The 56,453-nt window shown below is 37.7% G+C and overlaps 3 protein-coding genes and 1 long non-coding RNA gene across 5 annotated transcripts; 2 read left to right on the forward strand and 2 right to left on the reverse strand.

Moving 5' to 3' along the window:
• Positions 1-4,026: 4,026 nt before the first annotated feature.
• LOC110454730 (centrosomal protein of 19 kDa-like) lies at positions 4,027-10,004 on the reverse strand. The gene is made up of 2 exons (XM_021504405.1): positions 9,862-10,004; positions 4,027-7,661 (listed from the first exon to the last, which is right to left on the reverse strand). Exon 2 carries the CDS (start codon positions 7,653-7,655, stop codon positions 7,167-7,169), a length of 489 nt encoding a protein of 162 aa, XP_021360080.1. The 5' UTR covers positions 7,656-7,661; positions 9,862-10,004; the 3' UTR covers positions 4,027-7,166.
• Positions 10,005-10,258: 254 nt separating this feature from the next.
• LOC110454721 (BRCA2-interacting transcriptional repressor EMSY-like) lies at positions 10,259-33,286 on the forward strand. The gene is made up of 24 exons (XM_021504394.1): positions 10,259-10,353; positions 11,898-12,063; positions 12,215-12,289; positions 12,487-12,662; positions 13,296-13,415; positions 13,826-14,052; positions 14,182-14,401; positions 15,234-15,343; positions 15,627-15,759; positions 16,175-16,342; positions 16,949-17,086; positions 17,608-17,708; positions 18,206-18,334; positions 18,738-18,915; positions 19,358-19,511; positions 20,012-20,076; positions 23,123-23,244; positions 23,950-24,340; positions 25,134-25,288; positions 25,889-26,289; positions 26,890-26,972; positions 28,325-28,404; positions 29,509-29,673; positions 29,971-33,286. The coding sequence occupies exons 2-24, from the start codon at positions 11,903-11,905 to the stop codon at positions 30,031-30,033; spliced, it is 3,615 nt and encodes a 1,204-aa protein (XP_021360069.1). The 5' UTR covers positions 10,259-10,353; positions 11,898-11,902; the 3' UTR covers positions 30,034-33,286.
• Positions 33,287-33,375: 89 nt separating this feature from the next.
• LOC110454722 lies at positions 33,376-36,734 on the reverse strand. 2 transcript variants are annotated; one of them, XR_002463399.1, is made up of 3 exons: positions 36,259-36,734; positions 35,903-36,196; positions 33,376-35,098 (listed from the first exon to the last, which is right to left on the reverse strand). It is a non-coding gene; the product is annotated as an uncharacterized LOC110454722 (long non-coding RNA). The 2 variants fall into 2 exon arrangements; XR_002463398.1 differs by having other exon boundaries at positions 35,903-36,734.
• A 14,227-nt stretch (positions 36,735-50,961) lies between these two features.
• Positions 50,962-52,760, forward strand: LOC110454728 (histone H1-delta-like). The gene has a single exon (XM_021504402.1). The coding sequence runs from the start codon at positions 50,987-50,989 to the stop codon at positions 51,557-51,559; it is 573 nt and encodes a 190-aa protein (XP_021360077.1). The 5' UTR covers positions 50,962-50,986; the 3' UTR covers positions 51,560-52,760.
• Positions 52,761-56,453: the final 3,693 nt, after the last annotated feature.

A 56,453-nucleotide genomic window follows, 5' to 3' on the forward strand; every position in this document is an offset into this window, starting at 1 on the left:
GGGGGGGGGAAGGGCACACCCACTGTTAATACAAAATTGAATCCCCTTGGCCCAAGGATGCTCCAGACCAAATTTAGTTAAAATCCACCGAGCTTTCCAGGACTAGTAGCATTGGAAAGGAAAAGTTGACGGAGGTGCACCATGGCAAAAGCATGCCTTTCGAGCAGGTGAGCTAATAACCAAAAGACCTAGAGCAATGATAGTTGACAAGTAGGGTCTGGAACTGGGTCCTATAAAGTGTCCTCAAATAAACAAGGCAAAGTATTGCAAGGCAATCCATAGTCCCCCACCGCTAGTTATTTCTATATTTAACAAACAGTACACTTATGTCAGGATGTTGGGATAGAGTATTATAAAATTTCATTTAGTCTGGAACATTCTTCAGGCAAGGAGACTCAATATATGGAAATATTTGTAAAATAAGTTTCATTGAGAATATATTTCCATGATTGCTCAAATAATCAGCTGAGCATTACAGGCCCTCTGGGCATCTTAGTGTTTTTTTGATCTTTTCTTAAAGTGCACACAATATTTCATATCAGAAACTTGATTCCAATTAGTAATACATGACAACACTAAATCAAATTATATTATTTTTTATTTGTTCTCGATTCTATATTAGTGCGAGTATAAAAATGTAATATTCTAGTAAACAGTTCTTGAGTACATTTTTATATATATACCTGTATTAATAATAATTTCACTATTAGGCTATACCACGCTCTCACAGAATAAATCAGTGTGCAGGAAAACATGTGTTTGGTCTGTACAAGTACTGTGCTAATTTATGATAATTCTAACTGAAAACAGAATTTGTAAGAAGAGAAGTGAAGCAAGAATTTACGATAGAGATAGAGAGGCATGTACTTTTGTTAAGCCTTTGAGTGAGGAATCAGTCAGAAATAGTGCAGGCGGAAACTCGGAAAAACTATTCCCATAACAACATGCCTGGGGAAAAACTATTCCCACAACAACATGCCTGAGGAAAAACTATTCCCACAACAACATGCCTGGGGAAAAACTATTCCCACAACAACATGCCTGAGGAAAAACTGTTCCACATTTCGTACAGCCAAAACCTGAAACAACCATACCGAGGACGTTGTATCCGCTCAAAATATCAATACTTTTGAGAACAGAATGACTTTGGCAGAATGAAGAACTTTATTATAATTATATGATAAATTTAAATAACTATGAACTTTAACTTTATATTATACAATTGTTTAATTTGTGAGTCGAGTGTAGAGGAGTACTATCAGCTCCTGTATTGGAAACTAACTTTAACTTTACTTTAACTAACTTTAAGAAATGTCCTGGGTCCTATAAATACTGTAAATACGCAATTCGGCGCGCGCATGTGCTTGACAACGAATAATTTTTGACTTAAGTTCAGTCTCAGCTAAGATTTTGCTTAGCACGTTTCATGATCCACTTAAGATTTTGGTCTTAGCTAAGTCAAAACTTCAAACTTAAGTTCAAATTTTGTCTTAGACTTAAGTCCGTTTCATGATCCCGGACCCTGGTCTACAAAGTAAGAAATGTATGGCAGTGTAATAGAACTTGTCTTAAGGATGTCTGTACAACTGCTGAAACAGTAGCTGTGGAACAGAACTTCGGACCTGGTGGGCTCAAATCTACAGTGGATACTGTAGTGTTTTGCCTTCAGGGGGAGAGGTATATCTTGAAATCACAACCAGTGATGCAGTATATATATTGTATATTCAAAACTTAATACATGTATAACTAATTTAATATACCATCTATAGCTATAAACTTCCTCATATTGTAACCTCTGTAGCATCATTTTACCTTAATGTCAGGAGTTGACTTGCATCATAATAATAATAATAATAATAATAATAATTTGAGGTTCTTATATACCGCTTTATCACAAATTATTATCCGTGGTTATAGGGCCTTTGCAACCAGCCAATATCATTCTCAACTCCCTGGGGAGCATACAGCCGGAGCTGCCATTTTGGCACTCATAGCTAGCATTCAACAATTCTAGCACTGCCCAACCATGTACTCATACAGCTGAGTAGCCTGGAACAAGCGGAGTAAAGTGTCTTGCTCAAAGAAACAACACAGTGTCCTGACTCGAACCCGCAACCCTTCGGTCACGAGCCCGGCGTCCCACCACCAGACTACCAAGCCTCCTGATATGATATATGATATGGTAATAGGCATCAAAAGCACATCACATGCAGCATGACACAATAGAATAATCAAATAACAAATCAATACATCACCTATATTGGACTTCACTAAACACAAAACTTAATTACTAAAGTATAACATACATTGTATACTTCTATATGGCCCGATTCATCTCGGAATATTTCAGATTCAGTTCCTCAAATGCCATGAATTTGTTACGCTTTTTGCAGGGGTTGAAAATAACTATTTTAGCCACTAGGAAAAATAGCAAGTGGCTAAAAACTTCATTCGCTAAATCAGAAACTCATTTGCAAAACTTAACATTCTTTTCATCATTCATCAATATAATATGAATTTTAATCTGAAAAATGAGGCTAAGATCGTCACATTGAAGTTAATCTGAAAAATGAGGCTAAGATCGTCACATTGAAGGAAAAACAATCAAATGATGTCTAGGACTTTTTTAATGACATCTTTCAGACAACAGGCCACTGGACGACAGATTCTACTGTAGATAGTTCTAGCTATGTGATTGGACGACGGATTCTACTGAATATGGTTCTAGCTATGTGATTGGACGACAGATTCTACTGAATATGGTTCTAGCTATGTGATTGGACGACAGATTCTACTGTAGATGGTTCTAGCTATGTGATTGGACGGCAGATCCTACTGTAGATGGTTCTAGCTATGTGATCGGACGACAGATCCTACTGTAGATGGTTCTAGCTATGTGATTGGACGACAGATTCTACTGTAGATGGTTCTAGCTTTGTGGTTGGACGACAGATTCTACTGTAGATGGTTCTAGCTTTGTTATTGGACGACAGATTTGACTGTAGATGGTTCTAGCTTTGTGATTGGCCGACAGATTCTACTGTAGATGGTTCTAGCTTTGTGGTTGGACGACAGATTCTACTGTAGATGGTTCTAGCTTTGTTATTGGACGACAGATTTGACTGTAGATGGTTCTAGCTTTGTGATTGGCCGACAGATTCTACTGTAGATGGTTCTAGCTATGTGATTGGACGACTCATTCTTCTGTAGATGGTTCTAGCTATGTGATTGGACGACCGATTCTTCTGTAGATGGACGGATCAATAGTGATTCAAGGCGTGCAGTATGTGGTTGATTTGTTAGATGTATTTAGCACCAGATAAATACAGGGTATATTAACATACAACCTGTGGATGAAATAATGAACACTTCTAACCTAGTTTTCTATATAACTAACCTGGTATAAAACACCTACATTTATAACAACTATTGGTATTCTTTGTTACATACAATCAAAACTTGTAAGTCAGAACACTTTGATTCCAGAAAACATGTTCAGAATTTATCTAATGATGGCCCCGGTTTGTCGTGTTAGACTACTGAAATCATATTCTAATGATTTTCATTGTGATTTTTATCTTTTATCACAAAAAAAAAGGTTAATCGTTTGGGGTAGAGACGGGTGCCTTGGGAGACACCAGGAAGAAAGCAAGAGTGGGGAAAGTAATTTCTCTTACCCTGGACAGGGATATCCACCATTTTACCTGTGTGAGATTTACTTATCTCACCCTAGGGTTGAGACAAGCTACACATGTTCTTTGCACGTTCTCAACAATTGTATGATGTCATAGCAACAATACCATGACGTCATGGCAACAATACAATGACGTCATGTCGACAATTCAGCTGCATCACATCAACATTGTCTTGCATTGATGTAACGTCTGCATAAAATACATAAGAGGGTAAACCGGGTAAGAGAAAAATAATCATTCACCCCATTGGGAGTGAGACAGGGTGATCTCAACCCTCGGGGTAAGATTCTTAAGCTGTCAAACCCTCGGCAAGCCTCGTGTTTGACAACTTAAGAATCTTACCCCTCGGGTTGAGATTACCCCGTCTCAACCCCAAGGGGGTGAAAGATTCTATTAATCCAAAGTGTTTCAATAGGGGCAGCAAACTGGTTTTAGTTTCTTCACTGTCCTCTAAGCAGACACAGATAAAACAATCCTGTACTGGCCCATATAAGTTGCAATAAAATTGTAGTGGGTGGAATTGTTGTTCAAAATAATCAAACTCTGTTTTCTGACATCACAATCATCGGAGAGTTTTGTATTCGGTCAGTGTTACAGAGTATTGAATTTATCATGTCAACTCTTTACATGCATGTTCCAATGGGATAACAGGAATCTAAATGAGTGAGAGGTTAATAAATTAAAGAAAGATGTAAAATATAATACTAGGATACGTTTAAATGGATTAGAAACACACTTCACTAGTAGAAATAAAAATAAAATTGAATATAATTGGAGTAAAAAAATTAAAGGATATGAAAATGTTCATATTAATATATATGTCTTGAAATATCAATCTGATTAATTTCTAAAACAATAAATACACAGACATTATAATATCTACCAGTTCCTATGAAGATTTAAAAAAATCAGTTAATCTACCTAGCTACAAAATGCAATCAGACATGGAGAGTGTTGTGTTTTTTTGAAATTTAAACCAAGTTTTAATCACACATTAGTCAGACAGAGTTTTTTTTTCATTTTAGGTTAAGTTGAATAAAAAAATGAAAAAGAAAAATATCTGGTACAAATACATACATATATATAGTCAGTGCTTTGACTCAAGGCTATATTAAAACAGTTAAAACTTGACCAAGAAAAGAATTTCACGCAAGCCATGAATTGAACAAAACCAGTCATGTTGGCGAGGCAAAAAAAATGGGTAGAGTCAATTAAGACCAGAAACAATGCTTGTTAAGGATTTATAATGGTGAAAACATTTTTTCAAATGTTCAGAAATATCAATTTATTGCTTCCAATTGCAATATTGCAATGTTAAAATGATTTGACACAATGTACAAATATTACAATCTTTAACAGAATAACACTTTCCTATACAGGTGAACACTTAAATCGAGATTTCCCCGTTCAGGAAGTACATGGTCATTTTTGTTTAGAACTTCTTGGGAATGCCCTGGATATACTGACATGGATATAAAGTTGAGATACATATGCATGTTATCACTAGGAACAGTCTTAACATTTCATGATGTAAATAGGAAAACAAAGTCTACATTGTCTACTTTTGTTACCTTAAATCTCAACAATTTTTATCACAAAAACCAATCTTATAAAATTAACTGAAAACTGGCCGTAACATTTCTTGTCAAGTAAACCTTGCAAGACCCAAACCCAATTGTTCAGACCCTGAAGTTTGCAGGAAACCGTGAACAACCTTGACATTGAATATTTATACAAGTCTTCTTTTTTGAGATATGAAATGATACACAATATTCTATTGATTTATTGTGAGATGTGTAATACACTTCTCACAATATAACATTGTTAGTGTCTTATTGTGAGATATGTATTACACTTCTCACAATATAACATCGTTAGTGTCTTAGTGTGAGATATGTATTACACTTCTCACATTATAACATCGTTAGTGTCTTAGTGTGAGATATGTATTAAACTTCTCACAATATAACATCGTTAGTGTCTTAGCATGAGATATGTATTACACTTCTCACAATATAACATCGTTAGTGTCTTAGTGTGAGATATGTATTACACTTCTCACAATATAACATCATTAGTGTCTTAGTGTGAGATATGTATCACACTTCTCACAATATGGTACCATTAGTGTGTTAGTGTGAGATATGTATTACACTTCTCACAATATGATACCATTAGTGTGAGATATGTATTACATTTCTCACAATATGATACCATTAGTGTGAGATATGTATTACACTTCTCACTAAAAAAAAATGTCACCCTGGTACAATATACGAGCTGCTTCCTACAGACTCAGCCAGGGAGTATTTCTCTTTAGCTCATTGGGTAGAGCACAAGACTAATAAACCAGAGGTCCCTGGTTCAACTCCCCATGGAGGCAATGAAAAAATAATGACCTCTATTACAAAATAATAATAAGTTTTGCATGAGAAAACTAATATTAATCTATATATACCTCATTAAAATCAACTATCAATGAAATACATGAATTAAACATGCTAGCAACAAGTGAATAAATAAAAAATAGAGATGTACATGATTTCTTATTACATTAATGTTGCACCAATGGTAGTATGTGTAAAATTTCTAACAATGTCGCAGGTGACCTAAAAATCCTGACCACCAAGAGTGTACTGTGATGTCACTTCTACTAGGGAAAAAATATTTAAAAATATGTCTTTTGATATTAATTATTTGTTCCCTCAAAATGGCAAATAAAACCATTACTAGCATACACCCGACCATTTTATCATCTTTGTAATAACAGCAAAAGTGATTTTCTACAATTTATTATACAATTGCATGTACCAGTGTGAGAAATATGTGTTTTGTGCAGATGTATGGCAGCTTTGGCTCATCACAACATTTATCCCTTTTTCTATACATAACATTATCGCTGTATGACTATTGAACAATAAGGTTTCCTTGATACATACATATATAATTACTAAAAAAAAAAAAAAAACTTAAATTTGTTTTACTGGCTATTTTACTTTAACCCTTTCACCCCTGTAGACCATAATGGGCCCTTCCATATCAATGCATGGTAGAGTCTACTAAAGTAACATAGGGGTGAAAGGGTTAAGAGAACTAATTTCAAATTTTGTTGGTCAGTTGGATTTTCTACTTTATTAGAAAATGGCACAAAAACTGAGGCCATCCTAAAATTTAAATTTTCTGATCATCTATATAATTACAAATTAATTAGAAAATATATTACTTTCAACTATTTAAGACAAAGATCTTTTTTGTTTCTATTTGATGACAGTTTAACTCCCAACATTCACCATCTCTAAATACATCAATAAAGTAGGTAGAGACACATTTATCAAACATATAAAGAATCACAGTCTGCCCACATTTTAGTACATGTCAGACCCATGCTGATTTAATATTGAGAATGCCTACAAATCTCTCTCTAGATCTAAAGGTCTGCAATAAGTGAGAATTTTCAGTCAAATCTACAACTTAAAAACTTTCGTCCTCTGACGCATCGTCCCATTCACATGATTCTACAGCGTCATCAAAGCTCACTTCCTTGTCATACTCAAATCCCTGGTCTCCTGGTTTTACACGATTCTTCTCAAACGTACCCTCCATAACGGCCTTCTTTCGTGTAAGTGTTTCAGGGTCAACCTTATTCAAGTCTTCTTCAGGATCTAATTTATCAAGCTCAGCATTACGAGCGAGGCTAGCTTCAAGACTCATTCCCTTCATTTTATCACTGATGATGGTAATGAGACGCTCCAGCTGGCTTTTTGGGAGACAATGGACATACTTTGAGTGGCGGGGATTCTTTAACAGTTCTTCAGCTGCCCTGTCAATGTCCGAGTTCTTAGTGAAATTTCTCAGTGGCATGGATCTCCGTCGAAGTTTACCATCTTTTTCGTAGCTGACAACAATGCAGGGTGGGTCAAACTTAACTCCACACTTCTTCACTTCGATTCCATTCTCCATTTTTTTCTTCAAAAGATAACAAGACTGCATTAAGCAAGACTCAGCATAAACATTTCTGTATACAAAAACCAGCATTTGACTGTTAGACATACTTTTCAATAGCAGCAATGGAATATATAGCTTGATACAAAGTTTACCGTATTAAATAAATTATATAATCTACTACCCGAGGCCCCAGGGCCATGTGTCGCTAACCCGGTAATGTTGGTAGTCAAGTTTAAATCTGGCTTATAGTTTGGAGGAAAGCCTCAGTAATGTAAGCAACTTTACTTGTACTGTATAATTTTATTTCAAACCAGCCCAGTATCCTTCAAAGAGGCGATATTTAAAGCAAATCTTCCAATTCTAACACTTTTGATCCCATTTTCCAGTCCTCGGGACGGTTTGCCCCTTATAGCTTTTGATCCGGATGGTCCAAGGATGCTACTGCTATCATCTGGTAAAAATCCTATTTCATTTTATAATAAATTAGTCAATCTGAAACCTTTTTGTGCCTCGACCCTCAGCTCCCTGGAGGGTCAGCCTCTTTACATGTAAAGCAATTAGCTCTGAGAGGCTGATGTAATTGTTTTAACACCCAGTTAGGGTTTTGACCATTTGCAGAACAAATTCATGCAATTTCTTCCAGGTATGTTATCAGATAAACATGTATGAATGTTTGTAGAATTGATGAAAATATTATTTTCTTTTGAATTATTAAAGTAAAATTTCTTAATCTTATTCTTTTAACTCAGAAAGCCGACTTTAGTTACCCCTACCCCCCTATTCATTAATGAAAAAATACTCATTTTTTTACCATTTTTTGCAGATTAAACGCTTGATATAAAAAGTTCTGCTATTAAACTTTTTTTTAATATTCAATGATTTAAAAGAAAATGTGTCTCTCTTTCTAAACATCCACAAAAAACGTCCGTGTGCTTCTTTTTTTGTCCCATTATCATAAATTGTGTTATTTTTTACCTTTTTCGGGGTCAAAAATCAATAATGTATAATTTTCCAGTTTGTTGCATATTACTTTTATCATATTAAACATTATAAAATTGTACAGCAAAATTGAACCTGCTACAATTAAAAATGGTGACGATATAATTGAAAGCAAATCTGTCAACCTGACCTCACCCCAGGAGGGTCATACCCTTTATTTTGAAAACTTTTGATTCCCGTGGACTTAGGATGGACACCTAGTTAGCTACAGATGCTTGTGAACACCAAAGTGTGGACGGACGAATGCTCCCCAAACCATAATACATCATGTTAATTTTTTTTGACAGGCATATAAAAAGTAAATCTGAAATCATGTACCTGCTCCACACTTAAAATCTAGGTTATTTAATGGTAAAAAAGATCAGACAATATATATGTCTATGATATGTGCCTGAGTTTGCACTTTGTTTTCTTATACTGGTCCAATTATATTCTGAAATACATAATTGAATAAATTACTTGTAAGCTAGTGAATAAATTACTGGCAAGCTAGCTTTTCCATTGATGCAGTTTGTAACCATGGGATGCCATCACTAGTTCAGCTAGGTCAAGCTTGGTCAGTGGCTGGATAAGTGACTGACCATACATTACACTAGCACCGCTTTTGCCATTGGTCAAATGGAAAGCTGAGCCAGCTCTTGCCCAATGACATTGGTCAAATGGAGAGTCAGTCTGAATTGTTCTTCTGAAGCAGAACTGGACTCGATCAATCGTCGCTAAACAATTAGCTCAATTAGTAGAGCATCCGTCTAAGAGTTTGGGCGGTCCAGGGTTCGAATCTTGCCAGGCCATGTATTTTCTCTTAGGGAGTTAGTGGATAGCCCCTGCTTGAACGATGACAAGTCAAGGCCCTCAACCATAGGGGGTACCAACACAATGTTGAAGGTTTAAACATGGCGTCATACTTTTGACAAGCGTCGTATTATCATATCCGATTTAAAATAGCCGACCAACGGCTTCATTGTTATAGGAGTACAAAAGATACCTAAGGGGAGAGAATTCCAATGGGGGATGATTGACGGAAAGTTTATCGGTACAACTTATAGCAACTGTTGACGCATATTTGTTGGAGTTAATTGCATATGATCTTGGTCACATCTGTGTCAACCTTAATTGTATTTAGAATTCCGTATTTAAGTTGACACAGATTGATAACGATCAAACTACACCGATACAAACTATTTCCCCATTAACCCAAACAAGTGCCCAAAATAAAAGTTACCTTCTTATTCTCTCTAAATTTTCAGTATCATCACCGGTATGTTCCTGCCATTTATCTGAAATGCAGGACCACGGTTGAAAGCGAAATGTCTTCTTCTACAATTCAACATAGCCTACAAACTCGAAAGTGTCCTCCATATTGAAACAAATGTTATGAGCATGCGTAGTGGATATAAAAAAAAAATCAGTAAAAAGTAGGTGATAACAAATTAAATAACGCACTATTTGTCATGTGATTTTGCTACTTTTTCTCCAAAATTTGTATGATATAAATATTCAATTATATTTGTAACCTAAAATAGTAATCAATATATGTTATATTGTGTTAATTAAACTAATAATGTTTCTTTTAATTACTACTTTTTTCTTCTACAGACATGCGCAATCGTCACCCGCCATTTCAACATGGAGGTCATGTAGAATTAAGCGGACGCAGCGGATGAAAAATCATCAAAATTCACATCTAATAGAGTCTTTTATAGTAGACGAACGGGTAATTATACAAGAACTGACCACTTATGATGATATGCTATAATCATATTTGTGTTGTCAACCCGAAATATTGCAAAATCATCTGGAAAAGTATCTGTAAACAAGATGTCGGCCGGCGGTGCGGCGAGGCCTAATGAAAAAAACACCTTTTTACGCTCGGTATCTGATGTTAATTTCCAAAATATCTTAAGAGGATGAGGCAAAGGCATTAAAGATGTAAACCTTTCAAATTGTCAGAATGAATATGTTATTTTGCAGTTAAATGAATATCAATGCTTTGTTCCAAAGAAGGCAAACTAGCCACAGGTGCTCGGGTTCTGGAGTAGGCTATATGTGATATATATTGTCGCACCCACTAGATATATCGCACCCCCTTATACTAATAAATCATATATTAGTATAAGTGGGTGCGACAATATATCACATACATTCCAGAACCCGAGCACCTGTGAAACTAGCCTGTGTAAAAAGTTAAAATTTATATTTTCCTGAATGATAATGACCAAGCTCTGATTTAGTGTCAGAATAATGCTTAATTATGCTCAATATTAGTAATAACGAGATGAATCATTTCGACACGTTTATTTTACTAGAATAGGATACAATGCAACACCAGGGACGTTAATCGTGCTCCAGTGGATTGGACGAGTATGACCATAGTTCATTCGGATCGTGATTTGATATGTTTCAAGGCCTGCATTATGCTGTAAACGTTTGCAGGTCCATCAGGTTTTAACCCTGAAATATTACATTAAAATACAAGCCCATCAGGGTGCATAAACAAACAGGCGTCTCTTAAGATGACAGCTCTATTAGTATTACTGTCCTGTAGAAAAACTGCCTACAACTCGCTTGTTAGATCAATTATGTATTAAAGAGCTGTCATCTTCGACCTTAGTACTAATACCTGGCTGGGTATTAGATTGATCCCATTTCTTGTAATGGAGCAAGCTCAATGTGAATCACACCGGGGCAATTTTAGCATTAATTGACATGAATACACTGGTTTGTTACATAAACCACTTGAAGTTTAACTTTGCCTAAAATATTGTGATCAAGTTTACATATCGAGGGCAATCGAAATCTGAATTGACCAACATGCTGGAAACTTTGGCTCTCTTCCGATATAGGTCAGACATTTATATATATGGGTGTCATGGCCCAATACTGATTCTTTTGAGGTTAGTTATTGACTGGAACCACCTGGATGATGAAGTTACGTGTCAAAGAATCCCTTGACAAACATTGCTGTGGCGCAAATAAAAAAATTATGAATTATGTTAAATCAAATGTAATTAGCACCAGCTGGTTCTTGAGAAAAATTGAAACAATTGCACTGTGTACGTCATGAATACAATACGAAGTGGAGAACAATTTTTTTTCTCTCGTTTTGTGCCAAAAATAGGGTGTGTGATTTTTTTTAAACCACATGCCCAATTAAATGATAAATAGATGTTTTCTAAACTAATATTAATTTTCATGAAATATTGTAAAATAAAATGAAATAATATACATGATATAGAAATACTTGGAATATCATTTCAGAAAAAATGTGGCCAATGTTACTGGACATGTCACGAGATGAATGCAAACGTGTCCTGAGACGCCTTGAGTTGGAAGCATACTCCTCTCTTGTGTCAGTATTCAGGGCGCAGGGGGATCTCAACAAAGAAAAGAAAAGGATACTGCAAGACCTGCAGCAAAACCTCAGGTTTGTACACTGAAAAATCAGGCTCGCTGTTCAGTTATCTACAGATTTAATTTGAAATACTACTAAATGCAGCAATAATTCACAAATCATAATTAAAAGTTTTAATGAGCTTAGAGATTTATTTGTTTCTGCTCTAAAACTGTTTTCACAGCATATCGACCGAGAGGCATCGTGCTGAAGTGAGAAGAGCAATCAATGATGAGAAGCTGTCAACGATTGCTGACAGGTAAATATTTTTTAATTACATTATACTCGGTGTTGTAGTCATTAAGTAGTAAACATAGGTTATATGGAGTAGATATCTGTACTTTAACAGTGCTAATTTAAATATGGCAGAAAACTGCAGGGCACCAAAATGTTGGTACAAACCTAAACCAGTTTTATTTGGGGAATGATATATTTTTTTTTGCTATTTTCTCTTAGTATGGCTGGCCCTAATACAGAGTCTGAGTGGCTCATTGAGGGGCGTCGACTGATTCCCCTGATGCCAAGGCTTGTACCACAGACTGCATTTACTGTCACAGCCAATCATGCTGCTAACATACAGGCAGAGAAAAACGCCAGCATGCCCAGCCCATCACACACTGGAAACAAAGATGGTGAGTTCACGGCTGCCTACAAACCGATCCTGGCACCACAAATCCAATCCCAATATTCAAGCAGTAGTTAAGGGGACTGATCACTCTTTTCTATTAAAAAACCCATCCAGTCACGTTTAACAATAACAAGGTGGCTGCATGAACAAGGCTTCTCTGCTCTTATTTTATAATGTAAATTTTCATAAGAGCAGTACATGTTGGCATTACATTTTCCAAGTTTTCTCATTCCTTGGGTTTGAAAACATAGATACGGTTAAATGCAAAAATGTTTAATTTCCTTTTAGGAGTACTAGCTAACAGGCATTTTTTGAAAAATTAGTCCAGTCTATATTTTCATACAATAAGGATTATAATTTTCTACTAACCCTGACAAAAAATCCACTAGTCGCAGGCATTTAGCTAGTGACACTATACAACCACGAAATGCACAAGTTTTGCTTTCATTCATAACTTGGGATTTGATTCACATGTTACACAATTATTTATGTGTAAAGAAGGTATATCACTTGTTTTAATATTCATTCTGTTTTAAGTTTGTTTGAAATTGTACAATCACAGTAATTAGGTGAAAACAGTGTGGTCATTTTCCAGTTTCTGGTTTAATATATATTATATATCACCTGTTTGCTTCAGTGAACACTGTGACCAGCCCTACCACCCCAGTAGGGTGTGGTATCAGCAAAGTGTCGCGTCCCACCAGTCCCAGCTCCAACGTGGTGGTCCTTCCTAGTGGTATGTCCATACACATCAAAGGTAAGCCACTCTGTTCAGGTAGGAGACGCAAATTATCACACTGATACAATCTTTAAAGTTTCTGACTCGCTGCTACAGAAAGGCTTTGCTAATATGACTTGCCAAGTTTTCCTGACTACAGGTTACAGAGGCAATCTATCAATGTTTTCAAAGGTGTAGAGATTTCAACAGATATATAACATACACAGTTAGAAAGATGAATTCTTAATCTAAAACTGTGCTGTGACAATCCAAAACAGCTTTATCAGAACTAAACTCGTGATTTCTATAGCTACTTGTAAAAATGAAAGGTGTCTCAAGGAACCATATTTGTGTAGGTTTAAAATTGTTCAGGATGATCATTTAAAACATCGGTATAACCCTTGAAAGATGTTGCCCCAGGCTGATTATGGAGATATCTTATATTCCAGGAGGACTAAATACTGAAGAAGATGAAGAACCAATTAGTCGTAAGAGGCGACGTAGTCAGTCCACTGAAACAATAGTATCTCCGTCAGCATCCACCCAAACCCCACGAGTCACGTATACCACAACAGCCGCAAGTTCCGTGTCAGGAATGTCGCCCATGAAAATCACCATCAGCAAAAGTCCTCAGGGGCGGTCCCAAGTATCTTCCAATATCACACAGTCACAAAAGGTACTTGTAAATTTGTGTGACAGAAAAATTCAGAAGTAATAAGTTTTTCAATATTAAATAAAGTTGTGTTTCAGAATGTAGATGATTTGTTGCAGTAGTTCAGTGTAAATTTTTCCTGTTTGTGATTAGGTCATCCTAGTGTCGAGTTCCAACCAGTCATCCTCCCCGAGCGTGCTTCAGAAGTCAATCACAGTCCCAGTGGTCAAAACCGTCGGTTCACTAGCGGGCAGTAGTGGTCATAACAAGTCCTCCATCATACTCCCCAACACATCGGTCAACTCGTCCAACGGCAACCTGGGCAACATTGTTACTGTAGCAACACCCACCATGTCTACAGCAACTTCAACATGTAAGTTTCAAAGTGATTAAAATTCAACTTGAATTTGTTTCTAAATCTTATTTAGTTTCAGTGAATAGTGATTTTACTAGTCATCCAAGTTAAACAAAAACAACAACATTAAACAATATTTATAATTGGAAAGGTGAGTGGTTTGCAGTTTCAGAGTTTATTCTTAAAGGTGAGTGTTAAGTTTCAGAGTTTATTCATCAAAGTTCTTCACCTAGCCTGAAGAATATTACCTTGCAGCTACAGCAGGTTCCTCAATCATCAAAGACCGATAATGCCAAACAGACATGTTATTGTGTTTCCTGTTTTTGCTCAGAAAAACAAACAAAATTAGTAGGATGACATTTCATTTTCTCACATGTTTGTTATGTATCGTGCGATGTAATAATTGTCCTAGACTTTCTCACGTGAAGAGACCATAACTGAAGTTGGAAGAGAATTTTTTTTCAGTGAATAAACCGTTTTGAATTTAGTGGTAAAATGTGGTTGGATTGGAAACACAAGCAGAAATATTGCAGTTAAGCTAGGATAATGAATCTTGGTGTGTACATCAGTCACACTAAGGTGATGTGCACTGTACCGTAATCTGGGTCTGCAGCCCCTTAATAATAGAGTTATTGCCCTTTGCTAAAATATCAGACACATATATACGTATGTTAAACATTTTTTTTCTTTCTTCCAAACTCCCCATTTCAGCCTATTTTTACCGTTATGTGTCATCAATCTAACCAAATGCAAAATTCACAAAGTTCCACTGATACTCTTGTCTACAATTTAAGTGTATCTGTACACCATTCACAAACAAGATGTAAGATTGATTACTATTGTTTTATAGGTACCACACCTACTGTAGTGACAACATCCACCATGACATTTCTAACTCCAGCGGTCAGCGTTCCAAAACCCCGACTCAAGACCACCATTCCCAGGCAAAGATTCACAACGGTACTTGCAGATTCACTTTGTTAACAAAAATGAAACTTCATAGGAATAAAAATAATTTCAATCTTTAAAAACATTGAAAGGTTGCAATCAGCTGTTTATGTAGATAAGTGTCAGACATGAATTAAGTATTGGATACGTCAAGTCAACGGAGATGTGTTTGTCTGTGTACATTTCACAAACTCAAATCCTTACTAATAATGTTAGAAGCAGGGTAGAACATTTTTTCACTAAAATTATATAATTCGCACTATCAGTCATTTTGTTTTCATTCTTGGTTGTCTAGTTTACACAAGCAGGCCAGCCCAAACCTGGTGTAGTGATCCCCATGGGTCCCCAGCCTGTCCAGCCATGTCCACAGAATATTCAGATCAAACCTGTTACCAAGGCCTCTGCAATACAGATACGCCAGGAGGGAGGTAAGCTTTCCATCATACTGCCCTGTTACCTGTCACTACTAGTCGCTACCTTTACTGGACAGATAGGCCAGGAGAGAGTTAAGATTTTATCAGGAGAGATAAGATGGCAAGTTATATTGTATCTAGCTAAGGGTACCTATTTCAGTATGATAAAAATATATTTGCTCTTGTTAAACATGATTAATTTCAGGGAAACCGAGAGGGAGACATCCATATTTAAAAAAAAGACCTGTTCAAAATTGATGAATAGCAAGTCACTATCGTGAAAATTGTAGTAGATAAAGAGTTAAGGCTGTAGGGCTTCTTGTTAAGTAACAACCACAGCCAGTATTTGAACTCTAAAATATTGCTTTATATTCTTATATCATTAGTTTGATAACAGTGTCCTGATCTGTTCATGTTTCACCCGACGTAGGTATGAAGATCATTACCCAGAGTTTACCAGGGGGCGGCACTAGTAAAATCCTCCCCAAGCCTACCCAACTATCAAACAGCAGTGGCACACCTGTGGTCGTGGTGAGTGCCGGCTCATCTGCTGCCACCTCCAGTGTTACCATGGTTACCAGACCTGTTACATCTATAGGTACGTAGACTCTATCAGTGGTGCTGGGTGGTAGTCTGTACACAGATCAGTACCACATTGAGGATGAGAATGCAAAAGGGTAACATTAAACAAGTTTGTGACATTTACACCTCAAAGAAAGAACCTCTTATTAGTTATTTTACTGTTAGGTTATATAAAACATTTCTTTACACTGAATTTATTCAGACAAAAAGAAGATGACATTTGAAGTAGGAGAATTATATAATTTTTAAAAAAAATGTGGTTTTATCAGATCAGTTATCAGGATTTTTCAAAATTCTTTTCTATTCCATGGTTCGCATGGGTCTTGAAAAGCCCTTGAAGTTTGAGGTCAAAAGTTTGTATGAACCATGTATTCATTATTGAAGGCTGAGTAGATTGACAGAATATGTGATGTCCTCTCCTTAGCATTTAATCCTTCATGTAGCAAGAGTGCAACTGTCTTTTGATATTCTCCCAAAACAGGTACAGAAAAAGTTATCCTTGACGTCTATGATTCACAAAACTTTTGAACATGAAATATGACTGAGAAAAAACAATATGTTGCAGTGATGTCTGATGACTAAGGTGGCTGTTTTTGACCATGTATGTTCTTTATGACTTCAGGCCAGTCTGGTACAAAAATACTCAACATAACACAGGGAGGGAAAGTGATATCTGGCGTGAATCGTTCTGGCAATGTGGTCACTGTCAGTCCGAAAACATTACATCTGACAGCAGTCAAGTCTCAATCCGGAGGCTCAGGTAATACACGGTCCAATCAGTCTAGTGCCAAATACTGAATCTCAATTTGAGGTCTATAATAATAGATGATAATGGACAATAGATTTTTGTACTCTTAATGTTTTAAAAATTGTGAAATCAGGGTTGTTTTTATGCTTGCTTGAAAAGGCACAGAAGTGATTCATTGTTTACTGTAATAAAATAAAGTGAAACCTGTCTAATTTGACACATTTTTGGGACACAAGATATTGTCAGTTTAGACAAGATGTCAGAATACACAGGTATTGTCTGGTGGGTTTCATTCAAAATGTAATAACATCGTTGGATTATACACTTTAGCGGGTATTCTCAGGCTTAGACAGATTTTACTTGTAAATATAGTAATGAGATATTGACTTGCAATGATATCGATTGTGTAAAAAGCTCTTTTTTTCCTCCTTCCCATTCGTATCAATATAATATTTAATTGCTAAGGAATGCAACCTTTCTCACCCTTGATTCTGGTCGTTATGTGAACACTTCATGTTGATGGTTGGTTCCAGGTAAACCTAATGTGATCGTCGTACAGAAGACACAGCCAAAGAAATCTCAGGGTGGACTGAGTGGTACCTCCAAAACCATCATCTCTAGTCCATTTGAAAAGGTGAGTTAGCAGCATCCTTCCTCCGTATATATATAAGTGCGAAGTTTGGCCTTATTCTGTAGGTTATGTTGACCTATTTCATTAATTTAATAAAAAAAGCATATATTTAATATAATCATGTATCAACAGAACGCATACCAACTTTGCCTTATAAATATATAGACATCACATGTAAGACTTGACAGACATCTTCATTGTGTCTAGTCACTCTGATTTACCGCCGAGCTTTCCAAAATGAAATTTCAAAACTACCCAGGAAAGACAATCTACCATCATATCAGGACAGAAAACTGCATCAACTTTTGTAGTGAAAACTGTTGAGATAAAAATGTAATACCAGACTGGAAAGGATCTTAAATAATAGGATAGATATTGTCATACATTTTAGACATTCATGTTTGAAAATGATAAACTATTTCTAGGTGAGCTATATACCTGGTAAGTTGTAAATGTAAGAAAATGCTATAAATTGATCAAACTATTAATTAATGTTCCAGGAACTAGTGAGCTTCCTACAGAAGCAGGACTCCACCAAACACATTGTAGTGACCACACCCGGCAGCCAAAGGACCGAGAGGAAGGTCATAGTGACCACACCTGGTCAGCTGGAGGCGGTCACTCGCCAGGTAAGTTGGTAAAAAAGTAACCATATCATGTCAACAAATAATTTAAAGCGGCCCACGTGATGTTCGGGAAGGCATTTTCAAATCCTTGCCAAAACAGAAGTAGATTTTGGAATCCAGATTCTGCTTCAAACTTTATCAAAGGATGTAAAGTGTACAGTAGTTTACTTGGAAATATTCTCGGCAGTTTCAGAGGTGTTTTTTTTAGCCCTTAGCAATGTGAGGAAGAATTTATCACAACAGCACTTGTTAGTACATAGCATACATACCAAGTACAGTAATATTTGACACTGGGCGAATATAGATATTTGACTGGGATAATGTTTCCCAGTATACAGTAATTGATTAAAGTAATATCTTTAATAGATAAGTTGTATTGATATCCTAAATTCTTTCATATCCTCAGAGGGCGAGATCAGAATCAGAAGGAAAGACGACATCCCTGCTTGCAGATCTCATTCATGCTGCTGGTATTGTTCCTGACAGCACGTCGGAGGCTGGAGGGGATGTCACAATTAATCTGGACGAGGCAGCAATGGCTGCTCTATCAGTCAGCTCACAGGACAGCGATACATCTACTCAAAGTTAGGGTCATTGACCAACACTAGGGTCAATAATTCTTCTCAAATGTCTGTTCTGCCTGTAAGCTCACAGGACAGCGATACATCTACTCAAAGTTAGGGTCGTTGACCAACACTAGGGTCAATAATTCTTCTCAAATGTCTGTTCTGTCTGTCAGCTCACAGGACAGCGATACATCTACTCAAAGTAAGGGTCATTGATCAAAACTTGAGGGTCAGTGAAACCTCAGGACTCAAATAATGATTGATCACCTCCATTCTATGGTGGAATATCCACTTTCTTCAGATTCTTTATTCTTCATATTGAAAATAACAACATGAATAATTTTCTGTATTCTGTAGAAAGCTGTATGTAACTGATGCTAGTCACTGGTTTGATATTAATGGGTAACATTTAGTTACATGTGAATTGGAAAAATGTTACAATACTTTTTTGCATCAACAGGTACAACATCTCAAGCCTTACCTAATAACGAGTGGTTCGAGTATGATGTCACAGACGAGACCAGCCAGAACTACCAGACTTCGGGAATGGAGTCAGGAGTTGACATACAGACCTCGGGGTCAACTCAGGCAAAACCAAAGGTCACAGTTCAGAGGTAAGCAATGAAGTTTTCACAAGAGTAATATCGGAAACATCTACAATATGAGTGAAATGTATATTATATTCAATGGGAAACCATAACAGTTTCTGTTTATTACTTTTCTGGAAACATTAGATTACCTTTGATCAGTATTTTATGGATTGGTTTGAATCACAATCGGATTGTTTGTTAAGGCCCCTTAACACAAGGTCATTTTGGGCTTGAAGCATCAAAACGCTTTTGGCTGAATCTATGTAATGTCTGGAGATCTGCATATTTCACTGGTAAAAAGTAATAAAGAGATTTATGGCATCATTCTTATAAATCCAAATACCTCCTGCCGCTGTAGTATATTTACTTGTCCTTGTTTGGAAAGACATTTTCAGATAGGAAAAGCTATGCATAAAGGATAGCTAACATTTTACAAAACATGTTTGTAATATTTTGTAGGACATTTCTGTACATGCAGTGATATTTGTGGATAAGGTGTTACGTTTTGGTGTGTTTTGTTTTAGGTCGGCGAGTGTTGACCTGAGCCAGTTATCAGACCAGCTTTCTCAACAACAGTTTTACTCCATAGGTAAGCTCTCTCTCACGCCAATGATATGTATAGGTAAGCTTTCTCTCACACCAATGATATGTATAGGTAAGCTCTCTCTCACACCAATGTGTGTATAGGTAAGCTCTCTCACACCAATGATATGTATAGGTAAGCTCTCTCAAACCAATGATATGTATAGGTAAGCTCTCTCACACCAATGATATGGATAGGTAAGCTCTCTCACACCAATGATATGTATAGGTAAGCTCTCTCTCACACCAATGATATGTATAGGTAAGCTCTCTCACACCAATGATATGTATAGGTAAGCTCTCTCACACCCCAATGATATGTATAGGTAAGCTCTCTCACACCAATGATATGTATAGGTAAGCTCTCTCTCACACCAATGATATGTATAGGTAAGCTCTCTCTCACACCAATGATATGTATAGGTAAGCTCTCTCTCACACCAATGATATGTATAGGTAAGCTCTCTCTCACACCAATGATATGTATAGGTAAGCTCTCTCTCACACCAATGATATGTATAGGTAAGCTCTCTCTCACACCAATGATATGTATAGGTAAGCTCTCTCTCACACCAATGATATGTATAGGTAAGCTCTCTCTCACACCAATGATATGTATAGGTAAGCTCTCTCTCACACCAATGATATGTATAGGTAAGCTCTCTCTCACACCAATGATATGTATAGGTAAGCTCTCTCTCACACCAATGATATGTATAGGTAAGCTCTCTCTCACACCAATGATATGTATAGGTAAGCTCTCTCTCACACCAATGATATGTATAGGTAAGCTCTCTCTCACACCAATGATATGTATAGGTAAGCTCTCTCTCACACCAATGATATGTATAGGTAAGCTCTCTCACACACCAATGATATGTATAGGTAAGCTCTCTCTCACACCAATGATATGTATAGGTAAGCTCTCTCTCACACCAAGGATATGTATAGGTAAGCTCTCTCTCACACCAAGGATATGTATAGGTAAGCTCTCTCTCACACCAAGGATATGTATAGGTAAGCTCTCTCTCACACCAAGGATATGTATAGGTAAGCTCTCTCTCACACCAAGGATATGTATAGGTAAGCTCTCTCTCACACCAAGGATATGTATAGGTAAGCTCTCTCTCACACCAAGGATATGTATAGGTAAGCTCTCTCTCACACCAATGATATGTATAGGTAAGCTCTCTCTCACACCAAGGATATGTATAGGTAAGCTCTCTCTCACACCAAGGATATGTATAGGTAAGCTCTCTCTCACACCAAGGATATGTATAGGTAAGCTCTCTCTCACACCAAGGATATGTATAGGTAAGCTCTCTCTCACACCAAGGATATGTATAGGTAAGCTCTCTCTCACACCAAGGATATGTATAGGTAAGCTCTCTCTCACACCAAGGATATGTATAGGTAAGCTCTCTCTCACACCAAGGATATGTATAGGTAAGCTCTCTCTCACACCAAGGATATGTATAGGTAAGCTCTCTCTCACACCAAGGATATGTATAGGTAAGCTCTCTCTCACACCAAGGATATGTATAGGTAAGCTCTCTCTCACACCAAGGATATGTATAGGTAAGCTCTCTCTCACACCAAGGATATGTATAGGTAAGCTCTCTCTCACACCAAGGATATGTATAGGTAAGCTCTCTCTCACACCAGGGATATGTATAGGTAAGCTCTCTCTCACACAAGGATATGTATAGGTAAGCTCTCTCTCACACCAATGATATGTATAGGTAAGCTCTCTCTCACACCAAGGATATGTATAGGTAAGCTCTCTCTCACACCAAGGATATGTATAGGTAAGCTCTCTCTCACACAAGGATATGTATAGGTAAGCTCTCTCTCACACCAATGATATGTATAGGTAAGCTCTCTCACACCAAGGATATGTATAGGTAAGCTCTCACACCAAGGATATGTATAGGTTAGCTCTCTCACACCAAGGATATGTATAGGTAAGCTCTCTCACATCAAGGATATGTATAGGTAAGCTCTCTCTCACACAAGGATATGTATAGGTAAGCTCTCTCACACCAAGGATATGTATATGTAAGCTCTCACACCAAGGATATGTATATGTAAGCTCTCTCTCACACCAATGATATGTATGGGTAAGCTCTCTCACACCAAGGATATGTATAGGTTAGCTCTCACACCAAGGATATGTATAGGTAAGCTCTCACACCAAGGATATGGAGCTGTTGTGCTATTGGCCACCAAACCTACACATTTGTTTATTGGCATTTACCAGGCAGTTATCACAAAATGTTTCATTTATAATTGGACATGCTTGTCATTCAAATAATACAAAAAGACCAGTAGCTGTCTGTGGGCCTGTTAACTATGCCATAAGCAAGCTAATTATTCAAATATGTCAATTTTAAACAAGAATATTTAAACCCTATCGTCAGAAGAACACTCGCATAATAAGTAAACATTTTTTCTAACAATCTACAGTATGTTCCAAAAGCATCCTAAAAAGGAAGAAGATGATATTGACATTCACATTATGTTAGGACCATTCCTACTCCAAACTTTACACTGTCAGGGTCCCTAATTGATGACATTTGTTAGTACTTGGTTGTATTTAAGTTTAAGTGCACTGATAGCATTATATTCAAACCTGATGAGCTGAGATAATATGTTGTGGTGTTATTAATAATCGTTAAGTATAATATATCCTGTACTACCATGGTACATGTGAACTTAGCATGTCAGGTTTAGTAACATTCTAAAGAAGTCCGTCAGAACTGATTGCCAGGATGTAAATCTTGCACAACACTGATACATGTAATAATAAGAAGTCTTAACGCTATAAGGTGGGGACCCAGTTTATATATAATAAATTCAGGTGAGGAATCATACATTGAACATTAAACTTCCACAGAATACAAGATTCAGGTGAGGAATCGTACATTGAACATTAAACTTCCACAGAATACAAGAGCTATATTCTGCTGGTTAGTTGTGATAGAAGAAAACGTCTTTCTAAGAGCAATTTTGAAGGTCGTTTTTAAACTCAATATTGACTGATTTCCTTATAGAACAAGCAATGAAGATTCTGAACCAGCCCAATGCAGAAGGAACGACCCCTGTACTGGACCCCGTGTCACTTCTGAGGATGGAGGGGTCAGAGAGTTCACAATCTGACCCCGGTACATCAGAGGTAAGTGTATACTATTGGGCATCATTGTCTTCATTCTGTTTCAAACAACTTATTTACCAGGGTTTGAATGCAACAGAAACCTCGCTTAAATGTTTGAATAACTAAATAATGTAATCTAGGACAAGTAGCAAACAGCTTTCATGATAATTCTAAACAACACAAAATAGATTGGAACCAGTTTCAACATCAATCATTTGATTGAAGATGTACATGTCCAGAATTATAATTCCTTAACAATGAATAAAAACATTAGCAACCTAATCTACTTGTTAAGAACGTTACTGAAGATGTCAACAACCTTACACTAGTATTAAAGATCTTACACAAGATGTCTTTGTTCTCACTTGAGATGTAAACAATCAATGAATCATACACGAGATGTAAATAGAGAATAAAACATGCCTTTTTCCATATCACACCCAGTATCAACCCGAGACTGCAATATTGGCCCTGATGGCTGATATTGGTCGAGGGTTTATACTGGGTGTGATATTGAAAAAGGCATGTTTTATTCTGTTTATTACATACTTACTAATAAAAGCTACTATCTTATGATCTATTTTTCTTTTGAAATATTGAAAAACGAAAAAATTCCAAAAGGGATATGGGTAAGAGCAATTGTGTTGTATCGCATATACAAAAAACCTGTAGTTATTAGTAAGTATGTAATAAATAATGTAAGGTATTATGATAAACTGTACACAGAGCCAGTCATCCCTGACAGCAGACAACACCGAAGTGGACACGACCACCAGCATGCCTTCCTCTCAGAGCTCAGTCGAAGGGTCCCAGCCAGAGCTGGAACACCTCGCTCATGGTCTGAACTTCCAGGGGGAGCTTGACCCTCAGACTGGAATATTCTACACTGTAGCGGCCACATCGGGGTCCGACACAGTGGTGGTGTCGACGCCAAGTCTAGACCGAGCACAACTTGACGCCGCCACCCCAGGAACAAAAACTTATGATCTTCTCAGTAGCTCACTGGCCCAGGCCCAGATTGACCTCGACCCCTTCCAGTTCATAGAAGAGGATGTTCTCGTGGAGAAAGCAGACGGTCAGTCTAGAGAAGATGTCCAGACTGATGGTCAAACATCAGGTAAGTTTGGGGTTGTCATGTGTATTGTAAATATGGGTAAAACTTCATGGCCAATAGGACTGATAAAGGTAACATTACATATTGTAGTGTTTAAAAGGAATTACTGTAGATTCCCAAATACTGGTAGCAATACAAAATGTCTTATATTTTGTCTGGAAACTAAATTGACCGATAATTAGTTAATGAATAGAAAAGTACAGACATTTGTGTATATAATAGGCATTAATAAAAAGCAGCACTTTTGTCAAAAGAACAATTGAGGTCAAAACCATTCCATGATTGACTTGTAGATCGTTGCATGGGTAGATAGTGCAGAGAGTGCATTCCCAAAATCAGACCGGTCTCATTGTAAGCACTTGTATGTCAGGGGTTGTTTCTATAGGGGTTGTTTGGATATAATGGTTGCATACGTGTACAGTAAGGCGATACATGCTCATTTAATGTCATATGGGTTATTAAAGTACTTCGGGGGGAACAGGAGTTGAGAGCCAATATTTGATCTCAGGAAGACCTTTGGCCGGAAGGTGCTAAGAAGGGCTGATGAGAGCAGTCCATGTGATAAATGTTGTGACTGGTCCCTTTAATCCAATAATGTAGTATGTGTGTTGTTGTTAAAAGGACTAGCTTAATTTGAGGGAGGGGTCTGATCCAGGATAGGCTTGTATTGTCTCAGCCATAATGTATAAGAAGGAAGAAATCTTTAAGTCAACAATTTGCTGCTTGGTGTGTTTTGTAACACTCCTTATAAAAAGTACCATGCCAAACGTATAGTGGAGTATTATTTTCCATGCAGATACAGAGACAACACCTACAATGCCATCAGAGGTTACCCTAGGGGACGAGCCGAGTGGAGGACCAATCATCCGTATCAAATCCAGCAGCTTCATCCCCATACAGGAGCTCAACAAGTCGCGGCAGAATGCCACCATCAACATTACTAGGCATCAGGTACATCATTTACATTCAAGCTTGTATAAAAATCCTATTCCCATGTTTCAGACTACTTACGTAATGTCTTTCAGCAAAGTGATCAACACCCACCCACTCTAACATATTTCATAAAGTGATCAACACCCACCCACTCTTAACATATTTCATAAAGTGATCAACACCCACCCACTCAATAACATATTTCATAAAGTGATCAACACCCGACCACACAATAACATATTTCATAAAGTGATCAACACCCACCCACACAATAACATATTTCATAAAGTGACCAACACCCACCCACACAATAACATATTTCATAAAGTGATCAACACCCGACCACACAATAACATATTTCATATAGTGATCAACACCCACCCACACAATAACATATTTCATAATGCGATCAACACCCACCCACACAATAACATATTTCGTAATGTGATCAACACCCAACCACACAGGTCCAATCTGGTCAGACATATTCTCATCCTATGAATATTGTATTTTATTCTGATCTGAACGCAGTTTTTCTATTTTCCTTAATTTATGGATTACCAGAATAAACTGAGAAATCCATGACCTTTGTAACTGACTTTACCTTTGTGTGATCAGCCGCTGGCCCAGGGAGTGCCAGAGCTGGTCCTACCCCAGGACGGTGAGTATGCTGAAGGAGTGGAAGTGATGGGACAGGAAGGAACACTGGACGATTTAGAGTCACACCTGGGAAGCAGTCTGTCGGACAGTATGTCCAGCGGAGTGTCCAGTGCTGTCACTGTGGAGACCGCTCAGATGGTGGACCCAGCAGATGTACGGGCCGAAATGTCGAGTCTGGACGACCTGGGTGTGGTCACTAGTCCCTCAATGGGGACAGGAAACAGTTCTGACAGCCAAGAGGTGGCGGGACTTGACCTCATGGCCTCATTGAGAATGAGTAAACGTAAGAGAAAGGCACCGTCAAACATTGATGAGACTCCTGCCCAAAACCAAGGTTCCTGGATCAGGTCGTGTATAGGGTAAGTCACTCTTTAAGTATCATTGTGGAATATTTGAGAACAAAAATACAGGTTTTCATGTTTTGTACTTGTCCACCATTGAATGATATACAACATAATGTTCAAATATCAGCCCAAGAATCATGAAATTCCATCCTCTTAACTGTCAGAATGTACTTTACTTGAAAATTCTGAAGAGTTAAACATTTCTTAATGCATTTCTGTCATCAATCCAGTGTTTCAAGTCAAAGTTGATTTACAGTCATAAATTCATAGCTATATAATGCTATTTCTAATAATGTTGAGGGAAATTAAAAACTTTCGGTTAATCTGATTTTGAGAATTGAGAGTGTTCTTGTATTTCCAGGCACAAAAAAAGGTTGTTAAATTCAAACAATTTTGAGGTTTTCAAAACTGTTGAAATTCGTAAATGATATCTACAATTGGATACAATGAAAAAACATCATTTGAAGACACAATGATACTAAATGAACAGATATTCTTTTCAAAATTTGAGGTGATCAGCTGTCAAAAGGGCGTTTAGAACTTGTACATATATTGTTATTGTTCGGACGGTTAGTAAGTAGGGTTTTCATGTGCAGTTTCCTTGATGACTTGTAGGTTGATTCAGAGGGTGTCCAGATACCGAGGACTGAACCGAGAGAAGGGAGATCTAAACGCAGCATCATGGTTCACAGAGCCAGGTAGACCAAACCAAATTTCATAGTCACATTAGTGGTATAATTCCCTGTAAATCCTTGTATTTTGGTTACAGTGGTCTAATTCCCTGTAAATCCCTGTATTTTGGTAACAGTGGTCTAATTCCCTGTATTTTGATTACAGTGGTTTAATTCACTGAAATCTTTGTATTTTGGTTAAAGTGGTCTAATTCCCTGTAAATCCTTGTATTTTGATTACAGTGGTCTAATTCCCTGTAAATCCTTGTATTTTGGTTACATTGGTCTAAATCCCTGTATTTTGATTTCAGTGGTCTAATTCCCTGAAATCCTTGTATTTTGGTTACAGTGGTCTTATTCCCTGTAAATCCTTGTATTTTGGTTACAGTGGTCTAATTCCCTGAAATCCCTGTATTTTGGTTACAGTGGTCTAATTCCCTGTAAATCCTTGAATTTGGTTACAGTGGTCTAATTCCCTGAAATCCCTGTATTTTGGTTACAGTGGTCTAATTCCCTGTAAATCCTTGTTTTTTGGTTACAGTGGTCTAAATCCTTGTATTTTGGTTACAGTGGTCTAATTCCTTGTAAATCCTTGTATTTTGGTTACAGTGGTCTAATTCCCTGTATTTTGGTTACAGTGGTCTTATTCCCTGTAAATCCTTGTATTTTGGATACAGTGGTCTAATTCCCTGTAAATCCTTGAATTTGGTTACAGTGGTCTAATTCCCTGTAAATCCTTGTTTTTTGGTTAGAGTGGTCTAAATCCTTGTATTTTGGTTACAGTTGTCTAAATCCCTGTATTTTGGTTACAGCGGTCTAATTCCCTGTATTTTGGTTACAGTGGTCTAATTCCTTGTAAATCCCTGTATTTTGGTTACAGTGGTCTAATTCCCTGAAATCCTTGTATTTGGTTACAGTGGTCTAATTCCTTGTAAATCCTTGTATTTTGGTTACAGTGGTCTAATTCCTTGTAAATCCTTGGATTTTGGTTACAGTGGTCTAATTCCCTGTATTCTGGTTACAGTGGTCTTATTCCCTGTAAATTCTTGTATTTTGGTTCCAGTGGTCTAATCCCCTGTAAATCCTTGCATTTTGGTTACAGTGGTCTAATCCCCTGTCAATCCTTGTATTTTGGTTACAGTGGTCTAAATCCTTGTATTTTGGTTACAGTTGTCTAAATCCCTGTATTTTGGTTACAGCGGTCTTATTCACTGAAATCCTTGTATTTGGTTACAGTGGTCTAATTCCCTGTATTTTGGTTACAGTGGTCTTATTCCCTGTAAATCCTTGTATTTTGGTTACAGTGGTCTAATCCCCTGTAAATCCTTGTATTTTGGTTACAGTGGTCTAATTCCCTGTTTGTTTTGTCCTGTTTACAGTCGATCGCAGTGAAGTCCCTGACTATTACACTATTATTAAAAGCCCGATGGACTTTGGGACGATACGGAAGAAATTAGAGGTTTGTATTAAGTAGGCTAATATGACATTTTCTAGTTTGGAATTAAAATTAATTAATTACAGAATATTGACATTTGTGCATTACGTAGGAATCTAAATTTGATGTCCATTTCCAAAAGAAGTAGTAGGTACTGAGGACTCCTCAGTTTACATGTATATCCTCAGTTTACATGTATATCCTCAGTTACAATTTTGAGGAAAGTATCAGTATAGGATGTGCTCTAAAGTCGACCAAAAAGAATTGACATTGTCAACAAAATGGCCGCCATGAATTTTTGAAATTTTTGGGAATTTAAAATTTCTAAAGGTGTTTGCTAAAGATAGCCAATGTCACGTCACCTATCCTATTTAACATGTTTTATGTTTTCCAATGCAATCCAAATTTGGCATGTAGGTGTTTGATGGTACCGCGAACTCAACCATGACATCCGTTTTCTAATTAGACAAAATGGCTGCCTTATACTGATGACTGATTGGTCAAACTTGGGGTATAAATAGGGGACTGCAAATTCAATCAAATAGATTACATTGCCATATCAACCGCACTGGCTTCGGATTGGTGGAAATTTAAATAGTGTTCAATTTTGATGACAATCGATATATAGGGGTATTAAAGGACTGCAAATTCAATAGGATACCTTGGTTGCCATAGCAACCACACAGAGGCTTCTAATTGGTCGCAATATAGAAAGTGTTCGATTTCACTCAAATTTAGTATGTAGGTGTATAAAAAGCATTGCGATCATTTTCTAATGCATCTTTGGAACTATGGGGTATATATTGTTTGTTTTTTATGAAAATTGATATATAGGGGTATTAGGGGACTGCAAATTCAACTGCTTAGGTTTTGTTGCCATACCAACAACATGGAGGCTTCAGATTGGTTGAAATTCAAATATTGTTCGATTTCACGTAAATATAGTATGAAGGTGTTTTATGCCATAGTGATCCTTTTCTGATGTATCTTTGCAATTATTGGGGCAGTTTGGAGGACTTCTGTAATGGTCCGCCATTACAATTAGTACTTGTTCTTGATTAACTTTCATTTAAATGAACGTATGTAACTTGTATGGAGTAGTGCTTATGTACTGATATTTTCTTACAGGCCAGTACATATCTAGACCAGGAGGATTTCCACACCGACATGCTTCTGGTGAGAGACAACTGTCGTACTTACAACCCTCCAGGGAGCACAGTCCGCGGAGACTGTGACGAGGTCTTTGCCTTTTACATGTCAGAATATGAAAAACTCCTGGACAGATGGCAAAAGGTACAAATATCTAATGTTGTATAATCACTTGGTTCTCACTTTATCTTTAATGATGATGAAATGAAAGGTTTCTCCTATATCAGTGTCAGATTAATAACGGCTATCACTCCAGTGTAATTGAAGCCTGAGGGTAAGAATTTTGAAGTAAGTCAGCAATTTTAAAAGACAACATACGGGAGAAAAGAGTTTATAATTATGTAGATGTGGAGGATAGAAATTCCATGGTTGAGTGGAAAATTTTAGGGTAGAATTACGTTAAACAGAGACAGTGATGCGGAAAATCTCCTTTATTTCCAGGCTCAGGTCTCCTCACCGTCTCCAAAGAAATCTCGTCTAGACAAGAGTCCTGTCAGGCCATGATCAACAGGATGTAAGCTGTGAGGACCACTGTAACTGATGTCAGGCCATGATCAACAGGATGTAAGCTGTGAGGACCGCTGTAAATGATGTCAGTCCAGTCAGGCCATGATCAACAGGATGTAAGCTGTGATGACCGCTGTAACTGATGTCAGTCGGGTGTGGTTGATAACCCAGTGTTCAGTCAGGACCACTGTAACTGATATCAGTCCTGTGTGGGGTTGATAACCCAGCGTCCAGTCAGTACCACTGTAACTAATGTCAGTCCTGTGTGGGGTTGATAACCCAGCGTCCAGTCAGGATCACTGACTGATATCAGTCCTGTGGGGTTGATAACCCAGCGTCCAGTCAGGATCACTAACTAATGTCAGTCCTGTGTGGGGTTGATAACCCAGCGTCCAGTCAGTACCACTAACTGATGTCAGTCCGGTGTGGACGTGATAACCCAGTCTAGCTGTCAGGACCACTGTAACTGATGTCAGTCCTGTGTGGGGTTGATAACCCAGTGTTCAGTCAGTACCACTGTAACTGATATCAGTCCTGTGTGGGGTTGATAACCCAGCGTCCAGTCAGTACCACTGTAATTGATGTCAGTCGGGTGTGGTTGATAACCCAGAGTTCAGTCAGTACCACTGTAACTGATATCGGTCCGGTGTGGGGTTGATAACCCAGCGTCCAGTCAGTACCACTGTAATTGATGTCAGTCCGGTGTGGGGTTGATAACCCAGTCTAGCTGTCAGGACCACTGTAACTGATGTCAGTCCTGTGTGGGGTTGATAACCCAGCGTCCAGTCAGTACCACTGTAACTGATGTCAGTCGGGTGTGGTTGATAACCCAGAGTTCAGTCAGTACCACTGTAACTGATATCGGTCCGGTGTGGGGTTGATAACCCAGCGTCCAGTCAGTACCACTGTAATTGATGTCAGTCCGGTGTGGGGTTGATAACCCAGTCTAGCTGTCAGGACCACTGTAACTGATGTCAGTCCTGTGTGGGGTTGATAACCCAGCGTCCAGTCAGGACCACTGTAACTGATGTCAGTCCGGTGTGGGGTTGATAACCCAGCGTCCTGTCAGGATCACTGTAACTGATGTCAGTCCTGTTTGGGGTTGATAACCCAGCGTCCAGTCAGGATCACTGACTGATATCAGTCCTGTGTGGTTGATAACCCAGCGTCCAGTCAGGATCACTAACTAATGTCAGTCCTGTGTGGGGTTGATAACCCAGCGTCCAGTCAGTACCACTAACTGATGTCAGTCCGGTGTGGACGTGATAACCCAGTCTAGCTGTCAGGACCACTGTAACTGATGTCAGTCCTGTGTGGGGTTGATAACCCAGTGTTCAGTCAGTACCACTGTAACTGATATCAGTCCTGTGTGGGGTTGATAACCCAGCGTCCAGTCAGTACCACTGTAATTGATGTCAGTCGGGTGTGGTTGATAACCCAGAGTTCAGTCAGTACCACTGTAACTGATATCGGTCCGGTGTGGGGTTGATAACCCAGCGTCCAGTCAGTACCACTGTAATTGATGTCAGTCCGGTGTGGGGTTGATAACCCAGTCTAGCTGTCAGGACCACTGTAACTTATGTCAGTCATGTGTGGTTGATAACCCAGTGTTCAGTCAGGACCACTGTAATTGATGTCAGTCCGGTGTGGGGTTGATAACCCAGTCTAGCTGTCAGGACCACTGTAACTTATGTCAGTCATGTGTGGTTGATAACCCAGTGTTCCAGTCACCAACAGAGAGCTGACAGTTTCTATACCTGTGATAGAGAAGCGATCTGCCAAATTCACTTGACAATGCTCTCTGAGTGAGGAGTTCCTGTGATAATAGAAGTGCATCACTTCTGACCGTGCCAAAGTCACAGAACTTAACACAGTAAGGAAACACATTCTTTCTATTGGTCAGAAAGAGAAGTTTAGTATCTCCCGCAAGCTGTTGTGTCACCTGAAGCACAAATAAGGGATCGAGCAGTGAGGTTGTAATTGATTGGAAAGGAAGAAGTGCTTGTTCCATGTACACCCACCCCAGTCTTACCAAGCGTCTAAGCAGGATGTTTGGAGTATATAAGGACTATGTTCCTTATACCGGAGCAGGAGTGTTTGGTGTAACTGTGGCACTTCTGTTCATTCACTTATGGTTCTCCCTTTCCATTGATTCACATAAGAGTCCTGGTCAATTCAGATTGTTCCTTCCAAACTCTGAATCAAGTATGTCACAGGTGCAGCCACTGATAACAGTGACAACAAGCAACAGCTGATGTCGTGTAAGAACATTCGCTGAGGAATGTCTTGTTCTCCGTGTGAAAATGTCATGTAGATAAAAGTGCTATATATAGGAAACATGAAGTGAAACGTTGAATTGTGCGCTGCCAACTTGTTACATAGTCCGTACTGAGGAAGTATTGAAGTTTCTTACTTACAAAATATTGAAGTGTTACATAGTCCGTACTGAGGAAGTATTGAAGTTTCTTACTTACAAAATATTGAAGTGTTACATAGTCCGTACTGAGGAAGTATTGAAGTTTCTTACTTACAAAATATTGAAGTGTTACATAGTCCGTACTGAGGAAGTATTGAAGTTTCTTACTTACAAAATATTGAAGTGTTACATAGTCCGTACTGAGGAAGTATTGAAGTTTCTTACTTACAAAATATTGAAGTGTTACATAGTCCGTACTGAGGAAGTATTGAAGTTTCTTACTTACAAAATATTGAAGTGTTACATAGTCCGTACTGAGGAAGTATTGAAGTTTCTTACTTACAAAATATTGAAGTATGAAATCATTTCAGTATTAGTACTTAGGGAGTATTATGTGGATTCTGCTATATCAGACCTCAGAATTCTGAGGTGGTTGGCTAAATGGTATATGGATTATTTTAGGCCAAATTACAGCTCTACAAACATGTATTTTAAATGAAATTTAAACAGTTTTATTCAAATTGAAGAAAAAAAACTCTATGGGGAAAAAGAGAAAGATTTTACTGTTGGTATACCATGAAGTATATCTTCTTGAAGGTAAGAATATGAAGTTCAACACGGGGAATGCTGGATGTTTGATCTTGGGGGATCTTTCCTTATATGTCTTCTGTTTGGAAAAATTGGTGGGCAAGTGACCTAAGGCCTGAGCAAAACATTTACCTTATACCTATACGCACAGTAAGATCTGGACATTTTCACATTAGCAATGGTGCTGGAACTTTGTATTTCTTTGTGTCCTGGGTTCGTGCTTAGGTTTGTGCTGATGAAGTAAAATCAGAATTTACCAACTTTTCCCAAGCACATAATAGGTCACTTTTATCAGGAAGGTTCATACACATGTATGTTCTATCGCTTTCTCTATGAAAATGTTTCATTTTATATGTAAAGTAAAAGGGTGTGTGCAATACTTTATTTTATCCTTTGACATCTTTTTCTGTACAGTTTATTTTTCCGTATTATGTTTGTAATTTTACAGAGATAAATTTTCTTGAGTTATTAAGGCTAATTGTGAAAAAGGTCATTATGAGAGTATGTCCAAATATATACATATGTATGTATATTTCATGTATATATATATAGATGTATACAGTGGAACCTGCTTATTATTATATTCCATTTGCCAGAGAATTTTTTATAATGACCGGTATATTATAAAAAATACATCAAGCCATTGTACACAGTTAATGTATAAAGTTTACATGGACTTTCTCCTGTAGCTTCACTAATTAAACAGAACAGATATTCTGTATCCCACTACATGATTGTATGAGGCAACTAGTGCAGGGCCCCTTACAAAATTGTTGATGTTTTCATCTATCAGTACACACATTTACAAGCTACCAACATTGATCTGAAGCAACCCCCCATATATCTTTTCAATACTCTCTCATGATCAACTTCTCTTTCAATATATAAGACTCTTTAATGTCCAGGTGTGTAAGAAACAGAAATTCCATCCTCTGAATGTTCAAATTGGGTAAAACCCAAGGCTCTGCTGAGGGGTAAAACCCATGGCTCTGTTGAGGGGTAAAACCCAAGGCTCTGCTGAGGGTTTTGCACCAATTTGAAAATCCAGAGGGTGGAATTTCCCTATCCTACATCCCTGGGCATGACATAAATATTTTTCTCCCATTCCAATCATTAAAACCTGACATCATCCAGTGGAGGACAAATTAGGATTTTACATTTTATTGCTTAAATGTTTTAATTTCGTGTACCATGGTAGTAGTAGGAATCAAAACCTTAATCTTCCAAACACTAACAAAATGTAGGTACATAAATAGTAAACGGTGAAACTGAAAGTTGATGACATTGTTAGATGAATGGGATACATGTGTCATTGTAAATAATAATGTAGATATCTTTTATGCAATATAAACCTGCATTTGTCCCCAATTCAAAGAAATGGTTATTGATAATTCACTGTTACCATTATTTAAAGAAGTTTTGTATGCTTTGTTAATCTGTTATTGAATGTCATTCAAGGCAAGTTGTGTAAACCTTGGTCATAAAATGTCATAAATGAAATTTTGTGTTAACCTCAGTCAAAAAATGTCGTTATACGTGGAGTGTCATGTTAACCTCAGTCATTGAATGTTGTTATACGTGGAGTGTCATGTTAGCCTCAGTCAAAAAATGTCGTTATACATGGAGTGTCATGTTAACCTCAGTCGTTGAATGTCGTTATACATGGAGTGTCATGTTAACCTCAGTCATTGAATGTCATTATACTGGGAGTGTCATGTTAACCTCAGTCATTGAATGTCGTTATACATGGAGTGTCATGTTAACCTCAGTCAAAAAATGTCGTTATACGTGGAGTCTCATGTTAACCTCAGTCATTGAATGTTGTTATACGTGGAGTGTCATGTTAACCTCAGTCAAAAAATGTCGTTATACATGGAGTGTCATGTTAACCTCAGTCATTGAATGTCATTATACGTGGAGTGTCATGTTAACCTCAGTCGTTGAATGTTGTTATACATGGAGTGTCATGTTAACCTCAGTCATTGAATGTCGTTATACATAGAGTGTCATGTTAACCTCAGTCATTGAATGTCGTTATACGTGGAGTGTCATGTTAACCTCAGTCATTAAATGTCGTTATACATGGAGTGTCATGTTAATCTCAGTCATTGAATGTCGTTATACATGGAGTTTCATTTTAACACCTCAGTCATTGAATGTCGTTATACATGGAGTGTCATGTTAACCTCAGTCATTGAATGTCGTTATACATGTAGTTTCACTTTAACACCTCAGTCATTGAATGTCGTTATACTTGGAGTGTTATGTTAACTTCAGTCATAGAATGTTGTTATACATGGAGTGTCATGTTATCCTCAGTCATTGAATGTCGTTATACGTGGAGTGTAATGTTAACCTCAGTCATTGAATGTGGTTATACATGGAGTTTCATTTTAGCCTCAATCATTGAATGTCGTTATACATGCAGTGTCATGTTAACCTCAGTCGTTGAATGTTGTTATACATGGAGGGTCATGTTAACCTCAGTCATTAAATGTCGTTTTACAGGGAGTGTCATGTTAATCTCAGTAATTGAATGTCGTTATACATGGCCCCCCATGTTCATCTCAGTCATTGAATGTGGTTATACGTGGAGTGTCATGTTAACATCAGACATTAAATGTCGTTATACATGGGGTGTCATGTTAACCTCAGTCAAAAAACGTCGTTATACATGGAGTGTCATTTTAACCTCAGTCATTGAATGTGGTTATACATGGAGTTTCATTTTAACCTCAATCATTGAATGTAGTTATACATGGAGTGTCATGTTATCCTCAGTCATTGAATGTCGTTATACATGTAGTTTCACTTTAACACCTCAGTCATTGAATGTCGTTATACGAGGAGTGACATGTTAACCTCAGTCATTGAATGTCGTTATACATGGAGTGTCATGTTCATCTCAGTCATTGAATGTCGTTATACATGGAGTTTCATTTTAACCTCAATCATTGAATGTCGTTATACATGGAGTGTCATGTTAACCTCAATCATTGAATGTTATTATACATGGAGTGTCACGTTAACCTCAGTCATTGAATGTCGTTATACTTGGAGTGTTATGTTAACTTCAGTCATAGAATGTTGTTATACATGGAGTGTCATGTTAATCTCAGTCATTGAATGTCGTTATACGTGGAGTGTCATGTTAACCTCAATCATTGAATGTTAACCTCAGTCATTGAATGTCGTTTTACATGGAGTGTCATGTTAACCTCAATCATTGAATGTCGTTATACATGGAGTGTCATGTTAATCTCAGTCATTGAATGTCGTTATACGTGGAGTGTCATGTTAACCTCAATCATTGAATTTCGTTATACATGGAGTGTCATGTTAACCTCGATCATTGAATGTCGTTATACATGGAGTGTCATGTTAACCTCAATCATTGAATGTCATTATACATGGCGTGATTTGTTGACCTTCATTTCTTGCAGAGGATTTCAAATTCATTTTATATACATATTGTCATACAAGAACGTCTTGCATGTAGTTAAATACATCTGATATTATCTGTTATTTTGTCAATGTGAAGCCATTTATCAGCCATATTCTTAATTTGTTAAGATTTTTATATGATATGCTGTTTCTGTGTTCATGATCTGTTTATCTTTCATCTCATTTATCAATTTAATATAAATTATGGAATCTCTCAGATAATTCCATTGCTACATTCTGAATAAAGTAACGATAACAAATAGTGATGTCTTCATTTTCATTTGCATAACTTGGCTTTTTAGTCGCCATCATTAGATAGTAGGCTATTCAAATCACCCTGCGTCTGTGTCCGTACGTCCGTCCTTAAACAATTCTTGTTAGCGCTGTTTAACAGAAAGTACTGGAGGGATCTATCTCAAATTTCACGTAAAGGTTCCCCATGATCCCTAGTTATGCATATCATTTTTTGGGACTGATCACAAAACCAAAATGGCTGACAGGCAGCCATCTCGTATTTGAGAATGAAAGTTTGATGGCGTTATTTCTCGGAATGTTCAGGAGGGGTCTTTCTCAAATCTCACATGAATGTGTCCAATTGTACCTAGTTCTGCATTTTGAACTTGGGGATGATTGGAAAACCAAGATAGCCGGCAGGTGGTTGTATTGGATTTGGGAGTAAAAGTTTGCCCTAAAAGTATTTGAGGAAGCTTTCTCAAATTGCACATGAAGGTGCCTCTTGTCCTTAGTTATGCATATCAAATCATATCGGCCGGCCATCTTGTTACAGTTTTAAGTTTGTTATCGCTATTTCTCAGAATTTATTGGAGGAACGTTTCTCAAATTTGATATGTAGGTTCCCCTTGGTCCCGAGTTATGCATGATAACTTTTGAAGTTGATCACAAGATTGATTAAGATGGCGGATAGGATCAAACTGATCGAACAGATCGGAGAAAAGAAGAGAAAAGATCAAACTAATGAAGATGGTACTATGGTGGGCGTCACAATTCCTCTGGGATCTCTTGTACAGGTTTTATGTTGCCTGCAAAATGGTAATATGTAGAGATTCATTGTTCATGGTCAGGGTACAGATTTCTTTAATGACAAAAAATTGAAAGAAATTGTTTTTCCTTCAACAGATGTCCTTGCACAAGTTTGATGCCCTAGCCAAATTCACAAATGTTTAACTGTTTCAAATCATGTTTCAGCCATGGTATTTCTGTTAACCAATTCTGAAGCTATTTCTCAGAAAAGACAGGACAGATCATTCTCAAACTTTGTAAATATATTACCCTTGGATCTAAGTTGTGCAAAATCAATTTGAAGAAAACATGGCCTCCATGGCCGCCATTTTGGATTTCAGTTATTACTATGTACCTGAAGTCTGAAACGATGTCTGGGTTGATGGTGGGTGGTTCACATCATAGTGCGGAGGAAGAGTATATAATCTAGGGTGATGTTTATGAGGGGTTTAATTTTAATTTCGTGTAATTTCAATCATTGTTTGTGTTGTTAGCTTTCCTTGCTTCCATATATATAATCATAGAGACTGAAAGCAAGTTGATTGCACTGTGTATGGGTTTGAATTTCATTAGACACCTTATTATGAAAATGGAAATTGGGTTAAAAGTTCACCTAGATTTATCCTGATGAGGTCATTGTGACCTATCTCTCAAAATTTTAGCACTTGAAAAAATGGCCATGGAGTTCAGAAAGTCACTAAGAATTGCTGTTTTACATGATATACAACATTTGATATAGCGCCCTATCTAGTTAACATAGGCCACTCTAAAGCGCTTTACAGTACACGGATATACAGTTAATACAATTAGCATATACATTATTCGATACAATTTTGAGGAATTCGCAGAAGCTGCCTTATCAGGTGCTAACTACTAGTCCTATGCCACCTGGCTAATATCTCTGTGTGTATGCCTGCGTGTGTGCTGGAGGTGTATTGTATTCTGTTTGTGTTGGGACCGTGCTTCCAACGGCATCATTTATAGTGCCACTTCACTTGAATGCTACAGCACAGATACCGCAACATCCACCCCAGACCAATTTATACTCCACCTGGGTTGTTGGGAGTTGTGTGGGCAAGATAAAAACACTTTTTGCTGAATATTCCATGTGTACGATGACCAGGGAATCGAACCCATGCCACCTGCATGGAAGGCCATATAATGTCCACCCATACAGGCACATAATTACATAATAAGGTCACTCTGACCTTCTGGTCAAAATTTGACATGGGGAATAAAAACACTTTTTGCTGAATATTCCATGTGTACGATGACCAGGGGATTGAACCCCAGCCACCTGCATGGAAGGCCATATAATGTCCACCCATACAGGCATATAATTACATAATAAGGTCACTCTGACCTTCTGGTCAAAATTTGACATAGGGAATTCAACATAGGGCTGTTGTTTGACCGTATTTGGTTACTGACCTACTTTTTGAGCTACACAGAAATGTGTCATTTGGTTCACAAATTAACATTGTACAGTGTTATGACCATGTAAGGTAACTGACCTATATTTGAAAATTAAATCACTCGGCTTCATCATAAACACAACACAATAGCAACAATATGGTATTGGTCCATCTCCTGTGCTTTATCATAAACACAACACAATAGCAAAAATATGGTATTTGTCCATCTCCTGTGCTTTATCATAAACACAACACAATAGCAACAATATGGTATTGGTCCATCTCCTGTGCTTTATCATAAAAACAACACAATAGCAAAAATATGGTATTGGTCCATCTCCTGTGATTCATCATAAAAACAACACAATAGCAACAATATGGTAAAGGTCAATCTCCTGTGCTTTATCATAAACACAACACAATAGCAACAATATGGTAAAGGTCCATCTCCTGTGCTTCATCATAAAACAACACAATAACAACAATATGGTAAAGGTCAATCTCCTGTGCTTTATCATAAACACAACACAATAGCAAAAATATGGTAAAGGTCAATCTCCTGTACTTTATCAGAAACACAACACAATAGCAACAAGATGGTAAAGGTCCATCTCCTGTGCCTTATCATAAACACATCACAATAGCAACAATATGGCAAAGGTCCATCTCCTGTGCCTTATCATAAACACAACACAATATGGAAAAGGTCAATCTCCTGTACTTTATCATAAACACAACACAATAGCAAAAATATGGAAAAGGTCAATCTCCTGTACTTTATCAGAAACACAACACAATAGCAACACTATGGTAAAGGTCCATCTCCTGTGCTTTATCATAAACACAACATAATAGTAACAATATGGTAAAGGTCCATCTCCTGTGCTTTATCATAAACACAACACAATAGCAACACTATGGGAAAGGTCCATCTCCTGTGCTTCATCATAAACACAACACAATAGCAAAAATATGGTAAAGGTCAATCTCCTTTGCTTTATCATAAACACAACACAAAATGGTAAAGGTCCATCTCCTGTTCTTTATCATAAACACAACATAATAGAAACAATATGGTAAAGGTCCATCTCCTGTTCTTTATCATAAACACAACACAAAATGGTAAAGGTCCATCTCCTGTTCTTTATCATAAACACAACACAACAGCATCAATATGGTAAAGGTCAACCTCCTGTGCTTTATCAGAAACACAACACAATAGCAACACTATGGTAAAGGTCCATCTCCTGTGCTTCATCATAAACACAACACAATAGCAACAATATGGTAAAGCTCCGTCTCCTGTGCTTTATCATAAACACAACACAAAATGGTAAAGGTCCATCTCCTGTGCTTCATCAAATATAGCCCAGAAATCTGTTTAAACGTATAACCCAGCAATCTGTGTAAACGTATAACCTAGAAATCTGTGTAAACGTATAACCCAGAAATCTGTGTAAACGTATAACCCAGAAATCTGTGTAAACATATAACCCAGAAATCTGTGTAAACGTATATCCTAGAAGCTATGTAAACGTATAACCCAGAAACCTGTGTAAATGTATAACCCAGAAATATATGTAAACGTATAACCCAGAAATCTGTGTAAACGTATAACCCAGAAATCTATGTAAACGTATAACCCAGAAACCTGTGTAAATGTATAACCCAGAAATATATGTAAACGTATAACCCAGAAATCTATTATAACCCAGAAATCTGTGTAAACGTATATCCTAGAAGCTATGTAAACGTATAACCCAGAAACCTATGTAAACGTACAACCTAGAAATCTGTGTAAACGTATAACCTAGAATCTGTGTAAACGTATTACCCAGAAACATGTGTAAACGTATTACCCAGAAACATGTGTAAACGTATTACCCAGAAACATGTGTAAACGTATTACCCAGAAACATGTGTAAACGTATAACCTAGAATCTGTGTAAACGTATTACCCAGAAACATGTGTAAACGTATTACCCAGAAACATGTGTAAACGTATTACCCAGAAACATGTGTAAACGTATAACCTAGAATCTATGTAAACGTATAACCTAGAATCTATGTAAACGTATAGCCCAGAAATCTATGTAAACGTATAAACCAGAAATATATGTAAACGTATAACCTAGAAGCTATGTAAACGTATAACCCAGAAATATATGTAAACGTATAACCCAGAAATCTATGTAAACGTACAACCTAGAAACCTATGTAAACGTATAACCCAGAAATCTATTATAACCCAGAAATCTGTGTAAACGTATATCCTAGAAGCTATGTAAACGTATAACCCAGAAACCTGTGTAAATGTATACCCCAGAAATATATGTAAACGTATAACCTAGAAGCTATGTAAACGTATAACCCAGATATATATGTAAACCCCAGAAATCTATGTAAACGTATAACCTAGAATCTATGTAAACATATTACCCAGAAATCTATGTAAACGTATAAACCCAGAAATCTATGTAAACGTATAACCCAGAAATATATGTAAACCCCAGAAATCTATGTAAACGTATAACCTAGAATCTGTGTAAACGTATTACCCAGAAACATGTGTAAACGTATTACCCAGAAACATGTGTAAACGTATTACCCAGAAACATGTGTAAACGTATTACCCAGAAACATGTGTAAACGTATAACCTAGAATCTATGTAAACATATTACCCAGAAATCTATGTAAACGTATAAACCAGAAATATATGTAAACGTATAACCTAGAATCTATGTAAACATATTACCCAGAAATCTATGTAAACGTATAACCCAGAAATATATTTAAACCCCAGAAATCTATGTAAACATATAACCTAGAATCTATGTAAACGTATAGCCCAGAAATCTATGTAAACGTATAAACCCAGAAATCTATGTAAACGTATAACCTAGAAATCTGTGTAAACGTATAACCTAGAAATCTGTGTAAATGTATAGCCCAGAAATCTATGTAAACGTATAAACCAGAAATATATGTAAACGTATAACCTAGAAGCTATGTAAACGTATAACCCAGAAACCTGTGTAAATGTATATCCCAGAAATATATGTAAACGTATAACCCAGAAATCTATGTAAACGTATAACCCAGAAACCTGTGTAAATGTATATCCCAGAAATATATGTAAACGTATAACCTAGAAGCTATGTAAACGTATAACCCAGAAACCTGTGTAAATGTATACCCCAGAAATATATGTAAACGTATAACCTAGAATCTATGTAAACATATTACCCAGAAATCTATGTAAACGTATAACCCAGAAATATATGTAAACGTATAACCTAGAATCTATGTAAACGTACAACCTAGAATCTATGTAAACGTATAACCCAGAAATCTATGTAAACGTATAACCTAGAATCTATGTAAATGCATAACCTAGAATCTATGTAAACGTAAAACCTAGAATCTATGTAAATGCATAACCTAGAATCTATGTAAGCGTATAACCTAGAATCTATGGAAACGTATAACCCAGAAATCTGTGTAAACGTATAACCCAGAAATCTATGTAAACGTATAACCTAGAAATATGTGTAAACGTATAACCTAGAAGCTATGTAAACGTATAACCCAGAAATCTATGTAAACGTATAACCCAGAAATATGTGTAAACGTATAACCTAGAAGCTATGTAAACGTATAACCCAGAAATATGTGTAAACGTATAACCTAGAAGCTATGTAAACGTATAACCTAGAAGCTATGTAAACATATAACCCAGAAATCTGTGTAAATGTATAGCCCAGAATCTATGTAAACGTATAACCTAGAATCTATGTAAACGTATAGCCCAGAAATCTATGTAAACGTATAACCCAGAAATCTATGTAGACGTATAACCTAGAATCTATGTAAACGGATAGCCCAGAAATATATGTAAACGTATAACCTAGAAATATATGGAAACGTATAACCCAGAAATCTATGTAGACGTATAAACTAGAATCTATGTAAACGGATAGCCCAGAAATATATGTAAACGTATAACCTAGAATCTATGTAAACGTATAACCTAGAAATATATGTAAACGTATAACCCAGAAATCTATGTAAACGTATAACCCAAAAATATATGTAAACGTATATCCAAGAAACATGTGTAAACATATAACCTAGAATCTATGTGAACGTATATCCCAGAAACATGTGTAAACGTATAACCTAGAATCTATGTAAACGTATAACCCAGAAACATGTGTAAACATATAACCCAAAAATATATGCAAACGTATAACCCAGAAATCTATGTAAACGTATAACCTAGAATCTGTGTAAACGTATAACCTAGAAATCTGTGTAAACGTATAACCTAGAATCTGTGTAAACGTATAACCTAGAAATCTGTGTAAACGTATAACCTAGAATCTGTGTAAACGTATAACCTAGAAATCTGTGTAAACGTATAACCTAGAATCTGTGTAAACGTATAACCTAGAAATCCGTGTAAACGTATAACCCAGAAACATGTGTAAACATATTACCCAAAAATCTATGTAAATGTATAACCCAGAAATCTATGTAAACGTATAACCCAGAAACCAGTGTAAACGTATAACCCAGAAACATGTGTAAGTGTATTACCCAGAAACATGTGTAAACGTATTACCCAGAAACATGTGTAAACGTATAACCTAGAATCTGTGTAAACGTATTACCCAGAAACATGTGTAAGTGTATTACCCAGAAACATGTGTAAACGTATTACCCAGAAACATGTGTAAACGTATAACCCAGAAATCTGTGTAAACTCCATCGGGTTCAGTTCTCGGTCTGCACACTTTGAAATGTTTTGTCTAATGTCTAACTGTTGTTTAATGCGTTACCGTTGTTGATTGTTGTTTAATGCGTTACCGTTGTTGATTGCTGTTTGATGCGTTAACGTTGTTGATTGTTGTTTAATGCGTTACCGTTGTTGATTTTTGTTTCATGCGATACCGTTGTTGATTGTTGTTTAATGCGTTACCGTTGTTGATTGTTGTTTAATGCGTTACCGTTGTTGATTGTTGTTTAATGCGTTACCGTTGTTGATTGTTGTTTAATGCGTTACCGTTGTTGATTGTTGTTTAATGCGTTACCGTTGTTGATTGTTGTTTAATGCGTTACCGTTGTTGATTGTTGTTTAATGCGTTACCGTTGTTGATTGTTGTTTAATGCGTTACCGTTGTTGATTGTTGTTTAATGCGTTACCGTTGTTGATTGTTGTTTAATGCGTTACCGTTGTTGATTGTTGTTTAATGCGTTACCGTTGTTGATTGTTGTTTAATGCGTTACCGTTGTTGATTGTTGTTTAATGCGTTACCGTTGTTGATTGTTGTTTAATGCGTTACCGTTGTTGATTGTTGTTTAATGCGTTACCGTTGTTGATTGTTGTTTAATGCGTTACCGTTGTTGATTGTTGTTTAATGCGTTACCGTTGTTGATTGTTGTTTAATGCGTTACCGTTGTTGATTGTTGTTTAATGCGTTACCGTTGTTGATTGTTGTTTAATGCGTTACCGTTGTTGATTGTTGTTTAATGCGTTACCGTTGTTGATTGTTGTTTAATGCGTTACCGTTGTTGATTGTTGTTTAATGCGTTACCGTTGTTGATTGTTGTTTAATGCGTTACCGTTGTTGATTGTTGTTTAATGCGTTACCGTTGTTGATTGTTGTTTAATGCGTTACCGTTGTTGATTGTTGTTTAATGCGTTACCGTTGTTGATTGTTGTTTAATGCGTTACCGTTGTTGATTGTTGTTTAATGCGTTACCGTTGTTGATTGTTGTTTAATGCGTTACCGTTGTTGATTGTTGTTTAATGCGTTACCGTTGTTGATTGTTGTTTAATGCGTTACCGTTGTTGATTGTTGTTTAATGCGTTACCGTTGTTGATTGTTGTTTAATGCGTTACCGTTGTTGATTGTTGTTTAATGCGTTACCGTTGTTGATTGTTGTTTAATGCGTTACCGTTGTTGATTGTTGTTTAATGCGTTACCGTTGTTGATTGTTGTTTAATGCGTTACCGTTGTTGATTGTTGTTTAATGCGTTACCGTTGTTGATTGTTGTTTAATGCGTTACCGTTGTTGATTGTTGTTTAATGCGTTACCGTTGTTGATTGTTGTTTAATGCGTTACCGTTGTTGATTGTTGTTTAATGCGTTACCGTTGTTGATTGTTGTTTAATGCGTTACCGTTGTTGATTGTTGTTTAATGCGTTACCGTTGTTGATTGTTGTTTAATGCGTTACCGTTGTTGATTGTTGTTTAATGCGTTACCGTTGTTGATTGTTGTTTAATGCGTTACCGTTGTTGATTGTTGTTTAATGCGTTACCGTTGTTGATTGTTGTTTAATGCGTTACCGTTGTTGATTGTTGTTTAATGCGTTACCGTTGTTGATTGTTGTTTAATGCGTTACCGTTGTTGATTGTTGTTTAATGCGTTACCGTTGTTGATTGTTGTTTAATGCGTTACCGTTGTTGATTGTTGTTTAATGCGTTACCGTTGTTGATTGTTGTTTAATGCGTTACCGTTGTTGATTGTTGTTTAATGCGTTACCGTTGTTGATTGTTGTTTAATGCGTTACCGTTGTTGATTGTTGTTTAATGCGTTACCGTTGTTGATTGTTGTTTAATGCGTTACCGTTGTTGATTGTTGTTTAATGCGTTACCGTTGTTGATTGTTGTTTAATGCGTTACCGTTGTTGATTGTTGTTTATGCATTACCGTTGTTGATTGTTGTTTATGCATTACCGTTGTTGATTGTTGTTTATGCATTACCGTTGTTGATTGTTGTTTAATGCATTACCGTTGTTGATTGTTGTTTAATGCATTACCGTTTCAGCACTAGTAGCACGTCCATTCCGGTAACTTGGATTCGATAACGTTTAGATGTACATAATTGTTGATTCTTATTGTTATTCTATTACATTAAAACAAATTACTATTTAGCGTCACATTCGTTTTCCTCTACATCCTTGGTTTCTTAAGGAACAACAGATACATTTCATATGTGGATAAACATTTCTTTTGATATTTTTCATGGGAATGTAGCATGGATGAAAAATATGAAAAATTGCGCCAAAGAGTGGAATCAAGATACCATAAATATCAGTATGTCTTTCTTCACAAATACTTAAACTCACCGTTCTCCAAGTAGGCGGTTAGATAGATGACGCCGAATAAAGCATCCTCGATACTCCATTTACGCTCACTTCATCCTCGATACTCCAGGGTCACGCTCACTTCATCCTCGATACTCCAGGGGTCACGCTCACGTCATCCTCGATACTCAAGGGGTTACTCTCACCCCATCCTCGATACTCCATGGGTTACTCTCACTTCATCCTCGATACTCCAGGGGTTACTCCCACTGCATTCTCGATACTCCAGGGGTTACGCTCTCTTCATCCTCGATACTCCAGGGGTTACTCCCACTGCATTCTCGATACTCCAGGGGTTACCCCCACTTCATTCTCGATACTCCAGGGGTTACCCCCACTTCATTCTCGATACTCCAGGGGTTCCTCCCCCTTCATTCTCGATACTCCAGGGGTTCCTCCCCCTTCATTCTCGATACTCCAGGGGTTCCTCCCCCTTCATTCTCGATACTCCAGGGGTTACGCTCTCTTCATCCTCGATACTCCAGGGGTACTCTCACCTCGTCTTCGATACTCCAGGGGGTACTCTCACTTCATCCTCGATACTCCAGGGGCTACGCTAACCTCGTCCTCGATACTCCATGGGTTACTCCCACTTCATCCTCGATACTCCAGGGTTACTCCCACTTCATTCTCGATTCTCCAGGGGTTACTCTCACTTCAACCTCGATACTCCATGGGTTACTCCCACTTCATCCTCGATACTCCAGGGTCACGCTCACTGCATCCTCGATACTCCAGGGGTCACGCTCACGTAATCCTCGATACTCAAGGGGTTACTCTCCCCCCATCCTCGATACTCCAGGGGTTACGCTCTCTTCATCCTCAATACTCCAGGAGTTACGGTCACCTCATCCGCGATACTCCAGGGGTTACTCCCACTGCATTCTCGATACTCCAGGGGTTACGCTCCCTTCATCCTCGATACTCCAGGGGGTACGCTGACCTCGTCCTCGATACTCCAGGGGCTACTCTCACTTCGTCCTCGATACTCCAGGGTTACTCTCACCTCGTCTTCGAAACTCCAGGGGTTACTCTCACTTCAACCTCGATACTCCATGGGTTACTCTCCCTTCATCCTCGATACTCCAGGGGGTACGCTGACCTCGTCCTCGATACTCCAGGGGCTACGCTCACTTCGTCCTCGATACTCCATGGGTTACTCTCCCTTCATCCTCGATACTCCAGGGGTTACGCTCTCTTCATCCTCAATACTCCAGGAGTTACGGTCACCTCATCCGCGATACTCCAGGGGTTACTCCCACTGCATTCTCGATACTCCAGGGGTTACCCCCACTTCATTCTCGATACTCCAGGGGTTACGCTCTCTTCATCCTCGATACTCCAGGGGTACTCTCACCTCGTCTTCGATACTCCAGGGGGTACTCTCACTTCATCCTCGATACTCCAGGGTTACTCTCACCTCGTCTTCGATACTCCAGGGGTTACTCTCACTTCATCCTCGATACTCCAGGGGCAACGCTCACCTCGTCCTCAATACTCCATGGGTTACTCTCACCCCATCATCAATACTCCATGGGTTACTCTCACTTCATCCTCGATACTCCAGAGGTTACTCTCACTTTATCCTCGATACTCTAGGGTTACTCGATACTCCAGGGGTTACGCTCACTTCATCCTCAATACTCCAGGGGTTACGCTCACCTCATCCTCGATACTCCAGGGGTTACTCTCACTTCATCCTCGATACTCCAGGGGTTACGCTCACTTCATCCTCGATACTCCAGGGGTTACGCTCACCTCGTCCTCGATACTCGAGGGGTTACTCTCACCCCATCCTCGATACTCCAGGGGCTACGCTCACCTCGTCCTCGATACTCCAGGGGTTACTCTCACCACACTTGATACTCTAGGGGTTACGTTCACTTCATCCTCGATACTCCAGGGGTTACTCTCACTTCATCCTCGATACTCCAGGGGGTACTCTCACTTCATCCTCGATACCCCAGGGGTTACTCTCACTTCATCCTCGATACTCCAGGGGGTACTCTCACTTCATCCTCGATACTCCAGGGGGTACTCTCACTTCATCCTCGATACCCCAGGGGTTACTCTCACTTCATCCTCGATACCCCAGGGGTTACTCTCACTTCATCCTCGATACTCCAGGGGGTACGCGCACCTCGTCCTCGATACTCCAGGGGTTACTCTCACCCCATCCTCGATACTCCAGGGGCTCCGCTCACCTCGTCCTCGATACTCCAGGGGTTACTCTCCCCACACTTGATACTCTAGGGGTTACGTTCACTTCATCCTAGATACTCCAGGGGTTACTCTCACTTCATCCTCGGTACTCCAGGGGTTACTCTCACTTCATCCTCGATACCCCAGGGGTTACTCTCACTTCATCCTCGATACTCCAGGGGTTACTCTCACTTCATCCTCGATACCCCAGGGGTTACGCTCACTTCATCCTCGATACTCCAGGGGCTACGCTCTCTGCAACCCTCGAATATGTCATGTCAAAACTGAAGGCATGGTTGACTGAAATTACATACTTGTTATATGGAAGGGTATTATCACCTGAAAATCTGAAAAAAGTGCACCTTGAGACCCCTTAGATATAGTCATGGCACAACGACAACCCCTTAGATATAGTCATGGCACAACGAAAACCGTGACTCGACAAAAAGTCTCTCATTTTATTTAATTTCTACCTCGATCGCCTACGTTAACGTATTTCATGTTCCTCTTTTCATTTATTATACGTTGTATGTGCCTCCCGTTATATCAGCAACCCCCTTTATGACGCTAAAATTGGTCGGATCAATTTGACATTATAACGAGGTTTATACTATTTAATTATACAGTGCACATTCATAATATTTCAGACCTCTGTCATAAAAATTAAGATTTCAAAGTACAGTATTATATACTACCATTTAAACTGATTTTTTTTTATAAACATTTGTGTTATTATCATCATAAAATAGTGTGCGTCAAATGCGATACAATAACAACTTAACATAGGTATGGAACGCCATTTTACTATTTGACCATTCCCTATTTTCTTATACTAAAAAAAATATTTTTTCTGATATAAAAATATATATGTTTTGGGTAGAAAAATTCGATTTTTTTATATATCTAAAAAGATTTCTATAATACCAGAAGAATAAGTGACTTTTTGATATCACAAAATAGGGATTAAATATTGTACAATGGTGTCCCATTAATTATAGGCACACGTGCACGCATACATTATGAATTCAGCAATACGACTATATATTATATTAAACATGTTTTTTTTCATAATTCTTAATAATTAGTTTAACACATGAATAAGGAGAAACTTATTATTAACTAAATGAAGAAAAAAGTTTTACTAAAACTAAAAGGTACGATCCCCGATTCGTAATATAAACACCCATGAAACCCCGACCTAATTATATTTACTGACAATTCCACAACTATATTGTATTTCTTGTTGTAGTGTGGTATGTTTTCAGCTCGAAAACTGTATTTTTTCAAGTATTAAGTGCAATGATAACTAAAATGTTGAAGACATTTTCATCCGACTTCTATAATCAAAATCAGTCACATACCAAGAAAATATAGTGACACACTCGTACATTTATATAACACACACGCATATATATAAGTCTACAACTAAATCTACCGGTTAATTGGCAGAAGTATATACATTTTGTTTATGTTATCCGACTTATTTTGATCAGTGTAGCTAATCTGTTATAAAATAACCTTTGTGTGTCAATTTCAAAAGCTAAACAATTGTTAGTCACACGTATACGTGAGATGTGTACCGTCGTACATGTATATATGTATACGTCTGCCTTTTATATTCTGTCAATAATAAAGAAAATATAAAAATAAAATAAAAAATACGATTATGTTATAGGGGTATTTTTTTAAATTTTATGTTAGGTTAAAGGGTTTATCATTGGCAGAATTTCAGACTCATGTGCCCAGATGTATGCCCATTCTGTACATCGCGTTCGGCTTTTGGTCGCCTGAGGAAAAACCATCCTCTTTAAGGCTAATATTGAAAATCAAAATAGGAATATATAGTCTAAAATACATATTGACTAGATACCTAAAACTAACAATAAACCATACTTTGAAATAAAAACGTAAATACATAGACATCAACAGAAGATGTCTCAATATTTGTCGAGTAAAAATGAACGTAGCGGTTCGCCATTTTGTAAATTTTTCTACCGTCTGTCCAATCTGAAGTTCATTGAGAATTGTTCCACAAATCACAATAAATGCACTCTTAAAATCAAAGTTGGGTAAAAAGCATAATCTTATATGTATTTGTGTGGAATTGTAACACCCTGGTTATATATAAAAGGTAATAAACCACAAAAAAACTTCATAAACATAGGAATACGCGGCGACTGAGAATGGCGCTCACACCTGTGTATTTGTGTTTCTATCGACCATTTCATTTGCTTGTTATTTGATAATTTACGAGTATTTCACAGGAAAGCAACTGCGATCGGTTTCATTAAACCTTGAATTTTGATTTTCTGTAGTTATTTACCTGTTGATTCACACAGATATTTGTATAAATGGCATTTTTCAGCAGCATGTACACTATCAAGTAATGGAAAGTGGTCGAAAAACTGCTTGAAACAATATTTTGTACAAATTAATAGACATTTTCATCATGAAATTTTAAACTTTAATTTCCTTTCTCTCAGAAAATCAAATATAATGTCATATCAGTAATTCAAACAGTATTTTATAGACGATAGTATTTAGGTAAGGAAACACATTCTACGCAAAACATGGGATATCAATTGAATAGCGAGCACTTTTGGAAGGGGTGTCTTCGACGAGGTGCGAGCAAAATTAATATATACGCGCAGCTCAAAATTTTTGGGCATTCTCATTCTGACTACGGTTACGAGAGCACTAAAACCACGACGATGTCTGACGCAGCAGCAGCAACAGCACCGGCTCCGGCCAAGAAGGCGACCAAGGCCAAGAAACCAGCCAAACCAAAGGTACCATTACCTCACCCATCATTCGCCGACATGGTCATCAAAGCTATCACGGCTCTGAAGGAAAGGAAAGGATCCTCCAGGAAGGCTATGATCAAATACATCATGGCCAACTACAAGGTTGGAACCGATGAAAACAAAGTCAACACCAGAGTGAAGACTGCTCTGAAGTCTGGAGTAGCAAAGGGAGCCCTGAAACAAGTGAAGGGAACCGGTGCCTCTGGATCTTTCAAGGTTGGAGAGAAAGTCAAGGCGACCAAGCCTAAGAAGCCCGCAGCGAAGAAGGCAGCCGTGAAGAAGCCCAAGAAGCCCGTAGCAGCTAAGGCCAAGAAACCTGCAGCTAAGAAAGCAAAGAAGCCCGCAGCTAAAAAGCCCGCCGCCAAGAAAGCAGCCAAGCCAGCAGCCAAGAAGCCCAAGGCAAGCAAGCCAAAATCACCCAAGAAGGCAAAGAAGCCCGCAGCAAAGAAGCCAGCAGCCAAGAAAGCCGCAAAGAAGTGAACACGAAAGTAACTCTTCTTAACCCCACACAAAAGCCCTTTTCAGGGCTACCCAATTTCCTCAAAAGGTGTACATGGATTGCTCGAAATAACGCATGAGTTGGCTGTCCATGACTAAGCAAGGTAAATGGTAGTATATAAATGAGTTTACATACGAAACCAACATTCCTCTAGATTGCATTGAATTGTCAGGCAAAAACAAATGTAAACATAATTGTCAAAAGGTAAATTTTGGTTACCGTTATATGCAGTAATCCAATAACACAAACCTCACGATGCATTTCTTGTTTGTTCATTTACAGAATGTCTGCTAATGATATTGTAACCTTTATGGTATATTATTGAATGTAACCCTCCGATATCGCAGAATAAAGATATTGACTGGACACCCGATACGAAAGTCGTATGCTCAAGTTAGCGTGAACACCAAACGTATCGTCAGGACTGTGTATTAACTCACATGTGTGTGTGTAGCTATTGTGTCTGTTTACTGAGCTATGCTAACCACCTCGTTTGTGTGTGTACCGCTCCACGTAGCACTCCCTTTCCTTGCAACATAACAAGGTTACCGTTGATAACTTAGCACGGTTAGTTTTGTGAAGAAGAATTTATTCATAATAAAAATATCGATTACAAATAATATGTAGGGAGGTTGGATATTTAAGTATTTTATACGAGTTGAGGTAATAATTCGGATATTGTTTCATCTTGTCCTACATTGAAGACATAACCCGACGACAACATTTATATCAGTTACACTGAATGTTTTTAATTTAAATTGTGTCCGGCGTCATAATGGTGACGTTGTAACATTTATTTTTTGGATAGGAATGGCTCCGTCTTGTCTTACCATGGTAATTTATATTCTGAAGAACTGTATACAATAAGTAGATTTGGACCAATAATAAACTCCTAGTATGTACCCTCAGTGTACCGTCGTCGTAAACTCCAGATATCGAATACCAGACCAAACAGAAATCTTGATTTCAATGTTAGTTATGTTTAGGACAAAATATTACTGAATCGTTATGAAAAGAAACTGCTGTGTCAACAAAGTATTTTAATTCTGTGTTGTAAATACGAAACGAAAACTCTTGGTTCAAGAGAACCCTGTATAGTGTGCAAAATGCCACACAACCTCTTTTAATAGCAAAAATATATATTTCTCTTCATTCTTCAGTTAAATAAATAAAATTTTAATTATGCCGACTGTCTCCCGGTGTCACGCCAATTTATTTTTACAGCCAGCCGTATTACAGGCGAAAATGATTAAACAAGAGGCTCAGAGGGCCTGTATCGCTCACATTGATATATAAACAATCATGACAATATGATCACATTAAACATTATACTGCAAATATTTTCAAATATAGGATCTGTCGCTCAGCAACTCTCTTATCTTATTGGGTCCCATCCCTCTGGGAGACCCATTTATTTTACAAATTCAAGCATTGATTCTCATGTCCCTGTGCTCTGAAGCAGACTGGGCTTCCCACACTCCACGTATACATCATCATTACTATTTGACACACAGTCAATAGATCGTTTCTTTTTACACACGATTTGTGTACTTAAGGAGTAACAAATCCTGACATGCTGATCAGGGTAAACAAAAGCTAAAGAGTTATTACGAAGGGGGATAACTGTAATACATCTGATGTCAACACATATGCCGCGCTTCACATAGACACGAAATAATATATTGTATATGTGAATCTTATCTGACATATTGATATAAAGCCCATAGCTAAGGATCGGACAATTGAATTTTAGGCAATAGTTTGAATATAACTTAAGGCTACATGCTACATGTAATCCATACATGGTATAGCCAGTATTCGATCCAGAGTCCTCTAGAAACTACATTTTGTTGTTATTGTTGCTTTTCGTTTATTTGTTTTTGCGTGTGCTTTTCTAGTCTTCTTATCTTAAGGGGGCACGGTGGGACCTCAGACCTTGAAAAAGCCTTAATCCGCCACATATATATTTTTTGTTTGATTGAGTTATCTCCCCCCAACACAATGCACTTTGTGTTGTTTATAAAGTTTGACGCCCTTTCGACAGTTAAGGTCACATGATGACGGCGTTGCAGTTAGTGGATCTTTAGCTCTCCTAGGATGAAGATACTAGTTACTGTAAAGCAGTATATTCAAGAGTTTTATCAACGACGACAAATTGTAACTTGCATCCATCGCACTATAAGGGAAACTCGTATTCACAAATCTTGTAATACTGATTCAACCGCCATACTCTGTCTTCGTTGATGTAAAACTAGTGTCATTACACCATAGAATTGCCCGGTCCTAGGATGACGTCATCTTCGATACTCCAGGGATTACACTCACTTACGCTCTCTACATAGTCCCTAGAATATTGAGGACGTGACGACGCTTACTACTGGATTAACGGAGTTTACTGCCACGCTGTCTCAATAGACAATCTTATTTATAAAGTATTCGTTTTAGCACTGAAGAATAATAATTCGAGGTACATATACATGTATACCGCTTTATCACAACCTAGTTTCTTAGGTCGTCTCAAAGTGGTTCACAAATTATTATCCGTGGTTATAGGACCTTTGCAACTAGCCAACATCTTTTTCAACTCCCTGGGGAGCATACAGCCGGTGCCGCCATTTCGGCGCTCACAGGTAGCATTCTACAATTCTACAAATCGGACATATTTTCTTTGTTGTCCATTTGTAATTATCCGATCTTCCTAGCTTGATGTCAGTGAAGACGAAATTTAGTGCTTATCTGTCTCTGGTTCTACCACGAACACACAATTACCCGGCCCGCATAGTGTCCTATGCAGACAGGTTCACTCTATAACCTCATGTACGCCCCTGTCTATTTGCATGGTCGTTATTGATTACAATCAGATGACTTGCCCCTGTGCTAACGCAGTCAGCGAACGCCAAAGACGGACACTGAAACTCTGTCCGAGCAGTTCTCCAGAATACCGTCAAGGGGTGAAGACAGTATACTTACTGCTCCAGAATACCATCAAGGGGTGAAGACAGTATACTTAGTGCTCCAGAATACTGTCAAGGGGTGTAGATAGTACGTCAGTGATAAAAAGTCAATTCTGTGGATTTTGCGATTGTTCAGTCATTTTGTTCGTGAACTATCTGGGCAACTGTCATGTCCCAAGGGATTTTAGTTTGCGTTATTGTTTTCCTCGTGACGATGGTGGAACAAGGAGAAGGTAGGACGTTTTTAACAGATTTCATTTTCAAATAATTTTAATGGTTAATTGTTTGAAAATAGTAAATTAATGTCATTCTGAAACAAAGGTGTTTTTACGACTAACTTACCGATACATAAAAATGTACAAATCGTTGGCGACAATTGTTAACACAGACGGCTAGCTTAGTTTCAATAGCGCGTTATTCTGAAAAGTTCATATGATCTATTTTTAAGCCTGTACGTGCAGTGCTAACAAATGATGTTAATTTGAAAGAAAATGGGTAGTCGTTTTCATGATAAGATATGTCTAGTGTGACAATGTATGCATACTTTAGGTTCGGAATGTACAAAGCCCAACTCTGAGCAAACGCTATCCGAAGAACCTTGAAATTTCAAATTACTAGTACTAGACATATGTGACCAAGGTCTGGGGAGGAACACTCGTTAACCAATGCACTGGAACCCAAAATATAATCCTTCGATGCATCGAGCTGACATTTAACATGTTTGTAAACGTTAGCGAAAATACTAATCCATCCCATACTTTTTATGTTCTTTTTAATGAAGAGAATTATTTCAGACAATATTGCATAGTGACTTTGGTGAACCTGCTTTTTCAACAGCTATCTTATTCATTATATAAATGTAATCACAAGTGTTTTAATCAATAAGGAATTCAACCTTTCATTCAAGTAAAGGACTTGAGCAAGGCTACTCGTGGTCAAACGTTTGAGATTGGTTTCACCACATGGGCACGGTTCAATTTATAATCATTATGCATGGTAAACAATTCGGAGCCTGGAGGCCTCAGATATAAATTGATAAATTGAACCGTGCCCCTGTGGTTTCACGCAGTAAGAGTCGCTTATAGCTAAAAGTTTGCTATGCTGAATCTGACGATTCATAATTATTCTTTTGTGACGTTTCAAGCTATCAGTATATTATCGTCAAGAAGGAATATTTTTTGTCACGAAAATCAATGGCGCTTGTTTTACAACTTTTAACTTTAACAAGTGTCCGAACAAATAAAAATGTTATATTTATTTACATTAACATGTTGTTATTTGAGGTCTGTCCACCAACATATCGAGAAGAGCTGCTGTGTTAACGTCCACGCTAGAACCGGGCATTGGAACGAACCCTACAACGCTAGGAGTGGGGAACAACACCTCGTCGCTTGGTCATATTCTGCAGGCGATGATTAACAACTCGACGGACAACGACTCCTTCATGTTACTTCTCCAGCACGTCATCTCGACAAGACATAACAGCTCTCTAAGTCATTTAATTACACTTGACGGGACCAACAGCTCTCTAAGTCATTTAATTACACTTGACGGGACCAACAGCTCTCGTAAGTCATTTAATTACACTTGACGGGACCAACAGCTCTCGTAAGTCATTTAATTACACTTGACGGGACCAACAGCTCTCGTAAGTCATTTAATTACACTTGACGGGACCAACAGCTCTCGTAAGTCATTTAATTACACTTGACGGGACCAACAGCTCTCGTAAGTCATTTAATTACACTTGACGGGACCAACGGCTCTCGTAAGTCATTTAATTACACTTGACGGGACCAACGGCTCTCGTAAGTCATTTAATTACACTTGACGGGACCAACGGCTCTCGTAAGTCATTTAATTACACTTGACGGGACCAACGGCTCTCGTAAGTCATTTAATTACACTTGACGGGACCAAC

This window comes from Mizuhopecten yessoensis, unplaced genomic scaffold (genome assembly GCF_002113885.1).
Source record: "Mizuhopecten yessoensis strain PY_sf001 unplaced genomic scaffold, ASM211388v2 scaffold8037, whole genome shotgun sequence".
Classification (NCBI taxonomy): Eukaryota; Metazoa; Mollusca; class Bivalvia; order Pectinida; family Pectinidae; genus Mizuhopecten; species Mizuhopecten yessoensis.

Excerpts from the sequence above, each read along its gene's own strand:
- LOC110454730 (XM_021504405.1), bottom strand. The coding sequence starts at position 7,655 with ATGGAGAATGGAATCGAAGTGAAGAAGTGTGGAGTTAAGTTTGACCCA.
- LOC110454721 (XM_021504394.1), top strand. The coding sequence starts at position 11,903 with ATGTGGCCAATGTTACTGGACATGTCACGAGATGAATGCAAACGTGTC. Across the intron at positions 12,663-13,295 it reads ACACACTGGAAACAAAGATG|TGAACACTGTGACCAGCCCT; the intron begins GTGAGTTCACGG and ends TGTTTGCTTCAG. Across the intron at positions 23,245-23,949 it reads CTGACCCCGGTACATCAGAG|AGCCAGTCATCCCTGACAGC; the intron begins GTAAGTGTATAC and ends AACTGTACACAG.
- LOC110454728 (XM_021504402.1), top strand. The coding sequence starts at position 50,987 with ATGTCTGACGCAGCAGCAGCAACAGCACCGGCTCCGGCCAAGAAGGCG.